The following is a 72,089-nucleotide window of genomic DNA, read 5'->3' as shown; positions in this document are numbered from 1 at the left end:
ACCACTGGAAAGAAATGGCTATAATGTGGGTAATAAAATACAGCAAGTGTTTAAAAAATGTTAATGCCTGGTTTTTAATTGTATCTTTCCAATATATAATCAAATTAGTGACCTCTTCTTTCTCCATTATTATTTTGTTTTACAAACTAGGACTTAGTCATATGGTTATGATATTTTAGCTATACATGCACAGCTATATAAAGCCACTGGAGATTAGTATAGAAAGGATCAGTTATAAATGGTTGGAATGTAACTCTAACCATAATTCATTCACTGGGATAGGTAATTCCTGAAAGACATCAGAGGTCACATATAAAGGGCAAATAAACTGAATTCCCACACAATTGCTTCATTACCCTTATGCCCCGTACACACGAGAGGGATTAAGTCTGACAGACCTCCAAAGGAGTTCCGCCGGAGTTCCGACGGAGTTCTGACGGAGTTCTGGCGGACTTTTCGACCGAACGGACTTGACCACACACCATCACACCAAACTCCGACGGAGTCGAACGTGATGACGTACGACGTAGGAAGTTCATAGACAGTAGCCAATAGCTGCCCTAGCGTCGGTTTTAGTCCGTCGGAGTAGCACACACACGAGCAAATTTTTCGAAGGGGACCGGGTCCGGCGGAGTTCCGTCGGGAAAATTTGAAGCATGCTTCATTTCTAAAGTCCGTCAGACTTTAGCGAAGCTAAAGTCCATTGCAGCCCACACACGATCGGATAGTCTGACGGACTCAGTCCGTCGGAGTTTGGATGTCGAAAAGTCCGCTCGTGTGTACGGGGCATAAGTTTAGGAGTCTTCTTTGTACTAATGTGAATATATCGTTTAAAATAAAACTAGCATTAAAATTCAAAGTGTAATTATTTTATCTAGGCCTCTCCCACCTGTAAAAATCACCTGCTGAAAAGGACCTGTAAAGAAAAAAGTTATATTTTATACTTACCCTACCCCGTGCTACATCCCATAGAACCAGTGAATAGATTTGTTTCTTGAATTTAATTTAGGCCAGAATATAAATAACCCAAACAGAAAAAGTTATGTTAAACATGTGTGAACACACATGAGTGCGCAAACCTACTTACATTTTAAGGCGCCATACACACTAGCGTTTCCTGAGCTGTTAGAAGCTGTTATATTTTTTTTCTGTTTCTAAAAGGTAAATAGTGTTATCCCACGTTTCCATGCACCCTACTTTAGGCTACTAGCGTTTTTTGAGCTTCAGCGTCTAGAAGCAGAAAAAAAGTTGAGTTTCTTGGAGCGTTTTTTCCAACAGAAAGCCTTTTTTCACCCTTTTTTTAGGGAAGAAGCTGCAAAAATTATAATGTAGCGGCCATAACCCATTGTAGGGCGGCCTTGACTTATTGGGCTTACTGGTTACCTCCGCTTGGCTTGTTCTTCCAAGTCTAGGGGTTCCCAGGGTTGATACCCAACAACTTGGAGGCTGACACCAATAAAGTCCTTTTTGTTTGCAGGGGTAACATCCAATAACACAGTGTCGTATAGGAACAGAGGGCAAGGGTGAAGAACTCAGACACCTTGAACTGCAGATGTAACAAAGTCTCTAATACCACCCAGAGAGTAGCCACTTGCAGCTGGGCACTTGAAGGCTGAACAGATCTCTAGCCAGAGACCATGGCAATCAGCACATTGATTCGGAACTTGTCAAATCCACTGAGCATGTACAAGTTATAACTGAAAATGAACAGGAACCTTTTTCTTCAGTACCTGGAACGTTCTCTGTCTCCTTGATAGTACTGGAAAAAGTGTGGATTCGTCAATGTCCTTCTCAACACAGTAACCAGGCACTTCTCCGGATGCCACTTGTCGGCCCTCCTCCGAAGAGTCCTCCCCTCACTTTCACAAGCTGTGGTGCCCCACCGAGAGCACACCCGGACACCTTGAATCCTCCCTCAGTTACTGTGCCTCGGACCAGCTGGTTCCGAGACTCAGGAACAGATGGATCCCTACTCCAGACCAGGCGGATCTATTGAGGGTAACCAACAGAAGCATGTTGCGGGAATGTCGAACACCCCGTGACCGGGACCCCTCGCGGGGCTACCCTGGTCCTGGAATCAAAACAGACCACACGGGCCTCACAAACTTTTTTTTCTGGAACACGTGACCTCTACATCTTAAGTACCCCTTCCCAGACTCCTCAGCGGGGCCGGCTCACCCACTGATTGGTTCCAAGAAGGCTGATACCCAAAACTTCCAACCAGGCTTGATTCTGGCTTGTCATGTGCACTTCACTGTACACATGACCAAGCAGAACTTCTAACACAGCCCAGCCAAACTGATGTCAAGGTTAACCTACATAATTAACCCTCAGAACCCCTACTGTTCTGAGGCAAAAACTAAATTTACACATGAATGACATTTTATCCAAAATGTCATCCGCTACAATAATAAAATGCTAACGCTCCTAAACACTGTTAAAAACTCCTAAAATGCTCCTAAAACACTGCTACAAAAAGCTATTATCAGCGTTTTTTTATCCAGCATTTTTTCCAATTTTTTTTAACTTAAAAAAAAAAAAAAAAACAGTGCATAGAGCCTTACAAAGGTCTCATCAAATGGGAAGTGACTACAGGTACCCCTACTTGTAGACGGGGCTTAAGCACCCATGTGGGGACAAGTGGAGCTGCACTTGCTGATTCCTAAACCTCAGGCTGGGAGTTGTGGTCATGTGACAGTCAACATTAAGGCAGATCTCCTAGGCTTAGAAACGAGTAGCAATGACACTATTAACCAGCGTCAGCCGCTCCATAAGTGCGGCAGGGGCGTCGCCCCCCCATGCACCATGCGCCCTGCCCCTAATCTCCATGCGCCTGGCCCCTAATCTTCATGTGGGTCACCTGACACATGGATTTCTATATATATATATTTTTTTTTGAAGCACATGATTGGAGCTCTAATTGGCTTCAAAATGGGTGGACTCGGGGCACAGAGCGATGCGCCTTGAGCCCACCCATTTGTGACATTAGCGAATCAACATTGGCTATTGTCTTCCTGCTTCTCCTCCTGGCCAATCAGGACAGGAAGCATGTTCTAAGACTGGATTGGCCAGGGGGGGAGAAGCCAGGGTAGCCACCCATGACCTGGATGGGGTAAGTGAGGGGCTGGTTAGCGAGCGAATGGGTGGGCCAGCTGAGGTAAGTGCAGGGCTGGCAAGTGAGTGGGAGCACCAGTTGCCACTTTTGTTAACTCCTTGCTCTCTGTGCTGACTCCAATACACTAATGACACTTGTACCTTCAGACACTCTCATGCATAGAGCACACCACTCCCAGGTGTGCAGCATTTTGAGGCCAGTACCGCTGAGCCTATACCAGGCTCCATCAATCCAGCAGTTCATCTCACCTCTCTGATTGTGACACATCCCATGGTTGCTATGGGATACAGGAAACACATTCTCTCCAATAACCATCCTAGCTCTCTTTTCAAGGGGCTTCTCTACATACTCTCTTCCGTGGCTCCAGGCAGTGTCCTTAGGCACTCTATGCTGAGGGTCCAGTCCCAAAAGATCCTCTCCTGAACGCAATTCTTCTGCTTTCAGAAGAAGGAGCTTTGATTACTCTTAAACTCCTCTAAAAGCCTATATGTGCATGAACACATAGGCTTTTACTGAAGTGCATTTACGGGCTTAGGCAAAAAATGCCAAAAGCCCCAAAAACTTCAGTTGAGGAGCAGCAGTGTGCATGAGGCCTAATAATCCATAGAGTGTGCATACCTTATACAGAAGGTAAGTCCATACAGCAAAACTTTTTAAGGCAATAGTCCATTAACCGCTCCAGAAAATTTTGCCCCCTTCATGACCAGGCCATTTTTTTGCTAATCAACGTTGCACTACATAAACTGCCAATTGCGTGGTCATGCAACGCTGTCCCCAAATTAAATTTCCTGACAGACTCCATGGCAGCAACGTGTGGGTTAAGTCCCGCCTCCACTACCCTATAGGACACTACTCCCATAAATCTTTGCTCCCTGCCCCTGGCCGTGTTCTTTTTTTGTCCTCCTCCGAAGGACCCAGAGGTGGTCTTTCTACCTGAAGATTTATCATCCCCACGATCGAGGTTGGCCGGTCTGCGACTCTGGGTCTGGAAAGTCGCATTACTCCGCTAAGCCCTAGCTATTAGCAGGGTATGGAGTGGGCAGTGGAAGAGGCGCTGTGAAGAAGCCCATGTCCTGGCCACTGGCAGGCAGACTGCGCATTGGTCGGATAGCCAGCTATTAGCGGGTGACCTGTTTTTGCCCCCTGGAAAGTCCGGTGTCATCTTACCTTACCTTCGGCCGAGAGATCGATCGTGGTGGGAGTGGTGAGAGGTTCTATAAGTTCATTATGGCAGCAGTTTTTGTATCTTTTATCTGTCTTCGTTTTTTCTGTTTGTTTGTATGTGCAGGCATGGCGGCTGGTTCTTCCGCGTTCCAGCCGCCGTTCTACTTCCGGGTTTGCGTTTTTCGGCCATACTGCGCATGCGCGAATGCGGTTGAGATCGAGGCTTGGTTTCGCGCATGCGCGTTAGCGGCAAATTGCCGCTATTTCGCGCATGCGCACAGGCACGGCGGTGACATCACAGGGGCGGGCAGGCCCTTCAACTACATGATTTTGGTAAATCTGAAGACAAAAATCAGCAGAAAATCTGATAGTGTGTATGGGGCTTTAGACCAGAGGACCCACAGCAATTCTAGTGGTGGATAGACCTGCGGGGATTCATCTATCCATATATGCATGCATGACCTTGTGTACATACACAGGTCTGGTGGTTTCGGTAAGAGTACCCATCTTCTTTTTACCTACCTAGATGTCACTCATGTGAGATGTCTCCAAGACCACTTTCTAGTTTTTACACCGTGTGAAACACCACATTTTGTGTCCTATGTGGACTTCAAGGACTATTGTATTCACTTAATATTTAGACTTTAGTAGTCTTTCTTTTTTCTTTCTAAAGTTTTTGTTACACGTATTCTTACAGCACTTTTTTTAGCGCTACATTATATTGTTTCGTTTATTTATGAATTTGGTCATATTCGTATGTAGCTGCTTGTTTTCACTTTTTTGGTTAGCGCAATATTTTCTCGTTTTTTATTTGTTTTAATACTGAAGAAATGACACTTTGCTACAATGTAAAGTAGTGAGTGTACAGCTTGTATAATAGTGTAAATTTGCTGTCCCCTCAAAATAACTCAACATACAGTTGTGTTAAATTTGGTGTTAGATCTCTCACTCTCTCATACTGGTCACCGGAAGTTCAACATGGGACCTCATAGCAAAGAACTCTCTGAGGATCTGAAAAAAAAAGAATTCTTGCTCTACATAAAGATGACCTAGGCTATAAGAAGATTACCAAGACTCTGAAACTGAGCTGCAGCATGGTGGCCAAGACCATACAGCGGCTTAACAGGAAAGGTTCCACTCAGAACAAGGCTCACCATGGTCGACCAAACCAGTTAAGTGCATGCACTCAGCGTCATATCCAGAAGTTGTCTTTGGGAAATAGACATATGAGCACTGCCAACATTGCTGCAGAGGTTGAAGGGATGGGGTGTCAGCCTGTCAGTGCTCGGACCATATGCCGCACCCGGCATCAAATTGGTCTGCATGGCTGTCTTCTCAAAATGAAGCCGCTTCTAAATTTGATGCACAAGGAAGCCCACAAACAGTTTGCTGAAGACAATCAGACTAAGGACATTGATTACTGGAACCATGTCCTTTGGTCTGATGAGACCAAGATAAACCTATTTGGTTCAGAAGGTGTCAAGCATGTGTTGGGGCAACCAGGGGAGGAGTACAAAGACAATTGTGTCTTGCCTAAAGTCAAGCATGGTGGTGGGAGAGTCATGGTCTGGGGCTGCATGAGTGCTGCCAGCACTGGGGAGCTACAGTTGTTTGAGGGAACCATGAATGCCAACATGTACTGAGACATACTGAAGCCAAACATGATTCCCTCCTTTTGGAGACTGGGCCCGCAGGGCAGTATTCCAACATAAGAACGACCCCAAACATGCCTCCAAGACAACCACTGCCTTGCTAAAGAAGCTGAGGGTAAAAATGATGGACTGGCCAAGCATGTCTCCAGACCTAAACCCTATTGAGCATCTGTGGGGCATCCTCAAACTGGAGGTGAGGGAGCACAAGGTCTCTAACATCCACCAGCTCCATGATGTCATCATGGAGGAGTGCAAGAGTACTCCAGTGGCAACCTGTGAAGCTCTGGTGAACTCCATACCCAAGAGGGTTAAGGCAGTGCTGGAAATAATGGTGGCCATACAAAATATTGACACTTTGGGCCCAATTTGGACATTTCCCCTAAAGGGTGTTGTGCTGCCCCAACGGGGCATAGAATTTATATTGATTGTTTGCTTAACCATTCTCTATGGATGTTTATATTTAGTTCACATGCTGCCATCTAGTGACCTTTTGTGGTAATGCACTTGTTTCTTATGTTCTTTTTCCCTTATGTTATGACACACTTCCTTTGTATGTAGTGCTCCACCCTTCTTCCTTTTATTGTACTTCCTGTGTCATGGATGCAACTACAAGCCACATGTAGCAGGGCACGTGTATTCTGCATTGTAAGCTATAGACAATATCATCTTTTAACCGCATAAATACTACAACCCATTCATCTGTTTGTATCCTGTCATCTGCTGAAACCTGATATTTAGAATAAAAGCACCTTTGTGGATGGAATCAGTATTTGGTGAATTCAAACTATCTGATGAGGATTGTCCTCAGTGATTATATCTTATACGGGCCAGGCATAGAGGTCTCACAAGGGATAAATCGCTTCACAACCATCGGAGTCAGAATAGGTGTACTCACTTTTGTTGCCAGCGGTTTAGATATTAATGGCTGTGGGTTGAGTTATTTTGAGAGGATAGCAAATGTACACTGTTATACAAGCTGTACACTCACTACTTAACATTGTAGCAAAGTGACATTTCTTCAGTGTTGTCACATAAAAAGATATAATAAAATATTTACAAAAATGTGAGGGGTGTAGTCACTTTTGTGAGATACTGTATATCTCAGCTATGTGCTGAGGACAGCTATCTTAGAGGGAATATCGCCTTGGCAATGCTAGAAATGTTGTAATATGTCTTTAGGTCTGTATTAGTGCAGTTACATTGCATAACTTTTTGGCATGATACTATAAGCAATTAAAATTGTGGCTATTGCGTATTGTTCGAAAATTAATACTTGAATTTACTTTCATTTGTGAAAACCTTTAATACAAAAATATTGAAAAAAAGAAAAGAGTAGGAGCGTGCTAAACACAACTGTGGGCATTATGATCCTGTGCAGAATGGATGTGATTTCCCTGGATAATTCACTGTGGAATCAGGATTTTCAGACACTGCAGAGCCAGAAACATTTCATACATGTGTCCGGCCTCCGGTGTGCAGATATTTCTTCAGTACATCATTTAGTAACTATATACCTTCTTGTCAGATGACATAATTTGAATGTCTTGCCAGATCCCCTCTGCTGGGGTCTGACGAAAGCATCCACAGGCATAAATCTGACATACATTCAGCTTATATTTCTTAATTAAAGGGGAAGTCAATTAGTAAACGAGTTACAGCCCAAGTCAAAACCGTGTTAACTTACAAACTGTGGTTTGGTGTGTTGAAAAAGCCATTAATTCTGAATGACAACCCCAACACATGGCTGCAATATTGGACACCTCAAAGAATATGCCATGTATTAACAATTCAGGTAGGGGATTTTTTTAGGATTATGAAAGACCTGAGGTATAGCTAAGCATTCTTTTCACAAAATGTTAAAGGGGGCACAATTTATTTGGGCGCTCCTTCATGGGGTTGCCCCCGCCTTTTCTTCTAGGTATTTAAACTTAATAATGTTACTTTGAGTGGCATAGCAATTTCATTGTCACTGACCCTTTAAATATTTCTGCTCACCTTTGGGCAGGTAGGAATTGGGCCAATAGGATTGATGGTATCTTTCTGGATCTTTCTGGTATCTATCATTATATAAAGGGCCCACCGCCACAGCTATCTTTCTGCTGGACCCAGTATCATCGTAATGAAGAGCTAAGCACCCATCCTCCCATCTCATGCACTTTTCAGTGGTGTGTAACCTTTGCATCAAAAGGGGATTTGGTTATAAATTTAATGGAAGTTACTTTGCTTGAGTCATCAAGGCTAAGCAATTTTGTGAATGTTAAATTGATTGCTTATGAATTTATGATATAATGATGAAATCTATATTTTATGTTAAATCAATAAAAGTGCCATGGCCAATTTATGCCAACAATAGAATGTGGTGTTTTTTTATTTAATTAGTGAGATTGTGTTTGGAGATGGGAGGAAATAGTGCGGAGTGCTATCCCATGAATTGAATGAATTTTATGACTCGCCTTTTCTCCTATCACAGAACACCTTGCATTCCGTGAAATTAATGGAAGATGATTTGTGAATGGAGGTAGTGTACAGCGAGCAACCCACTGGGGTCAGTATAGCAGAGCCAGGACTGTAAGATTTTGTGCTAGTGGTTTGGTGATTACAGTGGTGTCCAGGCTGAATGAAAGTAAGGGTTTTACTAAACCCAGCAGTCAGTAGTTGGACATCTCTCATTAAAGGTAATTTATTCTCACATAGCAAATGGCAAAAAAAAAAAATATTACCATTAGGGGCTTCTTATCTTCAATGGCACCAAGTTAGACTGGTTGCTATGCTTGAATGTAAAGTTTAGAAGTCTATCAACAGAAGCAAAGGTTCACAACAAACCGGTTCTTGTGAAATAGACAATATGAGAACACATTGGTTGATTGTTACATGACATGTACCTTACACCATATCATTAAATAATTCCTTTAGTGTTTTTCATTTAGTTACTGTTTTGTATCGATGAGGATTAAATAACTGACTACATTACATTATATTTTGCAGCCACATAACTTCATACTCAATAGTCATAAAGGATACCAAACAAAACAAACAGATCTCCAGTGTTTGGTTTAAGCCCTTGTACACACGATCGGAGATTCCGACAACCAAATCCGTCGGATTTTGTCCGACGGATTTTGTCCGAAACTGTTGTATACACACGGGCGGACGAAGTTGTCGGAAAATCCGATCGTTCAGAACGTGATGACATTATTTTGTTACAACGGGACTACGTTCAGGCTAGTAGCCAATAGCTTTGATGTAGGAATTTGATCTGAGCATGCGTGGTACTTTGGCCGATCGGAATTCTCTACACATGATCGGAGAATGTCCGATTGGAGCATTTTGTCGCAAAATATTTTTCCGGCAAGTTGGAAAATTTGGTCCGACGGATATTCCGACGGAAACAGTCCGATGCATATCACACACAGTCGGAATATCCGACAAAACGCTCCGATCGGACACATTCCGTCGAAATCTCAGATCGTGTGTACAAGGGCTAACACTATGTTGTTGACCACTTGACCAATGGAAGAGTTTGCCTCCTTCATAAAAGGCCATTTTTGCTATTCAGTGCTGTGATACTTTAACTGGCAATTGTGTGGTCATGCAACACTGTACCCAAACAAAATTGTTATAATTATTTTTACATAATAGACATTTCTTTTGGTTGTATTTTCACGCCACATGGTATAACATGATATATAACAGGATATAAACAAAAAAGACAGAAATTAAAAAAAAAAAAAGGAATATTTTCTACTTTGTGTTATAAAACATATCCAATAAAAAAAATGTCTTCATAAGTTTAGGCCAAAATATATTCTGTTTCATGTCCTTGGAAAAAAAAAAAAAAAAAATCTTAGTAAGTGTTAGACATCATGTGCATTCATTTTCGTCTGAATTTCATGTATTTTTGTTATCGTTTTAACAAACAATAACGAAAGTGCAGAATCTGTAAAAAGGAAAGATCCGACATCAACAAATGTTTTTTTTTCGTTTTCGTTGGGACAACAGTTCGATATAGATAGAAGATTCGACATGACGCTGAAAATAACAATCTGTGTCAAACCTGTGTTCGAATGACTCTCCTGGGTGAATCGCTGTCATTTTATATCGGTCGCTTTAAGACCACTAGGGTGCGCGTGGCTGGCAGCCGCGATATCCACCGGCCACCCATGATTGCTCCTGAGAGAGACAGAACGGGGATCTGTTAATGTAAACAGACAGATCCCCATTCTCTCAAGGGAGGATAGACAGATCTGCTGTTCCTAGTGATTAGTAACAGTGATCTGTCTCCTCCTCCTCCAGTCACTACACTGCCCCCACAGTTAGAAACACCTCCCTAGGGAACACTTAACCCCTTAATTGCCCCCTAGTGTTAACCCCTTCCCTGCCAGTGACATTTATACAGTAATCAGTGGCTATTTTTAGTACCGATCGCGGTATAAATGTCAATGGTCCCAAAAAAGGGTCAAAAGTGTCCAATCTGTCCACCGCAATGTCGCAGTCCCACTAAAAATCGCAGATCACCGCCATTACTAGTAAAAAAAAATGTTTTTATAATAAACATGCAATAAATCTATCCCCTATTTAGTAGACGCTATAACTTTCGTACAAACCAATCAATATATTGCAAATTTTTTTTACCAAAAATATGTAGAAAAATACATATTGGCCTAAACTGATGAATAAAATCTTTTTTTTTTACATTGGGGGATATTTATTATAGCAAAAAGTAAAACAAAAAAATATATATTTTTTTTACAAAATAGTCAGTCTTTTTTGGTTTATAGCGCAAAAAAAACAAAACGTAGAGGTGGTCAAATACCACAAAAAGAAAGCTCTATTTGTGGGGAAAAAAAATGTCAATTTTGTTTGGGTACAACATCGCACGACTGCGCAATTGTCAGGTAAATGACGCAGTGCCATATCGCAAAAAATGGCTTGATTATTAAGGGGGCAAGTCTTTCTGGTCTTTAAGTTGTTAAAATACAACTCTAGGCAAAATTTAATTTAATTGATGCATTGCGTTTAAGTTACCTTTCTTCTCAGTCATGATTCTAAACACCTCTTTCTAAGCTATTCTGCAATGTAGATCATCAAAGTCACATTTTTCTCTATAAGCCAAGCTAACTTCCTACCCTGGGGACAGACATATTTTTCTTGCCTTTTATCTTCTTGGGGACTGGTCCCCTCACTGCCATCATGACGTATCCTGCCTCTGGAGCGTATAGAAGAGAACCTGACCACTGGAGTTGTCATCATCACCAACAGCAGATGTCCACATTGTGCAGACAGTAATGCAGACACTCCCCAGGAAGTAAACAGAAGAAAAGAGAAGGATCATCACGTGCCTATGGCTTCATGTAAATAAAATGGGCATTTTCATAGATTTTTTTTATACTAATATCTATAGTTAGGCTATAAGGGGGATGGCACTAAAAGTACCTATAACTATGAAATGATTGGCAAACAATCCTGAATATTTTGGTGAGATTGGAAAGCAATTGGACATCTGTAAATACAATATGGGTTGTGCAGGTAGATTACTGGACAGTAATCATAGAGCCATTCTGGACTTTTTTGTTTGATCACCATTGTTCCTCAAAGATTCCCCAATACAATCACAGCCAGGTTTTTGTTGCCTACATTTATGCAAATCCACACTGCCGTGGCAAAGCTTTTCTTCAAAATGTGGTCACTTACGCTAGTCTAACAAAAGTCCCCACCTGGGATGTACTGTTTAAAGTAATGAACAATTTAAGAGCAAGTATGCCTGGGGGATAGTCCATTTCTTCTTATCCACCCAAGTCTCCATGCCTACTTCTCCTTAATTTGGCTACACGTGCATTGAATTTGTCTCACCTGACAAAAGCAAAAAATTTTTATTGACTTTTGCTGAAGGAGCCAGGTGGAAAAATAGCAAATACATCCAATCCGATCACTCTTCAGATATTCTGAAAGCATGTGGTGCCAGCTATCATTGTATATTGAATATTATAACAGCAGCAGATTCATCCATCTCTGTTTAGGATGGATCTTAGATTTCTTTTGTTCAGCCACAGTTTAAATGAAAGAAATCATATGGCCGCTGGCCAGCTCTAATTAATTTAAACCATACCTATTAGCAATTGTAGCCTATCCTGACATATCATACATTGACCAAAAAAATACCCCCTAGATGTGACTCTCTAGGGGGTACCATCTAGGGGGTATTTTCTTGGTCTATCCAATCCAGGGATGGGACCACCACACTGTATTCTCTGATACAGTGGAAGCCTTCTTTTTTGTCTATCATACATTGGGCTCCATTCACAAAGTGGCATCTTAACACATCGGAGTATGCGGTAAGATACCACACATGTTTTTTTCTAAAAATACTACTAAAAATACTAGCCATGACCAGTAGTCTGTGATATATGTAGAACTGTATGCACTTGTGTATTTTGTCCTTTGTTGGCCTAATGTACACCAGCCTTGAACTGTTTTTAATGATGTTTCTAATAAAATTTGTATCATATTTTTTACTATATATTTTTTTTGACAAACTAAATTTTATTATGATTTAATCATTGCTATAGGCCACTAAAGTCCCACTAGGGTTTTTTCATTTGTTTCTTCCATTATTTTGGGATGTTGGCCTGATTATCATATCACTCATACCCTCATCTCCTACTACTACTGATCAAGGGCAGTATTGCCCATTTCTGATCACTGTCACCATCTCAGTTTCAAGGAGACAGTCTAGGACTACCAGTTTTGAGGTGGCAGTATGTCTGATCACTGTCACTATCCATTACATCCCCCGCACCCGCCCGTTTGGTTTGCAGTGGAACTCCCAAACTGGGAAAAAGTTCTAAGCTGAACAGCAAACCCCATTGATGTTCATGGGAGCCAAAACAGGAAAAATCAAAAGTGCCCATTTTGAAGGCTTACATGCAAGTAACTGGCCATAAAAGGGGTATAGGGATCTGGGTATTGCCCTGGGGGACATTTATCAATGCAATTTTTTTTTAAAACAATCGTTTTTTTAGGAGCAGTGATTTTAATGATGTTTTAAGTGCAACATTAAAATGAAAAAAATTAAATAAAGTCTGCCTGTAAAATGGTGCATCTTTAGCATGTATAGAACATGCTTCAGCAAACATTTCAGTTCTAAAGAAAAAAAAAAGTCAAATCACATTTAAAATGACTCGCGGTTGCATTTGCTGGCACCCGGGTATTGAAAAAAAAAAAGAAAGAAAGAAACATCCCTTCGGGCCTGGTATGGATTTTAGAGGAACCCCACTCAAAATAAAAAAAGAAAATGGCGTGGGGTCCCCCAAAAATCCATGCCAGACTCTTATCCGGGCATGCAAAAGGGGGGGCAAGCAAATGCTCCCACCCCTTCCTGAGCCATAGGCAAGGTAAATTCCTGCTCTCATCAAGAGTACCTCTATGGGGTCATGGTGTGAGAGGACCACCAACACTCAAAGCCCAATTTTTCCACACCTGTTACTTCTATCTAAAGTCAGCGACACAGAACACCAGAATTTACCCAAAAAAATCTCTAATCTTGTTCAGAGTACACTAAATTGTGATGTCATCATACAGACTGGTTTCCTAATCCGTTGTTCAAAAAATAAAGAGAGTTTGCAGGGAAAACTTTATTTTTTTGGCTTTATAAATGTAATTTTTACTGCAGCAGGTTCTATACACGGTACAGATGCAGCACTTTACAGGCAGTCTAAGTGGACCCCCCAGGCACTATATTTAAAGGAATTTTTAATTTATATTTATAATTTATAAATCACAGGTCATTTGAAAATTACGTTATTTGCAAACTTTTTTCATTGATACATGACAGTGCCCGGACCCCCATACCCTTTTTTATGCCCAATAACTTGAATCTAAGCCCTCAAAATGGGCACTTTTGATTTTTCCAGTTCGGGTCCCATAGACTTCAATAGGGTTCATTGTTCGGCTCTGAATTTTCATGATGTTCGAGAGTTCTGTCCCAAACCAAATGGGTGGTTGTTTGGTCCATCGCTACTAGTATTTATCGATGCTAATAACTTGCAGTAAGGAGGAGTCTTTAGTATGCCACTGCTTCTGATCACTGTCAGTGTGGGGAAGCGATCTATCATTGCCTGTTGTTTATAACTGATAATTTGTCACTTCTCTTTAACATAACTAAGGATAGTGTGTAAAGATGGGTGTCACTACCCACCACTGATCACTATCAGTAGATAGGAAATAGGTGTCAGTTTCAGTATGGATGTCAGTACTGATTATTCTCAGTATTGAAAAGTATGACAAGAATCGCTAGGGATCACTGTCAGTATAGATTAATGCCATATTAATGAATGGGCACACCTGAGTACTGCCCAGGGGCCCCAGGTGAATGGGGCCTCACGATCAGGCCCAGGAAAAGGGGAGGGGAGGTGTGCACTGGGTTGAGGGGTGTATTGGCGATTTGTTTGATTGTGCTGTTCTTAAATGACAGGAGTAACTGCAATGTCACTCCTATCAGAAGGAGCAGCTGGCTTCTGCTGGAGAGTAGGGTTGCCACCTGTCCAGGATTCACCCGGACAGTTCGGGTTTTGACTCATGCGTCCGGGTTTCAGACTGCCTGAAACCCGGACACATTATTCAGACTGGACTATGGCTTCCCAGCAGGGTTGCTGGCTACAGTTGTCTAAGCTGGGAGTGTCTGTTACACTCTCTTACATGCTGCCCGAAGCCAGCATTAACAATCCCCCTAAACACACATGCGGGAGAGGAGCAAGGGCTCGATCTGCACCTCTTCCTCCCGCCTCTACCCCTCTGTGTCTGCCCTCACTCCAGTCCCTGGTGCTGTGCCTCAGAAAAGGAAAGTGGGGGGCTGGTTTTTGAAGTCCAGCAGCCTCAGATACATCTGGATGAGAGGTGCTGACTGCCAAGGGGTGAGTGAGCTCACCATTTATTAGGGTTGTCCCGATACTAGTATTGGTATCGGGACTGATCCCAAGCATTTGTGCAAGTACTTGTACTTGCGCAAATGCTCCCGATACCAGATGCGATACCTGGGAGAGATGAATAAAGTGACCCGGTGCAACCGAAAGTCAGCGGCTAGGAACAACGGAAGTGACACTCTGTGTCGACGTTGGTGGTTGGACATCCCAACGCCCATCTTGGTACACCCTACACTTGGCTGCAGCAAGCCAGCAGAGGACATCTTATTACACCCAGCCCATATAGTTTGAGCTGGGTGTAACAAGATGACAGCTGCTGCTTTTAATGCGACCGAGTGCAAGGAGTATCAAGATGGGCGTCGCAGGCAGCCTTTCCCCATGGCATGACAGTGCCTGGCCTGCCCATCAGTGCCCATAAATGTCACCTATCAGTGCCCAATGCACATAAGTTCAGCCTATCAGTGCCAGCCACCTGTCAATGCCATCTATCAGTGCCAGCCACCTGTCAACACCATCTATCAGTGCCTGCCATCTATTAGTGCCACCTAATCCTATCAGTGCTGCATATCAGTGCCACCTAATCTATATTGTGCTTTGAAAACTGTCACATAACATAAAAAAAAAGTATCGGTAATCGGTATCTGCGAGTACTTGGAAAAAAAGTATCAGTACTTGTACTCGGTCTTAAAGTGGTATCGGGATAACCCCGATTCCCTGATGAAGTCACGTGACTGGTGACGATACGCGTCGGAATAGGAGGAACTAGGATACCGGAAGTGAGTTTCACAACACGAGCGGAACGCTCGTTCGTTTTTAAAGCTGTGTTTTTACTACCTGTTTGTGAGTACCTTTTCATTACATTTTTAAATAAATTTACGAACGTACTTCACCATCGGAGCACACCTCTCTCTTTTCTATGAGACCTTTGTGGATGATATTGAGGCTTAAGATCCATGTGGGAACTATCTGAGGTGCAAAATTCCAACCGAGGGGGCCAGTACTCACCTGCCAGGAATTAGGTCATAACCCCTGGACCTTGCCGTTTGGTTATTTTGCTGTTTACCTTACAGCAGTAAGGTAAGGGGCCACTCTACCTGGTGTGCCGTGAACACTGGAGATATAAGAATCACAAACACGGTTGCTGGCACCTGTTTTTGAGAAGCACTGAATAAGCCACTGGTCACTTTACCCATTTCAGCTCACATAAAGACTTTACCATTTTATTCTTCTTACTAAGAGGGACACTGAAAAATAGCCACTGGTCACTTTATTCCATTTAATTTCACTAAAGACTTTATTATATAGCTTTTTTGTTTAAGCATGCATTGTGTGTTGCACGTTTTAATATAATGCCGCGTACATACGAGCGGACTGTATGGCGTACTTAGTCCGTCATACAATCCGACGGACAGTCCATCATACTTTCGACTGAACGGACTTGACCACACACGGATGCACAAACAGTCCGTCGAAAGCTTGCGCGATGACGTGTACAGCACGTACGATGGGACTAGAAATAGGAAGTCGAATACACAGCAAAGCACCCTTCCGCCGTGTAAATCCTTTCTGAGAATGCGCCATTCTTAGTCCGTCGAACTAGCCTACTGACGAGCGGATTGTCCGCTGAAACCAAAGTACGATGGACAGAATTTCGAAAAATCCGAAATACTTAGTACGCCAGACTGCACGCTAAAAAAGTCCGCTGAAGCCCACACACGAGCGGACTGTCCGCTGAAATGTGTTTAGACGGACTAAGTACGCCATACAGTCCGCCCGTGTGTACGCGGCATTAGAAGAACTGTATGAATTTATTATCTTGGAGATATTCACTTGAACATTTAAAGCACATGACACTTTATTGGTTTATTATCTGTAACAGATTGGATATTTCATTTTGTTGATTGTTCACGGGTTAATCTGTTGGAAACACTTCACATGTTGGATTATTTTTATATTCACTGGGCATAATACCTAATTGTATAACATTGGAGGTTTTATATTATTTTTTATTATATTTACCTAAAAGGAAAAAATTATCACTTAATAGAAGGAGACATCGTTCTCGGCATTGTGTCACTTAGTAACACCGGTATTATTTACATAAGCATAAGGCACTTTAATTGTAGTTTAGTATAGTTTAGCTTAACTCTTTCAGGTAGCGCAACACCATTTATTTGATTTTTAAACATCTGGATGAGAGGTGCTGACTGCCAAGGGGTGAGTGAGCTCACCATTTATTAGGGTTGTCCCGATACTAGTATTGGTATCGGGACTGATCCCAAGCATTTGTGCAAGTACTTGTACTTGCGCAAATGCTCCCGATACCAGATGCGATACCTGGTAGAGGTGAATAAAGCGACCCGGTGCAACCGAAAGTCAGCGGCTAGGAACAACGGAAGTGACACTCTGTGTCGACGTTGGTGGTTGGACATCCCAACGCCCATCTTGGTACACCCTACACTTGGCTGCAGCAAGCCAGCAGAGGACATCTTATTACACCCAGCCCATATAGTTTGAGCTGGGTGTAACAAGATGACAGCTGCTGCTTTTAATGCGACCGAGTGCAAGGAGTACCAAGATGGGCGTCGCTGGCAGCCTTTCCCCATGGCATGACAGTGCCTGGCCTGCCCATCAGTGCCCATAAATGTAACCTATCAGTGCCCAATGCACATAAGTTCAGCCTATCAGTGCCAGCCACCTGTCAACACCATCTATCAGTGCCTGCCATCTATTAGTGCCACCTAATCCTATCAGTGCTGCATATCAGTGCCACCTAATCTATATTGTGCTTTGAAAACTGTCACATAACATTAAAAAAAAGTATCGGTAATCGGTATCTGCGAGTACTTGGAAAAAAAGTATCAGTACTTGTACTCGGTCTTAAAGTGGTATCGGGATAACCCTACCATCCTTCTTTGTCTGTGACTGAGATCTCCCCCTGTTCTCTTTCCTGTCTCTGAGTGAGTACACTAAGGAAAATCAGGGTTTTCAGAGCACCCCCTACATCAGAGCTCTCCTTTACCCCAGAGGCCACAGTGTTCCTTATTACATCAGAGGCCTCTTAATACATCAGAGTTCTCAGTGTCCCCCCTTAAATCAGGGCTCCCAGAGGTTCCCTTATGTTAGAGTCCCCGGAGTTCTCCAGTGTAAGGGAACTCTGCGGGTTTAGATGTAAAAGGGGAACTCTGTGGACTCTGATGTAAAAGGGGAACTCTGTGGGTTTAGATGTAAAAGGGGAACTCTGTGGACTCTGATGTAAAGGGGGGACTATTATTATTATTTCATATGATTAGAAATGTTATTTATTAGCAAAATATATGTATAAAGTGTCCGGTTTTGACTTGAAGAAAAGGTGGCAACCTTACTGGAGAGATGATTCAGCTTTCTCCTCCCTCCTGCAGGGGACTGAAGAGAGCCGACACTGGGACTGAGAACTCACCCTCTGGGGACACTGTGATGCAGGACACCTAATGTATGGGGACAGCTGATATATGAGGACACTGTGATGGAGGAACCTGATGTAAAGGGACAAATGATGTATGAGGGCACTGTGATGGGGCACACCTGATGTAAAGGGGCACTGTGATGGGGCACCTCTTGTAAGGGGGCACTGTGATCGGGGCACCTGTCGTAAGGGGCACTGTGATGGGGACACTTGATGTAGGGAGGTACTGTGATGAGGGCCACCTGATGTATGGAGTCACTGTGATAGAGGACACCTGATGTAAGGATGCACTGTGGCAGGGGACACCTAATATATGGGCACACTGTGATGGGGTAACCTGATCTAAGGAGACACTGAGATGGGGACACTTGATGTACAGTATATGGGCACTGTGATGGGGTAACCTGATGTATATGTCACTGTGATGGGGGCATCTGATGCAGGCTGGTAGGAGTCCCAGCTCAAGGCTCATGATGCTATTAGGATGGCACTGATATAGGTGACATACTAACACCAATGTTTCCTTTTACCATCGTGGCTGCATTTTTTTCTCCCACTGACATCAATACAGGGGCATTTTTTTCCTTCTAGTGACACCATCGATGCACAGACAATTTTTCCACACACTGATGTTGTGGTATTTCTTTTATTTTTTTTGCACTGTTGGTCCATATTGTGCACCTATGTTAAACTTGTTTCACTATTTTGGAACATGCTGCAACCATTAAATAAAATTTCAGTCTGGTGCACTACTGGACCCGTCCCCTAATCTGAACTTTTTCTCACACTCATGCCTAGTGATTTTCAAATATTCCCAGGTATGACTATTACTGTTACACCAAAACGTTTCTTGAATTAATTTGAAAAATCCAGTCACCTAATGCTGCGTACACACGACCGGACTTAGGTCTGACAGAGTTCTGACAGAGTTCTGACAGAATTCTGACGGACTTTCCGAATGAACGGACTTGGCCACACACAATCACACCAAAGTCCGACGGATTCGAACGTGATGACGTACGACTGGACTAGAATAAGGAAGTTCATAGCCAGTAGCCAATAGCTGCCCTAGCGTCGGTTTTAGTCCGTCAGACTAGCACACACACGAGCGGATTTCTCAGTAGGAACTGGGTCCGGCAGAGTTCTGGCGGAAAAATTTGAAACATGTTCCATTTCTAAAGTCTGTCAGACTTTTGCGAATCAAAAGTCCGTTGCAGCCCACACACGATCGAATAGTCTGCCGGAATCATTCCGTCAGACTTTTGATGTTGAAAAGTCTGGTCGTGTGTACGGGGCATTAGACTACATTTAGACCTGAGTGTTCAGGTGATTTTAAAGGCTTTTTTTTTCTCAAAAGTTTTTATTTTTGCATGTTTTTTTGGAACGATGTGCTGTATATTAGCTTTTTTGGGCAGGATTGCATGTTTTTAGACTGTTGTGGGAGTGTCAGAAAGAACATGTAGAACAGGAGTTTTCATTATTTTTTTTATTTTTTTTACGGCCCATCAATTAAAGTCTGTGAGGCCAAAAACCTCCCAATCTGCCTGAAAAGATGTTCCTGTACTTTTGTCTAGCGACAGGTTTTCTGTTAAAATAGTTAGCGTATAAACAGAAACTGTATAAAACACTGCCATCTATTGGATAAACCCAGAACAGATTTGTTTAGAAATTGTAAAACTTGTTAGACACTACAGGTTCTTTCACCCTGGTGATAGTGCTTATCACCCTCTGAAAAGTTATCTGCAGTGGATCGTTTTAAAGGGCAGTAAAGCAATGGCTGGCAGGTGCTCAGAAGGTGCTAGTAACACATGGTGCTTTTTTATTTTATTTGCGGAGCTGCAGTTTTACGTTGCGGTACTACACTACATGTGTCTTGCATTTGAGGTGTGGCCCCATTGATCGCAAGTGCCGCTTGTCCCATTCTGCAGCCTGAGTTTGCAAGGGGCAGCAGTTCAGCCAACAGTTTTTACCGCATTCCAACCCCCACCCCAAGCACCCATGTGAAAGAGCCCTTCCAGAAAAAAATAAAATCTTTGTGCTTGCATAGATGGGCAAGTGCAAAGTTTCCTTTTAGCTTGCGTCTGAGATCATTTATTTTTGGCCATAGAAATGAATTAACACTCAAGCATTAAGCTTGGTTCACAATTGTGCTGGCTGCGCCTTCTGATTGCTGCTATCGTATCGATTCCCACAACCAAATTTAACTGCTCTTGCGAGATGCGCAGGGCTGGTATTACGTTTTTAATGGCATCCCCCAAGCATTTCAGCCCACAGCGTGATCGCGGGTGCAGGAACCGCAGGGAAACCAGATGGGCGCTTTTTTAAAAAGATACATGCACCTTTTTTGTGAATTTAACACGGCACAGCAGCCTATTCAAATAAATGGTCTTCTGTGCCCGAGAAAGTGTGGGACACACTAGTGTAAACCGAGCCTAAATGCGCATTTAGATGCATTTACACGCATCAAGTGTTTTTTATGCCAAAATTTTGATGCTCCTGGACATGTTGGCAGTGGGCTTTGTTTTCCTGTCTCTAAAAACCCCTTCCCTGTGTGTATGAATGAACACATAGGCTAAAATGAAGGGCGTTTTGATGCAAAAAAAACCCCAAAAAAAAACACCAGATGCCTCTAGGAGCAACGTTAAAAACATGAGGCCTAAGGCTGACCATACATTATACAATTTTCCTTTAGATTTACCAAAACCATATATACGGTAATATGAGGTCAAACCTAAACATTTTCAATTTGTATGCAATTTGTATGCAATCAGACAGGCCCTTCAACAGGCCCTAGTTGATGGTGAATCTAAAGGAAAATGAATAAGAGAGTTGTATAATGTATGGCCAGCTTAAATTGGCTTTCAATGCATCACAGTGCAGGTTTTATGGCACCTGCATTTTTTGACACCTGGTTTACACCTGTATGCTGTGCACATGAATTAGGGTGCACCATGCAATCCATGACATATATAATACCATGCATTAACATACACTACTGCAATGGATATATACTGTACATGTCCACCCTAAGTAGCGAAGCAAGGATAAAGCAACAAGCACACCCTAATGTGTCTTGAGATCTGCCTGGGCTGCTGTGAAAGGCTGCATCCAAGCAGTGAGTAGCTCCCGCTGCCTGTGAAACAGTATTGCCACATACACACAATCGGAATTATGGTTGGAAAAAGGTCTGATGGTTTTCCCTACGGAATTCTGCTCAAGCTGTCTTGCCTACACACGGTCACACCAATTCCGACCGCCAAGAACGCGGTGACGTACAACACGTACGATGGAACTAGAAAAAGGAAGTTCAATAGCCAGTAGCCAATAGCTTCCATCTCGTAGTTGAATCTGAGCATGTGTGAGCTTTTGCTTGTCGGAATTGTATACACACGATCGGAATTTCCGATAGAAAGTTTTTCCGTCAGGAAAATTGAGAACATGCTCTCAAATTTTTGCTGGCGGGAATTCGGCCATATAAATTCCAATGGAGCATGCAAACGGTGGCATTTTCCGATGAAAAGCTCTCATCTGTCTTTTGCTGGCCGAAATTCTGATCTTGTGTACGTTGCATAACACATTGCAAAAGCATGGACTTTGCAAAAGCATTTGACACAGTTCCCCACAGTTCCCCACAAACATTGACTGCACAAAGTAAGGTCCGTTGGCATGGACCATAGGGGTTTAATGCCTATCAGGCTTCCAATCATAGCAGGGGACGAGAGGAGGAGAGGACAGACTGCGGGCAGGCGGGGGGGGGCACAGTGGCAACATTTAGGGCACAGTGGCAGCATTTGGGTCACAGTGGAACCATTTAATGGGAACAGTGGCAACATTTGGGGCACAGTGGCAGCATTTAATGGGCAAAGTGGCTACATTTGATGGGCGCAGTGGCTGGGTTGATGGCACAGTGGCTGCGTTTGAAGGGCACAGTGGCTGCATTTGGTACAGTGGCTGCGTTTGATGGGCACAGTGAGGCTGCAATTGATGGGGTTTTATTTTTCAGAATTTTTGTTTGATGGGTAAATGAACTCAGCAGCTGGCCTAGTGGGGCTCAGCTGAAATCTGTTGATATTTATTAATGCCACATGCCAATCTTTAGTATAATAAGTAATCACCACACTACTATTTACAATAAACTACTGGAGGTAAAATAAAAAATTGGCAGTAAAATGCCTGTCGCTAAGCACTGTTATGTGTTCCCACACAAAAAAGTGTATTGCTAACTGATCAATAGCTTAACAATAATGGTAGAACCCTCCAATGTATGGAAATCTCAATATATTTCAATATTACCACAGTACAGGTCTCTGTGATATGTAACATACACAAACTGAAAATAAGACATACTGTATAAAATTAAACTTAGCAGGGGTGGTAGAAACCCCTCCTTTAGATATTCTCCATACAGATTCAAGTGTAATAATTCCAGTGATATGGGATTTCACATGCAGTACACATCAAAATGATAAGACATAAAAATGTTTTTAAAACTTAGCAGGGATGGTGGAAACTCCTCTACACATAATTGCAATACAAATTAACTTCAAATGCAGTGACTTTTTTAGTTGGGAGTTTACTCCATTATAGCACTTTGGAATTTTTATTTTTTAGATTGTTACATTTTTACATGTTTTAGTTACTATTATAATGTACATTTTTGCACTTGAAGTTCATTTTCCATCACCCCTGCTTAGTCCATGTCTTTATGGACCTTGCTTTGTGCACTGGTGTGCAGTCATATTGGCACAAGAAGGGGCCATCCCCAAACTGTTCCCACAAAGTTGGGAGCATGAAATTGTCCAAAATGTCTTGGTATGCTGACGCCTTAAGAGTTCCCTTCACTGGAACTAAGGGGCCAAGCCCAACCCCTGAGAGTCAACCCCACACCAAATGATTTGGACCAGTGCACAAACCAAGGTCCATAAAGACATGGATGAGCGAGTTTGGGGTGGAAGAACTTGTCTGGCCAGCCAGTCCTGACCCCAACCCGATAGAACACCTTTGGGATGAATTAGAGCGGAGACTGCGAGCCAGGCCTTCTCGTTTAACATCAGTGCCTGACCTCACAAATGTGCTTTTGGAAGAATGGTCAAACATTTCCATAGACACACTACTAAACCTTGTGGACAGCCTTCCCAGAAGAGTTGAAGCTGTTCTACGGTGGGCCAATTCAATATTGAACCCTACGGACTAAGACTGGGATGCCATTGAAGTTCACGTGCATGTAAAGGCAGGCGTCCCAATTCTTTTGACAATCACTTGTGTGTGTGTATATATATATATATATATATATATACACACACACACACAAGCAGCAAGTGTGTTTGAGCTTTGGGGGTGCACACCCTAATGCAATACGCTGCATACGCCTATGGCTTCATGGAACATAAATAAATATTATCAAGGCAGGCAATGCGTACGTGGCCAAAATCCACCACACAACACAGCAGTCTTGTCTGTTTGCCTAATGAACATCAATCAGCATTAGCAGGTGAGGGTAGGTCAGGTGACCTCGGGAGTCAGTGATTGTCAGCCCTGAGAAGTCTTAAGTGAGTGCCTTTAAAAGTACTGAAGAAACACATTTATTGACAATGAGCAGACGTGTATGCACCCAGATGAGTATCTAATTATGAAATTAATCAATGAGCTCTTAACAGTTGTAAATTACAATGTCTAGTGAAAAATACCAGTCTTACAGCCTATCCAGTATCCACTCAGACACTGCTGGACAATCACGTAAAATATGGGGTAAGTTATTTTTTTTATCTGCATGTTACAACTGTGTGGGGGGTATTTATCAAGGAACTCACTTGAGAGACCTTCCAGAACAAGTGATTGCCTATATGGATTACATTTGATACTTATATTTTAAACTACATGGTAATTTAGGCCCTATTCGCACCTGTGAAACTTAAATGTGATGTGTTTAAAAAAAATATAATAATAATAATAATAAGAAGAATATCCTGCTTGCTGCATCTTGCATGCGTTTTCGTGAACATGTACATTTTATATGCAGTTCAATGGTTACATACCTGAAATGCAGGCAATGGTTACATACCTTGTGTGGCCAAATAAAATGGTGGACTTTAAAAAGTTACCAACAAGAGACGTGTCAGATTTTGTATACAAGTTTTTTTTTAACGTGTTTGGGGAAAAAAATAAATTATATAATTTTTCAAACCGCTTTAATAAAATTCTGCAATGGAGCATAACATGACCATATACATGTAGCCCTTTAGTTTGTGTAAGACCAGCCTATAACAAAAGCTTTAAGGCCTAAGCAGTAGTAAACACCGCTTGGTCACTTGTACCTACAGGTAAGGGTATAATAAAAGCTGACCTGTAGGTACAATGAGTGTGCACTGTTTAGGAGATATTTACAAGTTCTGCAGACGCTGACCTCACCGGAGCACTGCGCTCTGCATGAAGGGCACGCTGAATGTGCCGCCAATCCTGAGCGCTGTTGTGCGTGCGTGACTCCCATGCACAAGTGTGGTAGTGACATCACTATGGCTCAGCCAATCAAGTGGCCGGAGCCTGCAAACCCAGAAAGACCAGTTGAGGAGGAGAGCCTTGTTAGCAGTGTTGGCAGCTAACTGTTATAATGTGTGACTACTAGCACATTCTGCCATTAACTTGCAGAGGTGTGTGTGTGTGTGTGTGTGTGTGTGTGTGTGTGTGTGTGTTTTTTTATTTTTTACCGCGTGTTTACTTTTTCAAATTTTGTTGGGCACATTTAAGAATGCAAATTGTGGTAAAATTGCACTACATGTTCTGCAGCTTCTCCATTGAACCAAAAAACTCCTTTTTTGCATTTTAAGAATGTCCCTGACACTTTCCAATAATGCAGAGGTAAAAAAAAAAAATGCATTCATGTTATCGTGTCCCATGGAAAACCCCAAAAATCAGCGTTTTTGCAAAAAGCATGAAAAAAACGCATTGTTGTGAATAGAGCCTTATGCTATACGAAAAATTGGACAAACCCAATTTCACAAAGCAAACGTTCGGCCTGTGCGCAAACGATGCTGCCATCAGGTAATGACCGATAAATCGCTCAGTGGACACAAATACATTTTATGTTTTTTACTTATACCTTGTGCAGACAGGTCGGACGGGAAACGCATTAACCTTTCACTGTATCGTTCGGCGGAAAATGTCCAAACTTGTCCTTCATTTTTTTTGCGCTCAAAAACATCCAAACAATTAGCGTGTGTGTGTGTGGTGTGTTTGGTGTTTTGTTTTTTGTGCCCACTTACTGGCCAAAAAAAAAAAAAACGAACAGAACGGTCTAATGGCTGAATTTCGGCTGACTTTTTTCGTTTAGTGTATGGCCAACATTTGTATCTATATCTGATACTTGAAAGGTCACTGGGGGATGCTGAAAAGCTCCGTAGTAGATTGTCCTACACAGTGAGAGCTGTGATCTTCCCAGTGCCACTCCAGAAACTTTCCATGTGCACACCGATCACAGCGGGGGTTGCTTGCTTGGCACCTCCGCCATTTAGAGAATGCTTTTTTATTTTTTTCTCAGAAAATACAAGGGGGTTAATTTACTAAAACCGTACAGGCAAAATCTGGTGCAGTTCTGCATAGTAACCAATCGGCTTTCAGGTTGTTTTGTGAACGCTTAATTGAACAAGCTAAAGTTAGAAGCTGGTTACTATGCACTGCTGCACCAGATTTTGCACTCTCCAGTTTTAGTAAATGAACCCCAAGGTGTTCTCTGATTGAAAAAGGTGAAGAAGAGGGGCACATGATGGGCATCATCCAATCGGGTGTTCTCTGAAAGGCGGCAGTACTGAGTGAGTGACTCACTGTGCAGAGGGGAAGCTGCTGGAGCAGGACTCAGGAGATCACAACTACTTAATGTAGTGCAGACTACTATAGTGATTTTCAGCATCCCCAGTAGGCATCCCCCTCTAGACCTCAGATATGGATATTTCTGATACTACTTACTAGAATATATTTTTATTGCAGTGAGTTTATTGACCACTAGCCGACCAACCCATGACGATGTACGTCAGCACCATGGCACGGCTGGGCAAATAGGCGTACAGGTACGTCCCCTTTATATCGTGACATTGTGGACAGGCGCCCGCCATGTACTCTGTGACCGTGCCTGCGTGTCCCGCAGATGCATCACGGAGGGAAAGAACGGGGAGATTCCTACAAGGCATTCCCCCGTTCTGCCTAGTGACATGATAGGGATCTACTGTTCCCTGTGATCGGGAACAGTGATGTCATGTCAGTGATACCCCATCCACCCCACAGTTAGAACACCTCCCTAGGACACACTTTAACCCTTGATCTCCCCCTAGTGTTTAACCCCTTCCCTGCCAGTGTCATTTACACAGTAATCTGTGCAATTTTATAGCTCCGATCGCTGTATAAATGATAATGGTCCCAAAATGATGTCAAGTGTTCAATAGGTCTGCCAAAAAATCTCGATCGCCGTCATTACTAATAAAAATAAATAAATAATAATAAAAAAAACACCATAAATCTATCCCCTATTGTGTAGATGCTATAACTTTTGCGCGAACCAATCAATATACGCTAAAAATATGTCAAAAATACAATTTCGGTCTAAACTGAGAAACAAATTGGCTTTTTTTTTTATTTATAACTCTATATTTATTTATATATTTTTTGGGGGGATATTTATTATAGCAAAAAGTAAAAAATGCTTTTTTTTTTCAAAATTGTTGCTCTCCGCCTCCCCCCCCCCCCCCCCCCCCTTTTTTTTTTTTTTTTTTTTTTTTGTGTTTGTAGTGCAAAAAATAAAAACCATAAAGGTGAACAAATGCCATCAAAAGAGAGCTCCATTTGTGGGGAAAAAAAGGACATCAAATTTGTTTGGGTGCAACGTTGAACGACCGCAATTGTCGATTTAAAGCGAGGCAGTGCCGAATCGCAAAAAGTGCTCTGGTCAGAAAGGGGGCAAATCCTTAGACTTTAGTGGTTAACATCTGTAGAATTCTGCACAGATCGATCAGACAGATGTAAAGAAAAACTGTCCACATATTGCAATTGGTGAAATCTACATTAGGTTTACCAGAAAATGTATAGTACAAGAGCTTACTAAACAATCCAACTAATTTTATTATTAGCAGTCTGCTAGTCCCAGACATTGCATAGCTGTTAATGGACCATACAACCACACTGTAATGTGTGTGACCAATACTCTTGGCTTACCTAGCAAATTAGTTGTAGCACTAGTCTTTGATGTCTGGTTAAAATTCTTCTGTACATCCCAATCTTTCCATCTGTCTCAGCATTCCGTAATCATTTCAAGTGTCGTTTCAATTACAATCTTTCACATAGCATCTGGGTATATATTGGGCAATCTTCCTGGAATTCTAATTTTTCCATCCACAAGCCGTCAAGTGATTTTTGACTCATTTACAGGGACTCAAAATCCACTAATCCATCTGATCCTGATAAGGTCTCCATGTCCCTAAAGGCTTCTTAAGAAACTTCTGGTCCACAGCTACCTAGAACAGTCTGTATTAAATTGGACCTAAAGCTCCCAAGTCTCTGCTACAGCTATATTAAGAAAACTTTAAAGAAACCAGTGCTAAGAGAAATGAGTCTGCCGTGACCTTCTTCCTAAAAGACTAATTGCTTAGTGCTCATGGCACAGTTTTTGACATCAACACTTCTAAGTCCCTGTCCGAGAACATGCAGACAACTTGAATTTGTCCTGAGTTACTTTTTTTTTCCTTTTTTTTTTTTTTTTTTTTTTTTTATCAGCAAATCAAAAATGACTGAAGCCATTGGTTAGACCTATGTTTATCACCAACGTGTAAATTCAATGCTTACCGACTTCCTACTTCTGCTGGAAGTCTGTTCCAAGCATCAACTATGCTTTCAGTAAATTAACACCCTTAATGGTTTTTAAAGCTTCCAGTCATGTCCCTCTTTCCTCGAATCTGTACATACACTATATTGTCAAAAGTATTGCGACACCTGCCTTTACACGCACATGAACTTTAATGGGGTTTTAGTCCATAGGGTTCAATATTTAGTTTGTCCACCCTTTTACCTCTGTGAGGTCAATGCACATGGGCATACAGGATAAGGTCATCCTCAGAAGTGATGCAGCTTTTCTTACTCAAGTATTCCATAAACCCTGAATGAAGTCTTGACATTATTCTGCTAGAATGACATAACCCCTAAAAAAGAATTTGCCTTCTTGCCTATATGTAGATGTACTCTGATACATTGAGAATGCTAGACTCTCAGTAAAACGAACATTCTGTTAATTTTGTTCAACAGCCCTACCAAAGCTCAAGGTGCATTGAAAACATCCTTCAACCGTTAGTTTTGTACAGCAAGTCAATAGCAAAACCATCTGTGTTGCCACCTTAATTGATAAAGGTGTAGGACAAACCCTGCTTGGACACTTCTGAATGTCCTTTTCTCATGCATGGTTTACTCCTACCAGTTGAGCCAGTACAATGACACAATATATTAAGAATATTCTTTAATTTCTTGACTACCCTCCCTCTCACTCATATGAATCTGCACTGCCCTCCCTCTCCCCTTTAGCTCGGAGTCGGGAGACTAATGGAGAATGAAGCTAGGGCTCTAGCATTATCAGAGAAAGGAAGGAACACCACTTGCATACCCAGTGCATGAATGTAAAGAAGTATTGCCTCAGCCACTGCTGCTCCAGCTACGCCCTCTGACATGTTTCGCCCCGTTCACCAGGGCTAGGTCACAGAGGTTAGAGTGGCACCGCAAGTTAAACCTGGATTACTAGGGATCTTGCATTGATGCAGAATGTTTTAGGCTAGCAACAGATGAAACATTTCTGCCAGAGAGTAATCTGGGAGACATCTGTTCATACTTTGTATTTATTTTTTATTTATTTTTTTAATATGTGCCTCTTTATTTTCATGTGAAAAATAACTGCTTTTGTGCCTACTCTTTTAAAAGCCCGACATTCTATACAAGCTCTACTATATTATGTCATGACCTGCTTCCAAAACCATTCAACAGCAAATAATTTCAACATTTAAACTGTCATTTTAAAGTTTTGTCCTGTCAAAAAAAAGGACATGTTTTAAAGACCTAACAGGTAACTGACTAGATTTAAATTTTCAGGCTGTGAACTGAGTCCATCAAGGAAGACATGCAGGTTTGAGTCTGAAGAGGACAACATGATACACTTACTAAGCCTGTGGACGGTAATCTGATCTTGTTGTTAACCTTTTTTAAATTGTAATAAGTTTATTTATTGCAAACAAGGGTCCTTCCTTAAACTTCTATATACCAAGAGGACCTCAAAACGGTGACATTCCAGTGGGTGGGTGCTCTAATTTATGGGTTATGTGTGTTCTAAAATAATAGACAAATTATAGTGGGTGTAACCTTGCATGTATGGGTGCTGTGGGTCAGCTAAAGGCTAGTAAGAAATCATACTATACTATTTAACACCATTAGTATATAATTTTTCTCCCTTCGTCTTTCAGGACAGCACCTGGAGAGAGCGCAGCTCCACCTATTTTCCCAGGAAACACTGCAGATTTTCTTTAAAGACTGGTCACTTCCACCATGGCCTCAGTCGTAGTGTTTCCTCCGGCCATGGTGGAAGTGCTGCCCTTTCTCCAGGTGGGGAGAGCTGGAAGCATACCATGTGTCTGTTTTTTTTTTTTTTTGTTTTAGACGAGCCCAGCCTCCTCCCTTGCGTGTGGGGGTCGCTCCGGTGTCCCCTCTTCTTCAAGCCCAGGGGGTCTTTGGCTGCCGGAGGTCTCGCTCTCTTTCTAGACCAGCGGCTGAGGCTGGGGCGCTCTTGCCTTCTGGGTTCAGATGGCGAGCATGTCATTCCGGCCGGGGGCGGGACTTCCGGAAGTGCAACATGGCTTCCGGTTCCGGCTGCTGGAACGCAGGAAGAGGGGGCGGTCTTGGCTGACGTCACTTCCGGTCTTCGCAGCGGCGAAAGACCACGAAAATTAAAAAATGTAAAACGCCTGATAGCTTTGCGGACAATGGAGGAGGATCAAGGACAGTGGCAGGGGCAGGAGCCACACCAGTCAGCCAGGCCCAGGTAAGCAGGGACAGTGGTCTCTGGCTTTACTCTATGGGCTTTGTGAATGTCTCCTTTCCTTGCTCTATTGATTGGGAACCTGCTACATTCTTTTCCTGTGTATTGATTGTCAGGAAGAATGTATCCTTATGTTGTGAGTCTGTGGGGGGATTCACTGGCTGCAAAGCAGGGCTAAAGTGTAAGCCTTTTTTTGGTGAGCATGTTATATTTCTGTTAATGGTTTGTGTATTAAACTGAGAAATGTTTTTTTTTTTTTTTTTTTTTGTGTGTGTGTGTGTTTCAGAAAGTGAAAGAAAAAACTAAACGTGTCTCTCCCTCTTGCAAAAGAAAACGTCCGTCATGTAAAAATGTACTCAGATTCCTGGACCAAAGTCCTGTGCAAATCTTGCAGCAAGGAGAATGGTTATCTTACTTTAGGAAGAAGTTGGCGGACACTTTCGAGACCTTTAGGTCCTATTTGGATAGACGCCCGGCAGCGGGTAGTAATGTACCCCGTCCTTCTGCTTCAGTATCCAGAGGGGCAGTGACTCAGAGGATGAGGGGCGTAGTGTGTCCTCTGGTTCCGAGGAAGAAACGGAGGAAATAAAAATCTTCTAGGTACAAACTATCCTTAGAAGAGGTTGATGATCTTTTAAAAACTATCCACACAACTCTAAACATCAGAGGATAAAGCTCAGTTGTCGTTGCACAATAGGATGTTTCAGGGCATGGGCGAGGTGAAACACAGGGTGTTTCCGGTGCATACGTTTCTTTCGGAAACTATCAAACGGGAATGGAAGGACCCAGAGAGGGCTCCTTTTTCTCAAGTCATCTTCCAGGACGGCACACCTGAGAGATGAGAGGCTCCTCCCTACAGGAAACACAATCAATCGACAGCTGTTTTAAGTCCCCACCCTTCCCCTTGATCCTCAGTTTTTGATTGTGTTTCTCCCTACACAGCGAAACTGTTTGTTTTTTTCCAAATGACCCGAAGCCTGGGGCTGGTGGTCTCCCCCTGGGAGCCGGACCACAAGCCTGGGAAGCCTCTGGGTCTGGTAGGATATTCTTGTCCTTCCTGGGGGGGTTCCCCTATCTTTTCCTCAGGTCGGGCAGCAGAAATTGGAAGAGCCCCCCTGAGAGCTGAAGGACCCTGGGTACAGTGGTGTACCCAGAACTTCAGGGGCCATTATCCTGTCTCCCCCCTCCTTACCTGTACAGGTGGCTGTTCAGACGGGGGTGCTGGCCATCGGTTCTTTCCAGGGGGATCTTGTCCCCGACTCCTGGGTCCCCGGTAGCTCGCGTGGGCTGCCGGAGAGGGCGTGGCAACAAGCACCGCGTCATTTTCAAACTTCGGGAAAATGGCAGCGGCGTTCTTACCCAGGAGGGAAGGCTGTGAGTCAGTAGGAGCAGGCGCCCACATCCTCCTTTCTCTAGAGCGAGGAGGCACCAGTTTACTACGGTGGATGTCTGCCTTAACCACCTCAGATATGAAGATGGGAATGAGGAATGGAAGGCATTGCCCCCCCCCCCCATGTATATAGACTGACTGGTACAGTGCAGGACACAGCCTAACCTGGCACCTCCCTATGGGGACAGCAGTTGGGGGGGGGGGAAGCACTTTGGCGGCTATCCTCCTTGCGTGTGGACCATAAGGATGGAAAAGCAAGCCCGCTGGCTGTGGCAAAAAGAGGAAGACGACAACGGTGAGTACTTTACTTTCCTTTTGCCGTGGGAATTTAGCTGCAAAATCCCCAATTCCAGCCAGAGGGTTCCTGGGCATTTGAGATCTCACCTGGGGTCTGGATTCAAATAGCCCTTAAGCTTCTGTTAAAAACACCAGCTGCAGCCCCTCTTACATCAGAGAAGCTGTATGGTGGACAGGTGGTGCAGATGAACGAGTGTGCCTAAACCACTTCAGATGAGAAACAGGTAGGTAGGCCATTGCTCCCCCTTCCCCGTGTATATACTGACTGGTGCAGTGCAGAACTTTGGGTCGGGATACAAATAGCGCAGACGCCACTGCTAAAACCACCAGCCACAGCTCCCTCTTACAGCAGAGACACTGTGGTTATCGCAGCAGTAGGTTGCCAGCCTCTCCCTACATGCCCAGTTGTGGTACATTTAGTAGGGATGAATATAGCGTACAGAGGGGACCTGGTAGATACAAAGTTACTTACAGGCCAGGTATACCACTGAACAGGTTATTAATTGGGCAGTGGTTGGTGGATTCAGAAGCTCCCCTGGTCAGCAGGTGCACTAGGTTACCGGCCCTATTAGCCCAGCTGCTAGGAATCTGAAGTTGCTTCACAATGTTTAAAAGCTGACCTAACATTCAAGGAGGGGCAGAGACCAAGCTACTGTGTGGCACAGTAGGGGGTTCCCTTGTCACAGATCCTCCTTTTTGGGGGTTGCTTGCTATAGTTAACTTTCATAAGCTCCAACCTCCCACTCCACCTTTACACTGTGTTTATATTATAGTGTAGGAGGTAAGAAGAAACTTTTTTTTATTGGTTTGGGCTACAATCCACTCAGTGGCAGATCTAAAGGCGATTCACCATAGATCGCTCCCTACATCCTTTTAATTGAGGATTTTCTGTGCAAACCTATGCAAGAGCTACATAATTGATTGTTTGAAGCCTGCAGATAGCTATTTACCTCCCAGGCTAAACTGGTAACCACCTCTTCTAGAGAGGTCTTAAATTGGTCTCTAGGGCTGGGCTCATTGAGACTTTAGTTGCTAATCAGCACCACCTGGATATGTGCTGGCTAGCGTTTGCTCAGTCTATGGAGGTAAGGTAGGACAACAACTACTACTAATAGTAGGGTGTCCAACCATTTTAGGATCTGTTCCTTCACTAGTGGTGAAGGTTTAGTATCTACAGCCCAGGCTATGCCTATGAAATAAATTGCCTGTTGGTTATTTCATAAAGGGATAGACCATGACTCCTCATTGGCTGCACACCAGTAGACCTCAGTAGTGAAGGTTTGTGCTTGCTGGGATGTTTTTGTGGCACAGCAGAAATACACATTGAGATTTGTGACATCTCTGCTTAATAAGGACTATATTGCTGTACATCAGAAATGCACTGCACTGAAGCTTGTTTGCTGTCCTTTATATACTAAAGGTACTGCTTTGTTTGGCTACAGATCAGAAAAATACAACAGTGAAGGTGGTCTGTACTTTCTGGTTTTGTGTTGCACAGCAGAAATGCACATCATTGTGTCTGGTGACATCTCTGCTCATAATGGTTATATTGTTGCACATCAGACATACACAAGATTGAGGTCTGTCTGTGGGGCTTTGTGTCCTGTTTTACTGCCTTGTTGGTTACTTATCAGAAAGGCAGCAGTGAAGTCTGATGGTCCTGATTTGCATGGCGCTGTGTTGATTCAGACAGTGCTATTAACGGCAATGGCTGCCGAGTTTAAACATGCGATTTGACATGTTGAGTCGCATGACAAATCATTTCAATATGGATGTGCTATCTCTATTCATAGTGTTTTATTGTTGCACATCAGATTTATACAGCATTAAGGTCTGTGAGGTTTTTGTGTCCTGTATTACTGCCTTATCAGAAAGGCAGCAGTGAAAATTGATGGTTCGAATTTGTTGGGCTACATAGTAGAAATACAAATTGAACCCCTGCCAGGTGTAGTACATATACTGCCTTTGGTAATCCGTGTAGCACCACAAAGTGGTGTTGTGCTGATTTTAGCCATGCGATTTGACATGTTGAGTCGCAAGGCCAAATCGCTTCAATATGGATGTGCTATCTCTATTCAGAATTGTTATATTGTTGCACATCAGACATATACAAGATTGAAGGTTGTCTGTCCTTTTATGTCTTGCATATACTGCCTTATTGGCTGCATATCAGAAAGGACACAGCAGTGAAGGTTGCTTGTCTTTTTCTGATTTTTGTTTTTGCTGCTCAGCTGAGAGACACATTGAGGATGGTGGCCTCTCTGCTCAGTATTGGTATATTACTACACATCAGACATACACAAAGATTTAATGTTTGTGTCCTGTATGTCCTATATTTACTGCCTTATCGTTTGTATATCAGGCTAAGCAGTGTTTCTCATGTATCTACCTTTCTGCATCTTAGGGATACACAGCAGGGGTTTGTTGGCTGCAATCCTCCAGGGAGTCACAGCATTGGGGACCCCTTACTTGTTCGACCTGAAAATTGCTATTTGTTTTTTTTTTTTTTTCCTGCGACCTGTGTAATCTTGAGGTCTGTGGATCCAGGAATCAGGGACTGCTGGTGTCGCACAGACACAAATGGTACCCATTGGAAGCCATAGTATATGACTTCTCATGCGTCTTGCAGTCCCAAGTCGCAGGTTGGGTCGCACGGGTGTGGGAACCCTAAACTTATCTGTCCCTTCTGATTGAGGTTTTGCTACACAGCAGGAATACTCATCATGGCGTTATTGTTTTATTTTGCAGCGGACCAGAAAGATTGCAGCTGTAAAGGCTGTCTGTCTTTTTCCTCAGTGTCTGCTTTTATGTTGTTGCACAGCAGAAATACTCAAGATTGAAGCTTGTTGGTGCTTTCTGTTTCAGAAAAACACAATGCTGCAGGTTGCTTGTATCCTTTCTCAGTGTTGGTTCTATCTGAACTACACTACAGAAGTGCAAGACAGAAAGGATTGTCTTGTGTTCCATATTTTTCCCTGTGGCATAGCAGAAATGCACAACACGGGAGTTGGTGTTCATATTAATCTTATAACTGTATTTGGTGGTTTGTCAGAAATACACAACATAGAAGTTTGGGTCTTTCTGTCTTTATAGCCTTGTTTTGCTGTACATAGGTAAAGCACAACAGTAAAGGGGGTTCCTGTCCTTTCCGTATTTATATATCAGTTATGACCTAGCTAGCTGCACTAAAGAAATACGCAGCATTTAGGGTTTGCTTGTGTCTTAATGTTTTTACGTCTTGGCAGCACATCAGAAAACCAGACTATGAGGACTGTTTGTCTACGTTGAGGTTCAGATTTGGGTCTCTTCCCATATTTGATATATTGGTTTAGCTAGTCACACTCAGGCACACAACATTGTTGTCTATGCTTGTGTCCTTTCTGTCTAAATCTATTGTGCCGTGCCCACAATCTATGATCATTTTATTTGTGATATTAATAATGCATGTATCACCTTTTGTATTTCAGCCTTCTTTTCCATGGAGGGGCCAGGAGTTCGGGCTGCAGCTGCCACATGTCAGAAAACCTTGACCACTTGCATTCAGGGATGCCAGAACCATTTCCTAGGGTTGAAGCCCTGTAGGGTTATGGGACACTGGAGGAAGGGGATAATGAATCGCCCTGTTTAGTAAGAACTTGGAGAGTTCTGTTCAGAGGAGTATTAGGGCCTGAGGATGAAGTATAAAGATGTATACCCGATCGAATAGGTTTCGGCTCGGTGCATGGCCTTCATTTTGCCCTTTTAGCAAAACTAGACATAGCAATATGGGTAGTCTACTCCTGCTAGGGACTTTAATCTCCTGAAGAAGGCTCTCAGGCGTAAGTAAGGACATAGATTGGGCATGCCTTAAACCCAGGGTTCAAGCTTCTGTTAATCTATTTCCCTTAAGTAGGCTTCCCTTTAGTCTTTTGCTGACATAAAGATAAAAGGGAAGCAGTTTTATTTCCCTCAACAGGATAGTGTTAAGACAGGCCCTCTTATTGATTAATGTAGTGTCCTTGTCTTACACAGGTCTCTTATTTATCTTTTTAGTGGTTCTAAGTAGCACCTACAGGCATAATAGGCCATGGTTGTTAGATGTGTGAGATAGGCAACATTGCTAACCTACAAGTTTAACATGTTTTCTGATTCCATTTTTAAGAGCCCATTTCACCTAGATACTGCATCTGAAGCGGAAAAGGCAGGAACATCTGTGGAGCAGATCAGCCGCATGATCCAGCTAACATGCCTTCATCAAGCATATGAGCGTATGGAGTGGAGGTAAAGCTCACTGCAGAGCCAAGGTTCGCCAAGAGGGTTTTGCAGTGGCCCCACCCTAAGGTAGGCCTGAGGTACTTGTTTATCCTCTCAGGTGTGCCGTCCTGGAAGATGACTTGAGAAAAGTACCAGTTACTTACCGGTAACTGTCTTTCTGGGAAATCTTCCAGGACGGCAGGCCTACTTCCCGCCCGTTGGAGGAGGGAAAATTCTAGAACACTAGAAGGTGAGTACCTATGAGGAATGATTTCCCTTGTGAACCTGGTTCAGGAGTTACTTCTCTACAAACTGAGGATCAAGGGGAAGGGTGGGGACTTAAAACAGCTGTCGATTGATTGTGTTTCCTGTAGGGAGGAGCCTCTCATCTCTCAGGTGTGCCGTCCTGGAAGATTTCCCAGAAAGACAGTTACCGGTAAGTAACTGGTACTTTTCTAGATCCCTCACATGCAGGTTTCCTTTTGAAGAGGATAGCTCTCAGGTCTGGAACAAAAAACCTAAACTTGACGCAGCGTTCTCTCAAGTTTCTAGGAACACAGACCTAGTGTTTGAGGACATGGGCATCTTAAAGGATGTCATGGACAAGAGGGCTGACTCCCTCTTAAAAAAAAAAAAAGCTTGGGATTCAACCTTAGCAAATCTAAAACCAGAGATGGCATCAACAGTGGTTGCCAGAAACCTGGAACACTGGTTGGAACAGTTAAACACCCACATTGAGGCAGGAACCTCCCGTAAAGATCTGTTGGATACCCTGCCAGTTCTTCTAAAAGCTGTAGGATATATGGCAGACGCTTCAGCCGAATCTATAAAGATGTCAGATCTTCAGCTCTGATAAACTCAGCACGTAAAAACATGGACTGGGGATACGGCCTCAAAAACAAAACTATGTGGTCTGCTGTTTGAAGGAGACCTGGTTTTTGGCCCGGACCTAGAAGCCATACTTGACAGAACAGATGACAAGAAAAAGGCCTTTCCAGTAAAGAAAAAGGTCAATCCTCAGGGTAGCAAGAATTTTCGTGCTTTTTGGAAAACCCCAGAAACAAGAGGCGATATACAAAAAACCTCGGAGACCTCAGAGGCGGGGGTAAGTCAGGGGTGTTATTCCACTCCCCGGCCCCAAACACAAAGAGCCAGTGACAGTCTTCCAGCTGTGGGAGCGAGGCTACAGGCTTTCCTTCCACAGTGGAAGTTGACCACAACCAGTCTGTTCATCCTAAAAACAATGAGAGGGCTACAGACTGGAATTTTCTCAACCCCCACCTGTTCGTTTTTTGTGACTCAGTGGCCATGACTGCAATCCTACGGGAATTGCTCCAACAAAGGGTGATCATATATGTTCCCCCTGAAGAAGTAGGACAGGGGTGTTATTCGCACATATTTCTTGTAAGGAAGCTGTCAGGCAAATTCAGACTGATTCTGAATTTAAAAATTTTAAACAGATCGATGAGGTAAAAGAAATTCAGAATGGATACTATTTTCTCAGTAAAGTCTCCTGACCCCTGGTTGTTTCATGGCATCCATAAACCTGAGGGATGCCTACCTTCATGTGCCAATAACCTCTCAAAAACGCCTAAGGTTTGCGGTCAGAACAGGAAGCTCAGTCCTACATCTGCAGTTCAGAGCTCTTCCTTTCGGACTGTCTTCATCCCTGAGGATAGTCACAAAAATCGTGGCAGAAGCCCTAGCTCCCCTCAGGGTAGAGGGAGTATCGATCGTCCCATATCTAGACTATCTTTTTTTATTTGCCAGAACAGAGGACCTATTCGAGAAGGACAAAGGGGCACTTGGAAGGCCTCAGATGGATAATAAACAGGGAAAAATCAAACCTGATTCCATCTCAGTCTCAGTCAATAAGATTCCTGGGGTATACCATCAACTCCATACAGGAGAGCATTTTTCTACCGGAGGAGAAGATAATAAAAGTCCAAAACGCAGTAAAAAATACCCAGACAAACCTGCCAATTTCCATCAGAGCAGCGATGTCAGTGTTAGGTCTTCTCACCATGTCCATTCCAGCAGTTCAATGGGCACGTCTCCATGCAATTGATCTCCAGCAGGCAATATTGAGAAATTGGTCCTATGGAGAGTCCCTGGAGAAGCTATTCAGGAGGGTCTGCTTTAGTGTTTCCCGGTAGACAGGAGGTTGACAACAGATGCAAGCTCCTGGGGATGGGGTGCCCACCTGGGGGGTCAGATGGCTCAGGGGGAATGGACAAACGGGGAGGCCAGGAGATCCTCCAACTGGAAGGAACTAAGGGCTATCCTACTGGGACTTTGGGCCTTCAAGAATCTGGTTCAGGGTCTCCATATCCAGGTCCTGTCAGACAACGTGTAAGGGCTTACCTAGATTGGAGTCCATGTTGCAGAGATGTAGGCTCACCCTTGCAAATAAACACAGCCCACAGTAACAAACAGATAAGCTACCTGGGCTGTGAATCTGTGCACGGGGGCTTGACAGGAATTTGCCAAAGGATTGTCCAGGTAAAGCCGTAGTCAGGGATTCCAGAAGACAGAATAAACGATATACAAGCCAGGGTCGGTAGCCGGGGTCAGTCTTGGAACACAGGAACCTTTGGCAACAAGAGACAATGAACTGACAAAGCCCTCAGAGTGAGGCAGTGTTTTATACCCTAGCTGATTAGGTAACCTGCCACAGCTGATCCAAGAGTGACGGGTACAAACAGAATTGCCCACAGTACTTATGCAAAACTAGACATGGCTGGAAAGCAGGCAGAATAGAACTGAGGTGTGGCTCAGAGGTAAGGTAACGGGAACAACTACTGGCAGTCATGAGTTCAATACCACCCAGAGCCACTTGAGGCGTGACTACACCTGGCTGTCCAAAATACACGGTAGGGACTGTGACACAACGCCACAGCAGTGTCTTGTATAACAAGACAGGGTGGCACAAGAAGCAGGGCGTTGCTATCATTGGCAGGTCAGATCCTGTCCTGGGCAGAAAGCAACCTGAGGTTTCTGACAGCGGTACATCTAAAGGGCAACCTGATTTTTGTAGCAGACTTCCTGAGCAGGGAAAGAGTCCTAGAGTCAGAGTGGAGTCTGAACCCCGTAGTTTTCTAAAAGTTAATAGAAAATTGGGGATGTCCGCAGATCTGTTCGCATCCCAGAACAACACAAAGGTGAAAGCTTTCTTTTCTCTGAACAGTCAAGGGGCCTGGATGCGCTAGCACAACCATGGAACTTCCTCCTTGTGCTACGCCTTTCCTCCCTTCCAGATGATTCCCCTGGTCCTAAAGAAGTTACAAAGAGTCCACAAGTGTGATTCTAGTAGCTCCCTTTTTGGCCCAAAAGAGCATGGTTTGCAACCATACAGAAAATGGCGGTGGAGCCCCATTGGTTTCTTCCCCTGAGGAAAGACCTCATAACCCAGGGACCTCTTCAGCATCCAAATATCGAGCACCTCAGTCTAACAGGGTGGTTACTGAGGAGCAGATCCTAAAAAGATTGGGATTATCTGACAAGTTGGTCTCAACCCTCTTAGGTAGTCGGAAAAAGACTACTAGAGCAATTTATTTTAAAACATGGAAGCATTTTAATTCCTGGTGCTTATCAAAAGTATTTTCACCCCAGGAAATATCTTCAGTTTTAGAATGTCTTCATGATGTAATGGAGCTAGGCTTGGCAGCCAGTACCCTGAAGGCTCAGGTGGCTGCTTTATCGATTTTTCTTGAGAGACCGTTATCGCAGGAGCCGCTTATCATTAGATTTTTTTTTTTTTTTTTTTTTTAAGGCATTGACCAGAGCAAGGCCAATACCTTTTTTTTTTTTAAGTGTTTTCCAAGATGGGACTTATCTTTGGTTTTACAAGGTTTGAATAAAAAACCTTTTGAATCCCCAGAGGAAGCAACGATCAAGTTATGGTCACTTAAGCTGATTCTTTTATTTGCAGTCACATCAGTTAGATGGGTAAGCGAGTTGCAAGCCCTTTCTATAGCTGAGCCTTTTCGTTATATTTTTCCGGACTGGGTAATGCTAAAAACTGACCCAGGTTTTTTGCCAAAAGTATCAACAGCTTTTCATAGGTCACAAGAAATAATTCTTCCCTACCTTGTGTCCTACACCATCCAGCCCCAAGGAAAGGTCTTTCCATAACCTGGATGTGAGAAGATGCCTACTGCACTATTTAGAGATCACAAGGGAATTCAGAAAATAAAACTCTCTCTTCATTCTATTCGCAGACCACGTAAAGGCTACAGTGCTTCCAAAAACACTTTAGCTAGGTGGCTGTGATTGGCCATTTGCAAAGCCTATAAAGCATCTGGGGTAGAGCCTCCCACAGGTGTAGTTGCCCACTCCACACGAGCAGTAGCAACATCCTGGGAGGAAAGAGCAGGGGCCTCCCCGAGTCGAATTTGTAAAGCAGCCACGTGGACAAATGTCTTCACCTTCACCTGCCACTACAGGTTGGACCTGCTGTCGGCATCAGAGCAATCATTTGGCAGAAAGGTTCTACAGGCGGTGGTCCCACCCTAGAGTAAATACTCATCTCCAGGTGCTGTCTCGAAAGACTAAGGGAGAAAACCCAATGATTTCACCCCAGCCTCCTATCTACTTCACTACACCAAAATCCTCAAAAGACACTACCTTAAATCCCTCAATATGATTATGATCAATGCAGCGCAACAATGCGTCCCATGTCACTGGCGCTCCTCTTCGGTACCAACGCTGGCCGAGTGGTTCTGCAGATTGAACAACACTGAGACCTTTGAAGAATTAATTAGCATCTCCAATGACAGTTTCCAAATTTTCAGCAATTTGGCATGATTGGCGACGTTTCAAACTTAGACGCTTATTCCTCACAAACTGGCTAAATGTCTCCCATACACGAGACTCTATTCCTTTCAAATTACTCCTGCTTCCCCAGTCTTGCCATCCCCCCTTCCTACCCACCACAACAGATATCCATGTGCTAATTTATGGTTCACAGTAGGTTTCAGATGCTTTTGAAGAGAGAAAACCCTAGTTAGACTTCCCGGCAACTGTATTTCTACGAGTCTTTCAGGACAGCGCCGATGACCCGCCCTATTTGTTTGAAAATATAGTGTTATTTGCTATGTTCTGCTTATCTAATGTCAGCATGGCTGGAGGTACTCTTTGAACAACTGAGGCCATGGTGGAAGTGACCGGTCTTTAAAGAAAATCTGCAGTGTTTCCTGGGGAAAATGGGTGCAGCTGCGCTCTCTCTCCAGGTGCTGTCCTGAAAGACTCGTAAAAATACCGTTACCGGTATTTTTAACTAGGGTTTTGTTTTTGTTTTGTTTTTTTCTCCCACCAATTATTCCTGTACGCAACTCGCTTCCTGACCCTGAATGGCTATGCTCACTTCCCAGCTGCATTTATTGAGGGAGCATGGTTGCCACCCAGGCTGCATGTAGGCAAGTAGTCTACTTTCTCCACTGCAGGTGATGCTATCCTCGGCAGCACTGAGTTGCTGGAGGAACATGGTTCATCCTATAGTTTCCTGGAGAAGTGATCTGATTGAATGCTGCTGCCCCATGTGACTCTGGCTCCTATCTTGTATCAGACAGACTTTTTATGTGGCGCCCTTTCTCCTGACGATGACAAAGTGTAGTTCACCTCTCTTCTGGACACTGTAACCTTTTATTTAATTTTACAGGGAGTGACTACAACACTGCATTTCTGGCAAGATCACATATTTTCTGTACTTGCTGACATGTTTTGAGACTTAAAAATGAAAGCTAATGCAGCCACCACATCTAGAGACCGGTACAGTGCAATACATTAGATTGAGTTGCACCTCATTCTATAGAAACAAGTTGCTTTGCTCTCATTGACCCCATGGCTACACTGGCTCATTCGCACGGTTTTGCTTTAGTGCATGTGTGTTAACACATGTTGAGTTAAGGTAGTGCGTTCGTTTGAATTGGCTGCCTAATGGACTAACATTTTTAACACGGCACACAATGCATGGTATGGCAAAGTACTGCCCACACACACGCCTCTTTTGAACAGTGGAGGCCTGTCCATAGGGGGTGCATGGCGACTTTTATTCATTTAGGGCTTGTATGATGCAATCCAGTGCATTTTTAATTTGCATCAACAATGCTTGCAGTGTTTTTCATGTATTCCAATGGTCCTACTTCACACCAGTGCAGATGGAAAGAGTAAAATGTGCTGTGCTGCTCTTCCCCCCCCCCCCCCCCCCCCTCCTTCTTCTTTCTTTTCTTTTCTTTTCTTTTCTTTCCTTTCCTTTCCATTGATTATGTCCTGTATGGAGATGGGAATGCACATGCAGAAACTCATCTGGATTTGTGGTGGGAACTGGCCCTTTCACTGATTCTCTGACCCAGCCTACATGTTGAATGTCTGTCTTATTTTCATCCCACCATCCATCTTCCACACCTGGTTTTTCCCTCCATAAAGATCTCCATGATTACAAATATCCTTCTCTTTAAAATGGTCCTCAATCTGGGCCTGTAACATGTAGGATAAGACATTTATTGGCTTGGGCACCAGTCTCGCAGCACCCTGTAATGTTACTCGCACCCAAAGTAGCTGTACAGCGTAGAATAAGGCAAGAGGCTGGTGTTGTATAGCTATAATTTGTCAGGGACATTTTTCAGGACTGGCTTATTTATATTTTATGTGTTATGTATTCAGTAGATTTGCCTTGGAGGTACAACAAAGGATGAAATGCATGTTATTGCAGTGGAGGCCGAACAAACTCAAGGAAAACAAGTTGTCATTGCTTCTCTACAGCCTTCACTGCAGCCAATGGTAACTCTATGAACCATAATTATTAGAGCTCTGAATGTAATACAAAAATGATTGGTAAACCTATAAATTTAATTAAGAGAAGGGATGGGAATGTAACAAATGGCCATGTAGAAAGGAGTTAATACTAGGCCATTGCTCCAGGTGGAATCTTCAGCCTGTTTTTCATTATACATAAAACAATGTGTTTGTTTTTTTATTTTATTTTTAAGTTATTTGATTACAATTAAAGGTTAGTGTATTAGCGGGAATGGCACCACTCAATTGTTCACTAGAAGTGACATGGACTCCTTCTGTCGGGGGGGGGGGGGGGGAAGGATGGGGTTTTGGAATGGAATGCAAAAAAATGTTAGCTGTGTTGGGTGAAGGCTTAGTGCAGGGGTAATGGGTATGCATCAGGTGATTAGGTTATAATCTGAGTATTTGACTGGGGAGAATCATAGTAGACCTGTTGAGAAGGGGAAAAATTTGCTTTTTGGACACATGATTATAATGTATTTTATCTTTTAGTGGGGTGGGAAGGCTTGAAGATGTGATGGGTATATGTCAGGTATGTATAACGTAATGAAAGTGTAGTTTAAATTATTACAATGTGGAGGTTATTGGTGGATGGCATGCTGAAGACATATGGGACTTACAGGGTATTTTGTAAGTGGTGCATGTCCTTAACTGGCTGCCGCAAATGGCACTAGATCTTTTGGACTAGGCACTTACAGGTACTCTCCCCATCAGAAGTGATATAGTATGTATTTTGTAAGTAACTATTGGACAAATATAATCATTGTTGCTGTATTTGCAGGTTAATCTACATGATGTAGAAATCACTCCTCCTGTTACATTCATTCTAATGTCTGGAAGTGGACCGGTGTACATATCAGGACAGGATATAATAGGTTGGTGTGACTTGTGGACTTGTATGGCTTTAACTATTGCAAATATTAGGGTTATTTACAAATGTGTGAACTTCTGGCTATGGATTTTCTAATTGCAGGGGGTTCTAATGAAATGTAAAGATGCCCTTGCAAGCCTCTATTTTGTTGATTATCAAAGTACAGTAGTCCATTCTAATAAGCATGCTGAAAATATTTTGTGTCTTTTTGATAATGTGTTTTATTGCAGGTCCTTGCATTTCTTATGTACATATAGAGGTAGTCCGTTATTATGACCTTGCTGAACTTGTTTATATAGGGAAAGGTTCCATATTGAATGTATTCACAAGCCTTGGTGTTTGTAATGAGAAACATTGCAGTCTGAGCATAACTATGTATACACACTTCACCTTCCAGCCATTTAATTGTATTGTAATCAAGATAAAGCTATTTAATATTTCAAAAGCATCCGGCTTGCTATAATTAGATCTTTTTGCGGGCATGCTTTTTTTTTTTTTTTTTTTTTTTTTTTTTTTTTTTCCCTTTCCTTGTTCCAGCCAGAATATAGGCAGTTACTGTGATTCACACACCCCTGCACAGCCTGGAAGACCACTGTTTCCTCCTAGTTTTAACTTCACTACCTCCCTGGGTCAGCATCACTGGTTTCTATATTATGTGCCTTTTTTCATTTGACAAATGATGCTGTCATCCAATTAATGAAAATGAATGGGGAGAGATGGCCGAGCTACATTGTTGATCTAGGGGAGAACTGTCAGCTGCCTAGCTATACAGTGTGCAATGTGTGTGAATCACAAAATTGGCTCAACAGCATTACAAATCCTGTGGTAAGGTTAAGCTGTTTTCCTAGAGTTGTTCTTTAAGCTCCGTGCAGACTTTGCAATCCACTGTCTGCAAGTGGATGGTTGTAAGATTTGCTTAGCAGATACCGATAGAACAGCTTAGAGGCTGATTATTTGTTTTGTTTTTAGAAGCTGCCTTGCTCTGATCTGCATTCTACTGGTCAGGGAACAAGCTGGACCTGCTCCATATAAAAACGTAAAAAAAAAAAAAAAATCTAGAAGTCCTGCTGTTCAGTTATAAAGGTCTATTCAAGCCAGATGATTCCTGATCTATTTTTTATTTTTTTTTCCCAAGGAGATAATGATCCTGTTGAAATCAAATTGTACATACTAATAATAAAAACCTTTTATAATTATTATGTAAGGAAAGTATTGGTGCCCCTGTCAATTTTGTTGCTGTGTGTCTTCACAAGGTTGGTTATACCACCATTATTTGTTCTGGTGGCCCTTGTCATCGAGACAGAGTAATGTAAAACCCAAATGTTATAGTCTCCTGGAATAATAAAATGTGATGTGAGGCACCTCTTTAATTGCCAGAAGATTTTTATTTTATTTTTTTTTTATTTTTATTTTTTTATTATGTTTTGTTTCTAGGGCAGAAAGTGGAAATAAATCTTCCCCAACAGGACACCAATATAATAAGCCTACAGGGGGCTTTAATCTCTCTACTCTACTCAAAGCTTTAGTGGCTTTGACATTTTACTTTTAAAGTTTTATATATAAGAAAAATCAAATAAATTTGACTTCTTTTTTTTTTCCCCCCTGCTGTAGGGATTCATCTTCTATTTGTAACTATGGCAATTTTAACCTTCTTGCCCCCAATATACTGTGGGTGATCAGCCACCTTAGGCAAAGTACTTCTAAGTTGCTGCCTACTTCAGGGTTTAGGGCGCACACATGCGTCAGCAAGTCCCGGCCAATTCGTCCCCCCCCCCCCCCCCCGAGTCTGTGTCAGATTACCCACTGTACTATTGTTGTCCCATTGTAAGTCGCTGATTGCCGAAAAAGAAAAAATTGTATGTGTATTCAAACCCCTTGAAATGTTGCACCCAAAAACAGAAATGTATTTCATGTGATGGAACAACACAAAGTGGCACATAATTGTGACGTGGAAGATAAATGGTTTTCAAATTTTATTTACAAATTAAATATTTGAAAAGTGTGGTATGCATTTGTATTGGGCCCCCTTTTTACTCTAATATCTCTAAAATTTAGTGGAACCAATTGCCTTCAGAAGTCGCCTGACTAGTAAATGGAGTCCACCTGCGTGTTTTTTTTAATCCCAGTATAAATAGATCTGTTCTGTGAAGCCCTCAGAGGTTTGTTGGAGAACCTTTCATGAACGAACTGCATCATAAAGGCCAAGGAACACACCAGACAGGTCGGGGATAATGTTGTGGAGAAGATTAAAGCAGGGTTAGGTTATTTAAGAAAAAAAAAAAAACCAAGCTTTGAACATTCTGAAAATAGAGTATGGCACAACTGCAAACCTACCAAGACATGGCCACCCACCTAAACTGACAGTCCGGGCAGGGAGAGCATTTATCAGAGAAGTAGTCAAGAGGCCCATGGTAACTCTGGAGGAGCTGCAGAGATCCACAGCCCAGGTGGGAGAATCTGTCCACAGGACAACTATTAGTTGTGCACTCCACAAATCTGATCTTTATGAAAGAGTGGCAAGAAGAGAGGCATTGTTGAAAAAAATCTAGAAGAAGTCCCATTTGCAGTTTGAGAAGCCATGTAGGAGACATGGCAAACATGGGCGAAGGTGCTCTGGTCAGATGAGACCAAAATTAAACTTTTTGGCCTAAAAGCAGAATGCTGTGTGGTGGAAAACTAACACTGTACATCACCCTGAACATACCATCCCCACTGTGAAACATGGTGGTGGCAGCATTATGTTGTGGGGGTGCTCCTTTTTTTTTTTTTTTTTTTTTTCCCCAGCAGGGACAGGGAAGCTGGTCAGAGTTGATGGGAAGATGGATGGAGCCAAATACTGAGCAATCTTAGAAGAAAACCTGTTGAGACTGGGGTGGAAGTTCACGTTCCAGCAGAACAACCCTAAAAGTATAGCTAGAGCTAGTATGAAATGGTTTAGTTCAAAGCATATTCATGTTTTCGAATAACCCAGTCAAAGTGAAGACCTAAATCCAATTGAGAATCTGTGTCAAGACTTGAAAGTTGCTGTTCAGACACTCCATCTAATCTGACAGAGCAAAGAATGGGCAAAAGTCACTCTAGATGTTCAAAGCTGGTAGAGACATCCTCAAAAAGACTTTGCAGTTGTAATTGCAGCAAAAGGTGGTTCTACAAAGTATTAACTACGTTTTTGGTTGTAACATGACAAAATGTGGAAAATTTTCAAGGCACTGTGTGTGTGTGTGTGTGTTTCCCCCACACAAAGCTGTCTTTTGGGGGTGTTCAATCAATCAATCGCCAATGCGAAAATATATATATATTCGCAGTGGTGATTGAATACCCCCAAAAGACAGCTTGATTTGTGGCGGGGGGGGGTCTACATTCAGTTTGGGTACCGACTGCTTAATTACCAGTTAAAGTAGCACAGTGCCGAATGGCCTGATCATGAAGGAAGGGGGGCTGGGTAAAATTTTCTGGAGGTGAAGTTGAGTACAGAAAGTACCAAAAAATCCACAACCTTAGAGCAGTCACTTGCTCGGTGACCACTGTCTGAGGGGACATTTCCTAATTTTGGAGAGATTTTCCATTCTGTCTCTGGAACAGTAACGGGAGGAAAGTAAAACAACCCAACATAACACACAGGGGTCATAATACTATCCTACGCTAACAAGTTTTGGCTTTACATTCACCGATTTGGCCATTCTGACCATCCACCATAACCCAACGAGGCATGAACTCACTAGACCTCTGAATGTATGCTGTGGAATCTGGCACCAAGCCATCACTAACAGATCCTCGAAGTCCTGTAAGTTGTAAGGTTGCCCTCTGTGGATTGGACCTACTTATTTTTTTTTATTTTTTTCATTGCTCTGTTGTCCAGTTCTGGTGCCCACTGGAGGTGCTTTTGGCTGTAGCTACCCAACCCCATATGCAAAAAACTGATGCAATGTGTAATTTCTAATGGATCAGCACACACCTTTGCTGCCCGTTTGGTTCAATGAGCCTTGGCCCTGTCACCGGTTTGCTGGTTTTGCTTCTTTGGACCATGTTAGTAGGCTCTGGCCACCACAGATTGGGAACAGCCCACAAGAGCTGCAGTTTGGAAGTTGCTTGGACCCAGTTGTCTTATTACAATTCAGTCCTTGCCTACTCTCAACACGCCAACTTTAAGGACATGTTCACTTGCTGTCCAATATATCCCAGCCACTTATCCTTTAACATTGATTATCTTGTTACAGTGGAATATGAAAGTGGCTAAGTTCACCCCTCGGGACATTCCATGTTCCACCTGATTTTAGGGTGGACCATGTAACATGTTTCCAGTGCAGATTGTACTCCCCACCCCCTCCTTCCGGTGCCAGATTTGCCAATTTTCCGGAGGTGGGGGGGGGGGGGGTGGGGAGGACACAGAATACCTGTCAGAATACTTCCAGAAGCCTCAGCTGCAGATATTTGCATCACCACTTGGGCTCCCTCCTCCTACTTCCCCGGCCACTGGGCCAGTAGGAGAGAGGAGAGGTGCCTCGCCTCGCAAATGCGCAGTAGGGTTCCTGGTGTGAAGCCATAAGGCTATACTGCCGGGTAGTGATGGCCGAACGGTTCGCCCGGCGGTCGTTTCGCGGCGAATTTCCGACTTTCGCCGTCCGCGGGTTCGAACGCCTTTTTCCGTCGTTCGCCCCGGCGGACTTACGTGTTTAATGTATACAAGAACTTTAACCTTTCGTGACACGTTTATCATGTGTTACAGGACAACCAATTGAGACATGACAGCTCATGGACACTTGGACATTCCCCCTAACCTATAAATACACCCGATCCGGTGGCCATTTTACATTCTTTCTTCTGTCACTGTAGGGAAAGGATCCTGTGTGGAGTAGGGACAGAGAAAACGCTAGCTATTTGGTACACAAAAGTTCTTTTCAGGACTGGTATAGGTGTTAGGTCAGCAGCCTGAGTTTCTTTTGTCAGTTTAGATAAAGGGACAGAGCGCTGTATGCTGCTATTTTAGGGACAGCTCAGCCAGATTAGTCTTTCTTCATCATCATCATCATCATCATCATTAGCTGTTACTATCAGGTCCACAAAAGAGCTGTTCCAGCTAATCGTTCCAGCCTACTCTTTTTTGCCAATTTGTATAGGGACAGGCAGGAAGCAGTGTGTCAGGCAGTGAGGATAATTTTAAAGACTTGCTGTTACTATTAGTTCCACAAAGGTTCTTTTCAGGACTGGTATCAGTGGTACGGTAATAGGCTTGTACACGTATAATATTCTTTCTTCCAAATATAGAAAGAATATTATACTTGACTGCTGCCCTTCTGCTGCAGTCTGCTAATCATTCACAACTCACTTGTTCCACAAAGCTCTTTATCAGGACTGGTAACTTGGTCTGTCTAGGGTGCTACGGTACATAGGCTTGGGTGCGGTACAGTCTGCTGTTCTGTAAGGACCGCTATCGGTCCACAATACATAGGGTTGCCGTGCACTACTGCTGACCGCTGCCCTATACTGCAGCAGTCCTTCATTGGTATAGGGACTGACGTACAGTCTGCTAATCACTAACACACAACCTGCTTGGTCCACAAAAGTTCTTATAAGGACTGGTAACTTGGTATAGGGTGCTACGGTACATAGGCCTGAGTGCGTTACAGTCTGCTGTTCTGTAAGGACCGCTATCGGTCCACAATACATAGGGTTGCCGTGCACTACTGCTGACCGCTGCCCTATACTGCAGCAGTCCTTCAGCGGTATAGGGACTGACGCACAGTCTGCTAAACACTAACACACAACCTGCTTGGTCCACAAAAGTTTTTATAAGGACTGGTAACTTGGTATAGGGTGCTACGGTACATAGGCCTGAGTGCAGTACAGTCTGCTGTTCTGTAAGGACCGCTATCGGTCCACAATACATAGGGTTGCCGTGCACTACTGCTGACCGCTGCCCTATACTGCAGCAGTCCTTCATTGGTATAGGGACTGACGTACAGTCTGCTAATCACTAACACACAACCTGCTTGGTCCACAAAAGTTCTTATAAGGACTGGTAACTTGGTATAGGGTGCTACGGTACATAGGCCTGAGTGCGTTACAGTCTGCTGTTCTGTAAGGACCGCTATCGGTCCACAATACATAGGGTTGACGTGCACCACTGCTGACCGCTGCCCTATACTGCAGCAGTCCTTCAGCGGTATAGGGACTGACGTACAGTCTGCTAAACACTAATACACAACCTGCTTGGTCCACAAAAGTTCTTATAAGGACTGGTAACTTGGTATAGGGTGCTACGGTACATAGGCTTGAGTGCGGTACAGTCTGCTGTTCTGTAAGGACCGCTATCGGTCCACAATAGATAGGGTTGACGTGCACCACTGCTGACCGCTGCCCTATACTGCAGCAGTCCTTCAGCGGTATAGGGACTGACGCACAGTCTGCTAAACACTAACACACAACCTGCTTGGTCCACAAAAGTTTTTATAAGGACTGGTAACTTGGTATAGGGTGCTACGGTACATAGGCCTGAGTGCGTTACAGTCTGCTGTTCTGTAAGGACCGCTATCGGTCCACAATACATAGGGTTGCCGTGCACTACTGCTGACCGCTGCCCTATACTGCAGCAGTCCTTCATTGGTATAGGGACTGACGTACAGTCTGCTAATCACTAACACACAACCTGCTTGGTCCACAAAAGTTCTTATAAGGACTGGTAACTTGGTATAGGGTGCTACGGTACATAGGCCTGAGTGCGTTACAGTCTGCTGTTCTGTAAGGACCGCTATCGGTCCACAATACATAGGGTTGACGTGCACCACTGCTGACCGCTGCCCTATACTGCAGCAGTCCTTCAGCGGTATAGGGACTGACGTACAGTCTGCTAAACACTAATACACAACCTGCTTGGTCCACAAAAGTTCTTATAAGGACTGGTAACTTGGTATAGGGTGCTACGGTACATAGGCTTGAGTGCGGTACAGTCTGCTGTTCTGTAAGGACCGCTATCGGTCCACAATACATAGGGTTGCCGTGCACTACTGCTGACCGCTGCCCTATACTGCAGCAGTCCTTCATTGGTATAGGGACTGACGTACAGTCTGCTAATCACTAACACACAACCTGCTTGTTCCACAAAAGTTCTTATAAGGACTGGTAACTTGGTATAGGGTGCTACGGTACATAGGCTTGAGTGCGGTACAGTCTGCTGTTCTGTAAGGACCGCTATCGGTCCACAATAGATAGGGTTGACGTGCACCACTGCTGACCGCTGCCCTATACTGCAGCAGTCCTTCAGCGGTATAGGGACTGACGTACAGTCTGCTAAACACTAATACACAACCTGCTTGGTCCACAAAAGTTCTTATAAGGACTGGTAACTTGGTATAGGGTGCTACGGTACATAGGCTTGAGTGCGGTACAGTCTGCTGTTCTGTAAGGACCGCTATCGGTCCACAATAGATAGGGTTGACGTGCACCACTGCTGACCGCTGCCCTATACTGCAGCAGTCCTTCAGCGGTATAGGGACTGACGTACAGTCTGCTAAACACTAATACACAACCTGCTTGGTCCACAAAAGTTCTTATAAGGACTGGTAACTTGGTATAGGGTGCTACGGTACATAGGCTTGAGTGCGGTACAGTCTGCTGTTCTGTAAGGACCGCTATCGGTCCACAATAGATAGGGTTGACGTGCACCACTGCTGACCGCTGCCCTATACTGCAGCAGTCCTTCAGCGGTATAGGGACTGACGCACAGTCTGCTAAACACTAACACACAACCTGCTTGGTCCACAAAAGTTTTTATAAGGACTGGTAACTTGGTATAGGGTGCTACGGTACATAGGCCTGAGTGCGTTACAGTCTGCTGTTCTGTAAGGACCGCTATCGGTCCACAATACATAGGGTTGCCGTGCACTACTGCTGACCGCTGCCCTATACTGCAGCAGTCCTTCATTGGTATAGGGACTGACGTACAGTCTGCTAATCACTAACACACAACCTGCTTGGTCCACAAAAGTTCTTATAAGGACTGGTAACTTGGTATAGGGTGCTACGGTACATAGGCCTGAGTGCGTTACAGTCTGCTGTTCTGTAAGGACCGCTATCGGTCCACAATACATAGGGTTGACGTGCACCACTGCTGACCGCTGCCCTATACTGCAGCAGTCCTTCAGCGGTATAGGGACTGACGTACAGTCTGCTAAACACTAATACACAACCTGCTTGGTCCACAAAAGTTCTTATAAGGACTGGTAACTTGGTATAGGGTGCTACGGTACATAGGCTTGAGTGCGGTACAGTCTGCTGTTCTGTAAGGACCGCTATCGGTCCACAATACATAGGGTTGCCGTGCACTACTGCTGACCGCTGCCCTATACTGCAGCAGTCCTTCATTGGTATAGGGACTGACGTACAGTCTGCTAATCACTAACACACAACCTGCTTGTTCCACAAAAGTTCTTATAAGGACTGGTAACTTGGTATAGGGTGCTACGGTACATAGGCTTGAGTGCGGTACAGTCTGCTGTTCTGTAAGGACCGCTATCGGTCCACAATAGATAGGGTTGACGTGCACCACTGCTGACCGCTGCCCTATACTGCAGCAGTCCTTCAGCGGTATAGGGACTGACGTACAGTCTGCTAAACACTAATACACAACCTGCTTGGTCCACAAAAGTTCTTATAAGGACTGGTAACTTGGTATAGGGTGCTACGGTACATAGGCTTGAGTGCGGTACAGTCTGCTGTTCTGTAAGGACCGCTATCGGTCCACAATAGATAGGGTTGACGTGCACCACTGCTGACCGCTGCCCTATACTGCAGCAGTCCTTCAGCGGTATAGGGACTGACGTACAGTCTGCTAAACACTAATACACAACCTGCTTGGTCCACAAAAGTTCTTATAAGGACTGGTAACTTGGTATAGGGTGCTACGGTACATAGGCTTGAGTGCGGTACAGTCTGCTGTTCTGTAAGGACCGCTATCGGTCCACAATACATAGGGTTGCCGTGCACTACTGCTGACCGCTGCCCTATACTGCAGCAGTCCTTCATTGGTATAGGGACTGACGTACAGTCTGCTAATCACTAACACACAACCTGCTTGTTCCACAAAAGTTCTTATAAGGACTGGTAACTTGGTATAGGGTGCTACGGTACATAGGCTTGAGTGCGGTACAGTCTGCTGTTCTGTAAGGACCGCTATCGGTCCACAATAGATAGGGTTGACGTGCACCACTGCTGACCGCTGCCCTATACTGCAGCAGTCCTTCAGCGGTATAGGGACTGACGTACAGTCTGCTAAACACTAATACACAACCTGCTTGGTCCACAAAAGTTCTTATAAGGACTGGTAACTTGGTATAGGGTGCTACGGTACATAGGCTTGAGTGCGGTACAGTCTGCTGTTCTGTAAGGACCGCTATCGGTCCACAATACATAGGGTTGCCGTGCACTACTGCTGACCGCTGCCCTATACTGCAGCAGTCCTTCATTGGTATAGGGACTGACGTACAGTCTGCTAATCACTAACACACAACCTGCTTGTTCCACAAAAGTTCTTATAAGGACTGGTAACTTGGTATAGGGTGCTACGGTACATAGGCTTGAGTGCGGTACAGTCTGCTGTTCTGTAAGGACCGCTATCGGTCCACAATAGATAGGGTTGACGTGCACCACTGCTGACCGCTGCCCTATACTGCAGCAGTCCTTCAGCGGTATAGGGACTGACGTACAGTCTGCTAAACACTAATACACAACCTGCTTGGTCCACAAAAGTTTTTATAAGGACTGGTAACTTGGTATAGGGTGCTACGGTACATAGGCCTGAGTGCGTTACAGTCTGCTGTTCTGTAAGGACCGCTATCGGTCCACAATACATAGGGTTGCCGTGCACTACTGCTGACCGCTGCCCTATACTGCAGCAGTCCTTCATTGGTATAGGGACTGACGTACAGTCTGCTAATCACTAACACACAACCTGCTTGTTCCACAAAAGTTCTTATAAGGACTGGTAACTTGGTATAGGGTGCTACGGTACATAGGCTTGAGTGCGGTACAGTCTGCTGTTCTGTAAGGACCGCTATCGGTCCACAATAGATAGGGTTGACGTGCACCACTGCTGACCGCTGCCCTATACTGCAGCAGTCCTTCAGCGGTATAGGGACTGACGTACAGTCTGCTAAACACTAATACACAACCTGCTTGGTCCACAAAAGTTTTTATAAGGACTGGTAACTTGGTATAGGGTGCTACGGTACATAGGCCTGAGTGCGTTACAGTCTGCTGTTCTGTAAGGACCGCTATCGGTCCACAATACATAGGGTTGACGTGCACCACTGCTGACCGCTGCCCTATACTGCAGCAGTCCTTCAGCGGTATAGGGACTGACGTACAGTCTGCTAAACACTAATACACAACCTGCTTGGTCCACAAAAGTTCTTATAAGGACTGGTAACTTGGTATAGGGTGCTACGGTACATAGGCTTGAGTGCGGTACAGTCTGCTGTTCTGTAAGGACCGCTATCGGTCCACAATAGATAGGGTTGACGTGCACCACTGCTGACCGCTGCCCTATACTGCAGCAGTCCTTCAGCGGTATAGGGACTGACGTACAGTCTGCTAAACACTAATACACAACCTGCTTGGTCCACAAAAGTTCTTATAAGGACTGGTAACTTGGTATAGGGTGCTACGGTACATAGGCTTGAGTGCGGTACAGTCTGCTGTTCTGTAAGGACCGCTATCGGTCCACAATACATAGGGTTGCCGTGCACTACTGCTGACCGCTGCCCTATACTGCAGCAGTCCTTCATTGGTATAGGGACTGACGTACAGTCTGCTAATCACTAACACACAACCTGCTTGTTCCACAAAAGTTCTTATAAGGACTGGTAACTTGGTATAGGGTGCTACGGTACATAGGCTTGAGTGCGGTACAGTCTGCTGTTCTGTAAGGACCGCTATCGGTCCACAATAGATAGGGTTGACGTGCACCACTGCTGACCGCTGCCCTATACTGCAGCAGTCCTTCAGCGGTATAGGGACTGACGTACAGTCTGCTAAACACTAATACACAACCTGCTTGGTCCACAAAAGTTCTTATAAGGACTGGTAACTTGGTATAGGGTGCTACGGTACATAGGCTTGAGTGCGGTACAGTCTGCTGTTCTGTAAGGACCGCTATCGGTCCACAATAGATAGGGTTGACGTGCACCACTGCTGACCGCTGCCCTATACTGCAGCAGTCCTTCAGCGGTATAGGGACTGACGTACAGTCTGCTAAACACTAATACACAACCTGCTTGGTCCACAAAAGTTCTTATAAGGACTGGTAACTTGGTATAGGGTGCTACGGTACATAGGCTTGAGTGCGGTACAGTCTGCTGTTCTGTAAGGACCGCTATAGGTCCACAATAGATAGGGTTGACGTGCACCACTGCTGACCGCTCACCTATACTGCAGCAGTCCTTCAGCGGTATAGGGACTAAGAGTTTTGTCACAGGGTCATTTAAAAAATGACATGCAGAGGAAGAGGCAGGCCCTTCCGCAGGGGTGGTAGGGGTAGGGCAGGAGCAACAGGCTTGAGCCAAAGTGGGAAGTTGCAGAAGGTGCGTTCAATTACTTTAAAGGATGCACCAGACTTGGTTGAGTGGCTCGCTCAGCCTTACTCTTCTGCACCCTCCTCATCCTCTCGATCTGCACCCTCTTCTTCACTCTCTGCTATGTGCACCCCCAAAGACACTACCACCAACAACACGACCACCACCACCACCACCACATACCTTCCGCTTGAGTCACTGGAATTATTTTCCGATCCATATCAAGAGGACATTTCTGATGCGCAGCCACTCTTGGTATTGGATCAGGAAGAGGAGGTAGCAACAAGCGCTACTCAGCAGTCTGACGCCAGTACCCAGATCAGCCCAAGGAGGAGGTTGGTCCCCGGTGTTGCTGCCTACTCTACTTATAGCGGTGGGGAAGGTGACGTTGATGATGACGTGTCTAGTGATGTCACGTGGGTGCCCACAAGAGAGGAAGAGGAGGGGAGTTCAGAGGGAGATATGGACCAGCAGATAGGGAGGAGAAGCAGCAATGACTTACATTGCACAGCAGGGACAAAGCAGACTGCAAATGTATCAGGAGCGAGTCATCGACCATGTACGGTCACATCTGGCGCTCCCAGGACACCGGCACATGGCTCCGCAGTGTGGGCTTTTTTTAACGTGTCCGCTGCTGACAATAGCGTTGCCATCTGCAATCTTTGCAGTCAACGCGTTAGTCGCGGTAAGCCCAATACTCACCTAGGGACGACCGCCTTAAGAAGGCACATGAGCAGCCATCACCGAGCCCAGTGGGAGCAACGGAACACACAAAGCCACACTGCAGGCTCTCACCGTCCAGCCTCGTCTTCTACTTCTCCTTCTCCTCTCTCCTCACAATTGTCCTCCACTCCACCTTCCATCACGCCAAGCTCACATTTTTCTGCAAAAAGGCAGGCTTCCGTGGGCCTAATGTTTGAGCGTAAAAAAATGATGACGCCGGATAACCCTCTTGCCCAACGGTTGGCGGCTGGCTTGTCAGAACTCATAGCCCGCCAACTACTGCCATATAAACTGGTGGACTCGGAGGCCTTTCGCAAATTTGTGGCCATTGGAACACCACAATGGAAGGTCCCAGGAAGGAAGTATTTCTCAGAGAAGGGCATCCCAGAGCTATATGGCCATGTTCAGCGGCAAGTGAATGTATCTCTGGCACACAGTGTCGGTGCCAAGATACATCTGACCACAGACACGTGGTCTAGCAAACACGGGCAGGGAAGGTATATCAGTTTTACTGCCCACTGGGTGAACCTTCTGACGGCCGTCAAGCATGTAACCCGTGGCACCCGTGTAGATTTGGTTTTACCGCCACGGATTGCATGCAGGCCTGACTCTTCTTCTCCTCCTCCTACTCCATCCTCCTCCCTCTCCTCCTCAGCTGCCTCCTCCTTTTCCGCTGCTAGCGTCTCTTCCACTGCACCGCCCAAGCTCCCCAGAACCTATTCCACATGCCAGGTGAGACGTTGCCATGCCGTGCTGCGTCTGTTGTGCCTGGAAGCAAAGAGCCACACTGGCCCGGCACTCCTTTCAGCTTTGCGTTCACAGGCAGATGAGTGGCTAACACCGCTCAATTTGACAGTTGGTAAAGTGGTGTGTGACAACGGTGCCAATCTGCTTAGCGCATTGAAACAGGGCAAAATCACGCACGTGCCGTGCATGGCACACGTCTTAAACTTGGTCGTGCAGCGATTCCTTGTCAAATACCCTGGGGTCCAGGACATCTTGCGGCAGGCAAGGAAAATCTCGGCCCATTTCAGAAGATCTTACACGGCCATGGCTCGCCTTGCTGACATTCAGCGGCGACACCATCTGCCGGTCAGACGTCTTATTTGCGATTGCCCGACGCGATGGAACTCAACCTTCTATATGCTTGATAGGCTGCTCCAGCAGAAACGTGCAGTTAACGTCTACCTGTATGAACTCTGCGAAAGAAACGGTTCTGGGGAGCTGGGTTTTTTTTCACCGCGCCAGTGGCTGCTCATGCGCGACACATGCAGACTTCTGCGGCCATTTGAGGAGATCACCAAACTGGTCAGTCGCAGCCATGGCGCCATCAGTGACATGGTACCTTATGCCTTCTTTCTGGAGCGTGCATTGCGTCGTGTCATTGATCAGGCTGTGGAGGAGCAGGAGCGGGAAGATGAGGAAGTCGCAATGCTGGATGAATTCCCAGGGGGGGCTACTCTATCTGAGACAAGTCAACAACAGGAGTCTGATGAGGAGTCAGAGGAGGATGGTGCCGGGGCGGATGAGCAGGAGCAAGAAGAGCATGCTTTAAACCTTTCTGGGATCCCTGTTGTGCGAGGATGGGGAGAGGAGAATGAAGAGGACGACATTATCCTGGATGATGAGCAGGAGCCAGGCCACCACACCGCTTCCACTTTAGTGCAAATGGGGGCCTTCATGCTCCAGTGTTTTAATAGGGACCCCCGTATAAAAAGCATGAGGGTCAAGGACCAGTACTGGGTGGCAACGTACTTAGACCCCCGGTACAAACACAAAATGGCGGAAATGTTACCGCCGTCGCAGAGGGCTGTCAGAATGCAGCACTTCCAGGCCTTGCTTCGAGAAATGCTGCATTCTGCTTTTGCGTGCGCTGGCAGAGGAGCAATTCCCACTCCCAGAGAAGGATTTGCGGGTACCAATCCAACAGCGCCTGCAAGAAGAGGCCGGTTTGAAGATGTGTTGGTGACTTCGGATATGAGGTCATTCTTTCAGCCGACCCATCGACAGGTGTCATCCGGATCCAGCATCAGGGAACGCCTAGACCGTCAGGTGTCCGACTACATTGGGTTAACGGCCGATGTGGACGCTCTGAGGAGTGATGAACCCCTAGACTACTGGGTGGGCAGGCTTGACCTCTGGCCAGAGCTTGCCCAATTTGCAATCGAACTGTTGGCTTGCCCCTCATCCAGTGTCCTGTCCGAAAGGACGTTCAGCGCAGCAGGGGGGATTGTGACCGATAAGCGTACTCGCCTAGCTCACCACAGTGTTAACTACCTCACATTTCTAAAAATGAATGAGGCATGGATCTCGGAGGAATTCAACACATGTGATCAGTAGACCATGTATATGTCTATAAACAATTTTTGGAATCAAGCACACAGACCTTCTTAATTCATTTGGCTCACTTCCCTGACCCAAAAAAGCACACCGTACTATATGCCCCTACCCTCCTCTTTGAAGAGGTTGAGCGGTGTCATATTTCTACTGGGGCTGCTTATTATGAGGGGTTCCCACCATCCCTGTGCTGTGCTGACTTCCTCCTGGGTGTTCTTATTATGAGGGGCTCCCACCATCCCTGTGCTGTGCTGACTTCCTCCTGGGGGTTCTTATTATGAGGGGATCACACCATCCCTGTGCTGTGCTGACTTCCTCCTGGGGCTGCTTACGGTGCTGCTGTCAGCGCTGTATGTCACGGAGCTGCTGTCAGCGCTGTATGTCACGGAGCTGCTGTCAGCGCTGTATGTCACGGAGCTGCTGTCAGCGCTGTATGTCACGGAGCTGCTGTCAGCGCTGTATGTCACGGAGCTGCTGTCAGCGCTGTATGTCACGGAGCTGCTGTCAGCGCTGTATGTCACGGAGCTGCTGTCAGCGCTGTATGTCACGGAGCTGCTGTCAGCGCTGTATGTCACGGAGCTGCTGTCAGCGCTGTATGTCACGGAGCTGCTGTCAGCGCTGTATGTCACGGTGCTGATGTCAGTGCTCTGTATTACGGTGCTGCTGTCAGTGCTCTGTATCTCCTGCACCCTCTTGTTTGCCTACCCTGGTCCCTGACCTTCCCTCTCCTCCATTGCCTTCATTAGCTCCATAGTCCTGAATTGTCAGAACAATTTCCCAAATAAAAAAAAAATGCTTGTAGTTATCGATCCCAAATTCACCTCATACATGTATTATGCTATTGTCCAGGTGGTGGGACTACGTGCTACCCCCTAATAATTACCCCGTGGCCGCAAATTCGACCTAAAGGTTTGCGAAATTCGCCTCCCATTGAAGTCAATGGAGCCCGCGGCGAACGGTCGTTTTCGCGAACGTTTGTGTCCGTTCGCGTTTCGCGTTCGCGAAACGTCCCGTCGGAAGTTCGTCCATCACTACTGCCGGGTTCCCTTGCTTGCAGTGGAAACGGCAGCACATGACAGCAGATGGAAACATCAGCTGCGGTGCTGACATCACTGGACTCCAGGACAGGCAAGTGTCCGATTTACAAAGTTAGCAGCTGCAGGCTTTTAATGTTTGCAGCGGTGGGCGGACCTCTGCTTTTAATGATTGTATTTTTTACCATATGCAGTGCTACTGAATGTAATGGTACTTTAGAAAGGGTGTTTTTTTTTTTTTTTTTTTTTTTTTTTTTTGTGACATGGCTTTAAAAGTGAGTTTTTGTTTGTGTTTAGTGGACAACCGTTTGGACAATTTATCACCTGAAGAAGACCTAAGGTATGTGTGTATGTCTGTTATATTGTGTATATATCCCCCATTTTTCTCCAGTCATCTTCCAGGACGGCACACCTGAGAGATGACTGGTCCACCTGACAGGAAACGCAATCAACAAGTTTAAAAGTTCCCACCCCTCCCTCAGACCCTCAGTTCTTGATTGTGTTTCCCACAGGATGGCAGCAAAACCAAGTTTCTCCTTTTTTTATTTTTGTTGAGAGGTCTGGGACCTCGTTTTTTTCCCTAGAGGATTATCTTTCCCTGGGACTCAGCAGACAGGGTCTGCGATACTCCCTTGTAACCCCCAGAGACACCTGGGGGAGATAGTCCTCACTCAAGGTCTCTTTAGAGAGCCTTGTTCTCAGCCACGTGGGACAGGGAAGTTGTCCTAAACGTGCTGCTCCCCATTTATGCTGGTGCCTACCTTGAACTTTGCTCGTTGGTGGAGTGAGGTGAGCTGCATCCTTCCAGGAGTGCTGAACGCGGATGGCGTGCGTTCCAGCACTACGGCGCATGTCCGGAAGAGGGCCGTACGTCATTTCCGGGCGACGGACCTCCCAAAGATGGCGCCGATCGGCGGTTTATTTAAACAGCAGAGGGTGCAGTGGAAAGCACCCAGGCTACATTCTGGTGAAGCGCCTTGTGCATTGCAGCATCTCCAAGGCAAACAGGGGAACGCTCAAGACTACACCTTGATCCAGCGATCCTGCAGGGCAGCTAAATCGCCATGGAACTGGAAGGTCCGTCTGAGCAGACAGCCATTGAGGTCACCACAGGGGGTGAGTGATCCAGCTGTGTTTTAGGGGCAGGGTACTCTGAGGCAGACCCCCCTTGGCCCTTTTAGGACATGAGTAGCTAATTGTCTATTTTTTTACTATTTCCAGGGACTGAAGGCTCTGCCCAGGGGTCAGCCTGTAGGTCTAAAGGAAAGGCTACTTCAAAGTCCAGGCATTGTGGTTATTGTAATTCTAAGTTAGCACAAGACCACAGCAAGCCTTTCTGTGATAAATGTATCTTTAAGCTCGCAGGCAAGGAGACCGCCCAGGTCGTGAATGTAGGGCTTTACAGTCAGAAATGTTAGCCACCCTTCAATCTTTTCAAACTACTCTAGTGAAGAGTCAGGATGAGGGTCCTTTGGGAGAGAGACTCCTCATTCACAAGAGAATTTTTCCACATCTTATACGGAGAGTTCCCAGGGCCAGGTCTCCCTGTTGTCTGAGGTGGAGGAAGGTCAGGTCCCAGAATTTAGTTCTGGGGAGGAAGATTCAGACCAGGATAGCCAGGGGGAGGCAAAACCTGGGGGACTTTTGTTCTCGAGTGAGGACATGGAAGGACTATTAAAGGCCATTTACACCTCGGAAGATATCCAGGTCCCCTCTGCTCAGGTTTCAGCACAGGACAGGGTGTATAGGGGCCTAGGAAGGTTGCAGGCCAGAACCTTTCCCATTCACCAGTCTCTGAAGGAGATAGACCTCAGAGAATGGAAGGAACCTGAACGTAAGCTCCTCAGACTGAAAGCTTGGAAGAGAAGGTGTCCCTTTAAGGATGAGGAGGAGGAGAAATTTTTTAAAACTCCTCGTTTGGATGCAGCCCTAGCGCAGGTGTCTAAGAGGTCTGATTTATCCTTCGAAGATTCTGGAAATATCCAGGATCAGATGGATAGAAAGTCTGAGACATTACTCAAAAGGGCCTGGGAGGCAAATGCGGCAGCAATGGCGCCGGCTCTAGCTTCCGCCTGTGTAGCCAGAAATGCAGACACCTTGCTTGGCAAATTAATGGATCACATCTCCTGGGGTAAGGAGACTAAAGAAATTGTAGACTCGCTGGAGGTAATCAGTCGAGCGGTAGCATATGTGGCAGATGCAGCGGTGGAGACTGTTAGGACCACAGCTAAGGCAGCAGCACTTTTAAACTCCGCCAGGAGGGCCCTATGGGTAAAGACCTGGGATGGAGATTTCACTTCCAAGTCACGCTTATGCGGCATTCCCTTTGAGGGTTCCCTGCTGTTTGGGTCAGGCCTAGATCAGGTTCTGTCCCGATCTACTGAAAAGGGAAAGAAGTTCCCGGTGATGCCCAAGAGGGAAAGGGGTAAGAAATTTTTTTGAGGCCCCCACTCAAAGACTCATCATAAAGGGAAAGTTGAACAGAGGAAGAAGTGGAACCTTGGAAAAGGAAAGGATAAGAGTGCAATTCTTTTCTCCAGTTCCGGAGCCTCTCAGAAAGAAGGCAAATGACGCCACCCTAAAGGGTAGTTCCAGTCTGGCAGCGGGGGTTACTGAGAAATTTAAAGTAGCTGGCAGAGCAAGGGGTTATTGCTCCAGTACCAGCCAGTCAGTTAGCCCAGGGTTTTTACTCACACGTATTTGTGGTTCCAAAACCGTCAGGCAAATTTCGGTTAATAATAAATCTGAGAGGACTAAACCGTTACTTACTTCAGAAGAGGTTCAGGATGGTGAGTATTTACTCAGTAAGAAAACATATTCAGGCAGGAGTTTTTATGGTCACTCTGGACCTGAAAGACTCATATCTACACGTACCCATTGCTCCCGAACACCAGAAGTACCTACGCTTCGCAGTTCACATACAGCAGAAGGTACAACACTGGCAGTTCAGAGCTCTTCCCTTTGGGCTGGCGGCAAGCCCAAGGGTATTCACAAAAGTGATGGCTGAGGTCGTAGCATACCTACACCTGCAGGGGATAAGGCTAATACCCTACCTGGACGACTTGCTGATCTACAGTGTGGATCAAAGGCAAGCAGTGATAGACAGACATCATGTTAGAGACTCTGGAGACCTTGGGCTGGATGGTCAGTCGGGAGAAGTCCTCACTGACACCATCTCAGTCCAAACTATACCTAGGCTACCTGTTAGACTCACAGGCACAGAAGGTATTCTTACCAACAGAAAAGGTAGTGAAGGTCCAGAATGCGGTTGTCGCCCTTCTCGAAAGAGGAGAAGCCTCTCTGAGATATATAATGAGACTGCTGGGCCTCATGACGGCCTGCATACCGGCAGTAACCTGGGCAAAACTTCATTCTCGACTACTTCAGACTTTCCTACTTGCCTCATGGGGAGGAAAGAGAGAAACATTGGAGAGGCGAGTGTCCCTCACCGAGGAGGTCTCTCTCTCTCTGCGGTGGTGGCTCAACCCACACAACTTGTTGAAGTGTCGCCCCCCTGGTCCCAGGTAAACCCATTGGTCTTGACTACGGACGCCAGCGCTTGGGGCTGGGGGGATAATCTGAGAGACCAATATACCCAGGGGTCCTGGAACCGCAGCCAAGCCAGAGAATATTCCAATTTCAGGGAGCTCCTGGCAGTAGGCAAAGCCCTAGAGTATTTCCAACAGCAACTGCAGGACAGAGAGGTTCAGGTCCTCTCAGACAACCGGGTCACGGTTGCATACCTAAACCAGCAAGGGGGGACAAGGTCTGGCAAACTGAGGGAATTAGCACAGCAGATCCTTGGGGAAGCAGAAAGGAGTGTCCTTTCACTGGCAGCGATTCATATAAAAGGCTCACTCAATCTGCAGGCATATTTCCTAAGCAGACAGCCCATCCTTCAAGGGGAATGGGGATTGAGCAAGGAAATCTTCTTTCTGATTTGCAGACATTTTGGCAAGCCAAAAATAGATTTATTCGCTTCCCGGAGGAATGCGAAGGTCCGCAGGTTTTTCTCCCTTTACAAGGATCAAGAAGCAGAAGGGATAGACGCTCTTGTACAGGTGTGGGATTTCAGGCTGGCCTATGCCTTTCCCCCACTGGTACTCCTTCCCAGAGTTCTACAGAAGTTAACCTACTCAAGGACAGTCCTGGTGCTGATAGCACCCTGATGGCCCAAGAGGGTTTGGTTTCCCACCATTCAGAGTCTCTCGGTAGCTCTCCCGTTGCATCTGCCGGTGCAACGAGACCTGCTCAGTCAGGGTCCAGTCTTTCACCCCGACCTGGGACGTCTCTCTCTGACAGCATGGCAACAGGGGCTGTTCGGAGAGAGTGATAGACACTCTTCTCCTCAGTAGGAAAGGCGTCACCAGAAAAATTTATGCAAAGGTCTGGAAAGTTTTCTCCCATTGGCTGCAGTCTATGGAGGGGGCTCTCCAGATGATACCTACCATCCTAGACTTTCTTCAAGAGGGGGTGGACCAAGGTTTGGCAGTCGGCACCCTCAAAGTTCAAGTGGCAGCCCTGTCTGTGTTTTTTGACAGGAAGCTAGGGCAATAACCACTGATAAAAAGATTTTTGTTGGCCAGGAAAAGGGTAGTTCCAGTCAGGTCGGTCAGTTGCCCTCCATGGGACCTGTCCCTGGTATTAGATGCCCTAACAAAGGGGCCTTTTGAGCCGGTGGCTCAAATTTCTGTTAGACTTTTATCATTTAAGTTGGCCTTCCTTCTGGCTATCACTACGGCCAAAAGGGTGGGTGATATACAGGCCCTTTCGATTAAAGAGCTGTTTTTGCGTATCCTAGAGGATAGGGTAATCCTCACTCAGGATCCTCTTTATTTGCCAAAGGTGGCTTCGCTATTTCACAGAACACAGGAGATTATTCTCCCGTCTTTTTGCCAGAATCCCAAGAATAAGGAAGAGGAAAGATTCCATTTCTTAGATGTCAGGCGCTGTCTCCTAGTCTATTTGGAAAGAGTGAAAGACTTTAGGAGATCCAGTCACTTATTGATCACCTTCTCAGGGAAGAGAAAGGGTCTACAAGCTTCTAATGCCGCGTACACACGAGTGGACTGTATGGCGTACTTAGTCTGTCGAAACACATTTCAGCGGACAATCCGCTCGTGTGTGTGTGGGCTTCAGCTGACTTTTTCAGCATGCAGTCTGGCGTACTAAGTATTTCGTTTTTTTTCGAAATTCTGTCCGTCGTACTTTGGTTTCAGCAGACAGTACGGTCGTCAGTATGCTAGTTCGACGGACTAAGAATGGCGCATGCCCAGAAAGGATTTACACGGCGGAAGGGTGCTTTGCTGTGTCTTGGACTTCCTATTTCTAGTCCCGTCGTACGTGCTGTACACGTCATCGCGCAAGCTTTCGACGGACTGTTTGTGCATCCGTGTGTGGTCAAGTCCGTTCAGTGGAAAGCACGACGGACTGTCCGTTGGATTGTATGACGAACTAAGTATGCCATACAGTCCGCTCGTGTGTACGCGGCATAAGGCAACGATAGCTAGATGGGTCAGACAAACCATATCTATTGCTTATAGGCGGGCAGGTAAACCAGTGCCAACCCGCCTTAAGGCGCATTCAACCAGATCCCTGGCGACCTCCTGGGCAGAAAGGGCAGGCGCCTCAATCGACCAGATCTGCAGAGCAGCAACATGGACGAGCCATAGAACATTTGAGGCACTACAGAGTGGAGCTGTTGTCCCCTCAGGATTTGGCATTTGGCGGGAAGGTCCTACAAGCGGTTGTCCCGCCCTAAAGGTAGGCCTGAACTTCTTGCTTATCGTCTCAGGTGTGCCGTCCTGGAAGATGACTGGACAAAATGACCAGTTACACTTACCGGTAACGGCTTTTCTAGGAAATCTTCCAGGACGGCAGGCCTACTTCCCTACCCTTGTTTTATTGGTGTGGTATATTTATTCCTCACAGAATGTTCCCTCTGACACCGCTGTGGGCTTTTCTTTACCATAACTGAGGGTCTGAGGGAGGGGTGGGAACTTTTAAACTTGTTGATTGTGTTTCCTGTCAGGTGGACCAGTCATCTCTCAGGTGTGCCGTCCTGGAAGATTTCCTAGAAAAGCCGTTACCGGTAAGTGTAACTGGTCTTTTTTTTTTTTTTTTTTTTTTTTCTTTTTTCTCTGCAACTATAGGTGTCTTGTCAAGATCGGCAAACTATACTCTTCAGACTAATATGCAAACTCCATTATCTTTTTTTGTAAGTAGACATGGCATTCTCCCCCCCCCCCCCCATTGTCCACAAGCAGAAGTTTGTACCCAGCTCTTCAGGGCACTATTTAGCAGACTGCATCTTTCCCAGATGTTCCAGTAGGGTAGAACAAACTAACACAGGCCTTTCTTAGGTGGTGGGCCTAGGAGGCCTCAACCTCCAATACTGCAACACCTCTGACATGCAAACAATACCCTAAACATAGGGCAAACCCAACAAAAGTAGCACTAACCATCTGAGCTTGGACTGACTACAGCCTACAACACTGAACTGAGACTAGGGATATCCCAGCTTAAGGCAACCAAATGTGTTGCAGTGCACTACCATGTCATACAGTATACTGTGTTGCTAATACTGATGAATGGTTGGTTGTGTGTGTATGTGTGTGTGTGTGTGTGTATGTGTGTGTATGTATATGTATGTATGTGTGTGTGTATATATATATATATATATATATATATATATATATATATATATATATATATATATATATATATATATATATATATATATATATATATAGCCAAAATTATTGGTCAAACATTCCCATAGACACACTCCTAAACCTTGTGGACAGCCTTCCCAGAAGAGTTGAAGCGGTTATAGCTACAAAGGGTGGGCCAACTTAATTTTTAAACCCTACAGACTAAGACTGGGATGCCATTAATGTTTAGGTGCGTGTAAAGGCAGGTGTCCCAATATTTTTGGTAATAGAGCCCCCTAATGCGATGCGCATTAATGCAAACAAAAAGCATTAACACAATACAACAGGGTGAATGGGCCCTATTATCACATTGATGGTTAGGTTGTGGTTAATGAGAAGTGAACATGCACTGTTCTGTAATCATGGAAAGATGCTATTGTCTGCGTAACGTGTAGCACAAAATAATGCAAAACTTGGTACTGTACCTTTTTTTTTTTTTTTTTTTTTTTTTTTAACTTGTAATGGCACCAAATTTAGTACTTTAGCCTAGGTTGAATTAGCTGACATTCGTGTGTAGGTGTGATATTCGTTGCTGATGGCATGACCAATGTATTCAAGATATCGCCAACTCTCCCGTAACCACCTTTTACCTCTTCCAATCCCCCTTTTTACCTTCCCCCTCTTCTAACCAATGAATAGACCACACAGGAGTTTGGAGTGTAAAATGGCCATAGCAGTCTTTATTAACAAATATTCAAACCAAAACTTAAATAACTTCAATTAAATATAACACCATTTTATAACGACAATTTCCAACTCCCAGTCTGTTTGGTCTTTGACAGTACCCCGACTTCACCTTTTCCACTTAACGCTTTCCACCAGTACACTGCGGGACCAAATTTTACCATAACAGGCCTCTGGCCGTTTATCAGCCTGGAGACAACCCTCTTTCCCGCAGTGCAACCAATCTCATATTCCAGCCTACCCTTTTGCTGGAATACACCAAAAGAGGGCACATACCACCTATGAGCCCCCCACCACTTCCATCACATCGGTTTTCTTGCCACCATCAAAGACACCGCCGTTACTGCTGCTATGATAACCCGAATCACCGACATCCTTTAAGAGAAGGAACACAGACAAAAACGCGCAAATGAAACACATTTATCGCCAATAAAAGGGAGGGTGGGAAACTTCCTCACTGCTAACTTCTCCTCCTCGCTTGCCGATAGTCCCCGCCCACGCTATATATAACCCTCCACCCCCTTCAGTTAATTTTCCATAGCTCCTCCCCCTCCTCTCCCAGCATCAATCCTTAACACTGTCTTTGCCCTCACACTCAACCTCAGTCATGCCCAGCCCTCCATATATTTCTTTCTGCCTTTTATTCTGGGCCTCCCTTAAGAATAATAATGGGTTTCTCCTGTAATTCAATGGTTGGTGCATCCTAGTCTTTCTCCTAAATCTGATTTAAACTTTTATTGTTCTTTCTGTGGATGCCCCCTCCACTTTGCACTAGCTTGGCAGTGTTTACCAAAGATAAATATAATCATGGAATGAATGATGGGGCCTTATATGACTTCATTAGGCTGACTATTTGACCCGTACCCAGATGAGATCTGGTGTGATTTATGTTTCAGGGCTGTTTTGCTCTTCCCCGCTGGGCCCTGATCTTGGCTACGTAATGTTTACTTTTTCTTACTGTGTGTACTTGAGTGCGCCAATTTTCAGACTTCTCAGAGCAGAGATCAAAAGAATATTAACACAATTACACTTTGTGTGTTTTAAACAATTAGTCATTTAATTATGCCTTAGCCACTTGTCATGTCTAATTTAAAGCCAGTGACCTCACACAGCTAATTGGGATAGCATTGTGTATGTGTAGGAGTACAAAACTACAGAGCTAATTTTATCAGATACAAGTAATCCTATGGCTGCATTACTATAGATCTTTAAGGGTTGTCTTCAGAGGTCTATGATTGGCCAGTGATGGGCATTGCAGCAGCTGCCATCATTGTGGATTTAGGCAGTGGATGTAAAATATATTTAGCTTGATCTAAAAGGTGCAAAGTAACCAGTCAGATGATCCTCCCACCTCTTGCTGTGGTACCTTCCATTTCTTGGTGATAAAGCTTGAATATCACTTTGTACCCCCGTCCTAATTTGTGAATCTCTTGAACTTTAATAGTTTTTCATCACGTTCTCAGGATCTTTTGCTAAAATTTTGGTATGCCTAATGAGGTAATAAAGATTAATTCTGGACTGGAAGGAGACCCCCGCATGCAAACCCCCACAACCACTGGCCAGGGTTGTGGGGGATGAGGCCCTTGTCCCCATAAACATGGGGATGTGGTGCTTTGAGGGGTCACAGACCCTCCCCAATGTTGAGGGCATGTGGCCTGGTACAGTTCAGGAGGGGGGTGCTCTCTCGTCCCCCCTCTTTTACTGCAGCCTGCCATGTTGCATGCTCAGATAAAGGGTCTGGTATGGAATTTTTTTTGCGGGGGGAACTCCACGCCATTTAAAAAAAAAAAAAAATTGGCTTCGAGTTCCCCTTAAAATCCATACCCTTCAGGTCTGGTATCAATATTTGGGGGGGTACCCCATGTTTTTATTTGATGTGGGGTTCCCCTTAATGTCCATACCAGACCTGAAGGGCCTGATAATTGAATTTGGGGGAACCCCATGCTTTATTTATTTTTATCAATGACTGTTCCCTGTATTACAGGGAGCCGACCATTATAACTGTGAGTGCTTTTAAATGAATTTGTTCCTGCAGAAATGACACTTTGTGCAGGGACAGTTCTAAGCACGGGAAACATGCGCCCCTTTACAGGCATACTATACACGAAATTTAAAGGAATATTACACTTTTTAATGTTTCACTTTAAGAATTATTAAAATCGCTACTCCCGAAAAGTCTTTTTTTTTTTTTTTTTTATTTTATTTTTTTTTTGTTTGTCACACTCTTTGTTCTGAATAGATTCTATTTTCTTAAAATTGGTTTACTTATTTAATTTTTGTTTTTCAGCTTTCAAAATGTGATCCTGAAATGCAAGAATGCATCTTAAGCTTCTGAACAACTGGACCTCTTGCTAACATGGCACACTGCATGCTTTCAAAATAAATTGTGATTGATTGGCAATGGTGTGTCAGACATTGTTCATGTAATACCTAGTTTGTAAAGAAAATCTATTTGGTATAACTTCAGAGGTGACTTTCTGGCACATTTTGACATATGCTGTCGTATGGCTTGGAATGTATTCTATTTTACATGCATTGCCATGCACCAATGATGCAGCAAGATGGGTTTTTAATGTACCGGGCTAAAACTTGCATTTGTTTAGTGCAATACATTAAGAAAAAAAACCTTGTACTTTACTGGTGGAGTTCGAAATGGTCAATGGTAGTACTGGATTTGATCTCTCGTCAAATGAAGAAAAAATAGGAACATATCCTGGGAGAGGTTACTGTACTTAATACTGCCATATTAAATAAGCCTATATTGACCCTCAGTTTTAATGACAATAATCTGCCTTTATTTGATCATTCTTATGTGTGCTGCTAACTAGCTCTCAGAAAGGACTATCATGGGAAAGGTTGGAGAACCTTATCAATCATATTCCACTTTTGAGTACTATGTATTGTGACCACTAAATGACATGGGTGTCTGGGCAAAACCAGCCAACCTATAGTGGCTATGGCCACTTTTACATTGTTTTATAAATAGAATAAATATATATCGGGATCCTTAAAGGAAACCTGTCAGAAGGACTTTTTTTCCAAACAAAGGTGAGACCTAATGCTGCACAGGCATGTTGTGGCATCAAGCTAGTTTTTCTTCACGAGTAAAAGTGGTGAAAATGTCCAGTGGGCTATATAACCACCCTCTAACAGGTTGCCTTTTAACTGTTTGGGTATCCACTAAACCTTTTATGGTCATTTGACACTGGCTGTGGCAAGCTAATGACCTTGATGAGAGGTCATTAGATTGGGTTTGAGGTCATTAGCCAGGGTTATGTTTGTGTTTTTTTTGTTTTTTTTTTTGTTTTTTTTTTGTTTTTTTTCCAAACTCAGCGGGCTGAACAGAAGAGAGGTCTCTGTACTAACTGAGCAATATTAGTGCAGTAGACTGCCCCACCCCCACCCCCCAAATTATATGCATGAAGGTAAAAAACCTCATTGCAACAGCAGCTCCCCTCCTTCTTACCTGAACCACATCACGGTCCAGCAATGTGCTCAAGAGCCTCGGCTCTCCGGGAACTTTCCCTTCTCATTGACTGAGACAGCAGGAGGAGCCATGGGTTCCCACTGCTGCCAATCAGACGGTGAGCCAATGAGAAAAGAGAGGGCGCAGGGCCTAGCCACGGTTCTGTGTGTGAATGAACACAGGCTTGGGAGTGAATCTGCTTGGGTGCTCCCATTGCAAGCTGCGTGCTCTGGAGTCAGGAGGAATGGGCCAGGAGTGCTGGTGGGGGGACCAAAGAGGATTGGTGCTGCTCTGTGGAAAATAGCTGCAAGTATAACTTGTTTGTTATTAAGAAGGCAATTCATATACATATATCAGTGGTGTGAAAAAGTGTTTGCCCCCTTCCTCATTTCCTGTTCCTTTGCATGTTTGTCACACTTAAGTGTTTCGGAACATCAAACCAATTTAAACAATAGTCAAGGACAACACAAGTAAACACAAAATGCAATTTGTAAATGAAGGTGTTTATTATTAAAGGTGAAAAAAAATCCAAACCATCATGGCCCTGTGTGAAAAAGTGATTGCCCCCTAAACCTAATAACTGGTTGGGCCACCCTTAGCAGCAACAACTGCAACCAAGCGTTTGCGATAACGTGCAATGAGGCTTTTACAGCGTCCTGGAGGAATTTTGGCCCACTCATCTTTGCAGAATTGTCTTAATTCAGTTACATTAGAGGGTTTTCGAGCATGAACGGCCTTTTTAAGGTCATACCACAACATCTCAATAGGATTCAGGTCAGGACTTTGGCTAGGCCACTCCAAAGTCTTCATTTTGTTTTTCTTCAGCCATTCGGTGGTGGACTTGCTGGTGTGTTTAGGATCATTGTCCTGCTGCAGAACCCAAGTTCGTTTCAGCTTGAGTACACAAACAGATGGTCGGACATTCTCCTTCAGGATCTCTTGGTAGACAGCAGAATTCATAGTTCCTTTTATCACGGCAAGTCTTCCAGGTCCTGAAGCAGCAAAACAGCCCCAGACCATCACACTACCACCACCATATTTTACTGTTGGTATAATGTTCTTTTTATGAAATGCAGTGTTCCTTCTACGCCAGATATACTTGGACACACCCCTTCCAAAGAGTTCCACTTTTGTCTCATCGGTCCACAGAATGTTGTCCCAAAAGTCTTGGGGATCATCAAGATGTGTTGTGGAGAAATTGAGACGAGCTTTGATGTTCTTTTTGCTCAGCAGTGGTTTTCTCCTTGGAACTCTGCCATGCAGGCCATTTTTGCCCAGTTTTTTCCTGATGGTGGAGGCATGAACGCTGACCTTAACTGAGGCAAGTGAGGCCTGCAGTTCCTTGGACGTTGTTGTGGGGTCTTTTGTGACCTCTTGGATGAGTCATTGCTGCGCTCTTGGGGTAATTTTGGGCGGCCGGCCACCTGGGAAGGTTCACCACTGTTCCATGTCTTCGCTATTTGTGGATAATGGCTCTCACTGTGGTTTGCTGGATTCCCAAAGCTTTGGAAATGGCTTTATAACCCTTTCCAGACTGATAGATCTCAATTACTTTCTTTCTCAATTGTTCCTGAATTTCTTTGGGTCTCGGCATGATGTGTAGCTTTTAAGGATCTTCTGGTGGACCTTACTG

General features: G+C 44.5%; 1 protein-coding gene across 2 annotated transcripts; it reads left to right on the top strand.

The window, feature by feature from the left end:
• The first annotated feature begins 23,824 nt into the window (after nt 1-23,824).
• On the top strand, nt 23,825-69,391 carry LOC143963601 (nucleoplasmin-like). 2 transcript variants are annotated; one of them, XM_077473280.1, is made up of 7 exons: nt 23,829-24,042; nt 29,407-29,489; nt 42,933-43,046; nt 43,843-43,936; nt 59,891-59,933; nt 65,746-65,810; nt 69,278-69,391. In XM_077473280.1, the coding sequence occupies exons 1-6, from the start codon at nt 23,964-23,966 to the stop codon at nt 65,783-65,785; spliced, it is 453 nt and encodes a 150-aa protein (XP_077329406.1). In that variant the 5' UTR covers nt 23,829-23,963; the 3' UTR covers nt 65,786-65,810; nt 69,278-69,391. The 2 variants fall into 2 exon arrangements, with proteins under 2 accessions (XP_077329407.1, XP_077329406.1); XM_077473281.1 differs by lacking the exon at nt 65,746-65,810 and having other exon boundaries at nt 23,825-24,042.
• Nucleotides 69,392-72,089: the final 2,698 nt, after the last annotated feature.

The sequence above is a fragment of the Lithobates pipiens genome, unplaced genomic scaffold (genome assembly GCF_037356315.1).
Source record: "Lithobates pipiens isolate NorthernLeopardFrog02 unplaced genomic scaffold, aLitPip1_a1.2 Scaffold_8, whole genome shotgun sequence".
NCBI classification, from domain to species: domain Eukaryota; kingdom Metazoa; phylum Chordata; class Amphibia; order Anura; family Ranidae; genus Lithobates; species Lithobates pipiens.
The sequence above is the reverse complement of the archived record's forward strand: the minus strand, read 5'-3'. Positions and strand labels throughout refer to the sequence as shown.

Excerpts from the sequence above, each read along its gene's own strand:
- LOC143963601 (XM_077473281.1), top strand. The coding sequence starts at position 23,964 with ATGTCTAGTGAAAAATACCAGTCTTACAGCCTATCCAGTATCCACTCA. Across the intron at positions 43,047-43,842 it reads AGCCTTCACTGCAGCCAATG|GTTAATCTACATGATGTAGA; the intron begins GTAACTCTATGA and ends CTGTATTTGCAG. Across the intron at positions 43,937-59,890 it reads ATCAGGACAGGATATAATAG|TGGACAACCGTTTGGACAAT; the intron begins GTTGGTGTGACT and ends GTTTGTGTTTAG.